This window comes from Taudactylus pleione, unplaced genomic scaffold (genome assembly GCF_031769625.1).
Source record: "Taudactylus pleione unplaced genomic scaffold, aTauple2 ptg000144l, whole genome shotgun sequence".
NCBI classification, from domain to species: domain Eukaryota; kingdom Metazoa; phylum Chordata; class Amphibia; order Anura; family Myobatrachidae; genus Taudactylus; species Taudactylus pleione.
The window spans coordinates 1,033,248-1,105,336 of NW_028284546.1; the positions used below are offsets into that span (position 1 = coordinate 1,033,248).

At 44.5% G+C, this 72,089-nt stretch overlaps 2 protein-coding genes across 3 annotated transcripts; both read right to left on the reverse strand.

Moving 5' to 3' along the window:
• Positions 1-5,373: 5,373 nt before the first annotated feature.
• On the reverse strand, positions 5,374-31,492 carry LOC148522688 (uncharacterized). 2 transcript variants are annotated; one of them, XR_015878521.1, is made up of 4 exons: positions 31,435-31,492; positions 19,215-19,406; positions 14,606-14,682; positions 5,374-5,450 (listed from the first exon to the last, which is right to left on the reverse strand). XR_015878521.1 is itself a non-coding variant. In XM_088473889.1 (4 exons), the coding sequence occupies exons 3-4, from the start codon at positions 14,637-14,639 to the stop codon at positions 6,570-6,572; spliced, it is 2,553 nt and encodes an 850-aa protein (XP_088330015.1). In that variant the 5' UTR covers positions 14,640-14,727; positions 19,215-19,406; positions 31,435-31,492; the 3' UTR covers positions 6,369-6,569. The 2 variants fall into 2 exon arrangements, 1 of the variants encoding a protein (XP_088330015.1); XM_088473889.1 differs by lacking the exon at positions 5,374-5,450 and adding an exon at positions 6,369-9,088 and having other exon boundaries at positions 14,606-14,727.
• Positions 31,493-61,986: 30,494 nt separating this feature from the next.
• On the reverse strand, positions 61,987-67,106 carry LOC148522689 (uncharacterized). Its single transcript, XM_088473890.1, has one exon. It carries the CDS (start codon positions 66,932-66,934, stop codon positions 65,033-65,035), a length of 1,902 nt encoding a protein of 633 aa, XP_088330016.1. The 5' UTR covers positions 66,935-67,106; the 3' UTR covers positions 61,987-65,032.
• Between the last annotated feature and the right edge of the window lie 4,983 nt (positions 67,107-72,089).

Genomic DNA, 72,089 nt, shown 5'->3' on the forward strand with positions numbered 1-72,089 from the left:
CACTATAGGAGGATAAAATAGTCACTAATACACTTACCTGTCACTATAGGAGGATACAATAGTCACTAATACACTTACCTGTCACTATAGGAGGATAAAATAGTCAGTAATACACTTACCTGTCACTATAGGAGGATAAAATAGTCACTAATACACTTACCTGTCACTATAGGAGGATAAAATAGTCACTAATACACTTACCTGTCACTATAGGAGGATAAAATAGTCAGTAATACACTTACCTGTCACTATAGGAGGATAAAATAGTCACTAAAACACTTACCTGTCACTATAGGAGGATAAAATAGTCACTAATACACTTACCTGTCACTATAGGAGGATAAAATAGTCACTAATACACTTACCTGTCACTATAGGAGGATACAATAGTCACTAATACACTTACCTGTCACTATAGGAGGATAAAATAGTCAGTAATACACTTACCTGTCACTATAGGAGGATAAAATAGTCAGTAATACACTTACCTGTCACTATAGGAGGATAAAATAGTCACTAATACACTTACCTGCCACTATAAGTAATAGCTAAAATAATTTAGCATCCACGTTAAACAAGCCCTCCACTGGCTCCTTTTCCCTTTCCGGACCCAATTCCAGGTTCCCCACTCGCTTACAAAGCCCTCACCCACTCCTCTCCCATTTACATCTCTGACCTCATCTCCCCCCACTCTCCTGTCCGCTCTCTTCGTTCAACAAATGCAGCCTCTGATTACTTCCTCCCACTCCCAACATTTTGCCCGCGCTGCTCCCCACCTCTGGAACTCTCTCCCTCTCCCCATCAGACTCTATACAATCATTGAAATGGGCTGTAAAGACCCACTATTTACTCGTTTAAGAAACATCATAGATGGTGTAAAAATGAGTGTTACACATTATCATCCTAGGAAGTTAGAACTAGCAATTAGCAGCAGGTGTACAACCGAATATGCAGATTGGATCTTGGTTCCACTAAGGCAGATGCATAGCAGGCTGCAGATTCCTAATATGGATTCCTGAAGCTTGGCAGTAGCTGGTAAGCCGGTGTGATAAGAGAAAACTTGCAGTAGCAGCATAAGTGGCAGTGATCAGAGCAGATTCTGGTGTACAGGAATGAAGGGAGAAAACTAGTTATTAAAAGTCTATTATCTGTCCTGACGGCCACTTTAGTTAGGTACAAATAAATGCACACAGTCCCATTCTGTGGTACCAGAAGCTGTAACTGCTCCATATAGATGATTTCAGCTCTAATCACACACCATGAAGCTCCAATCTTGTTTTACAGGTGCTGGACACAAGATTTCTGATGCGTTTCATCACTACATTGAAAAGCTTTCTCAAAGTGTTCACAACCACAATAGAATCCTTCTTAAAAACATTGAGTCTGAGTCAGTGATAGAATTGGCCGCTATAAGGTGATCTCTTTATTATTTGGGATGGGGACATTAGCACAGCACTAGAATTACTTTCTGCTCTTAACCCAAACTCTTTTAATTTAAAGTTTTCTCACCACCAAAGTATTAACTGGAGATTTAGGATATCAAAATTAACACATCCAATTACTTAAAAGAAGTGGGCACAAATGCCAACCTTTACTTTAGAAGTGCTCACTATCCACCGTGGAAACGAAAAATACAGAAGGACCAACTGATGTGCCTGAGGAGGAATTGCATCACCTGGAGACCTTTGTTAAAGAAGCTGGGTTTAGACTGAAATCTTTTTATTCAAGGGATATCCTAGAAATTTATTCAATAAAGCATTTGATGAGGAGGTCGTAATGGATAGTAATGCATAGAGAAATGTTAGTAGGACTGAAAAAGACTAGAAAACAGGATCCATTGGGCAATAAAAGGGAATTAGCCTTTGTGGCCACATACAATAGTCACTGCCATGAAATGAAACATATTATATACAAGAACTACAGATTTTTTTGAAGCAAGACAATATTTTGAGTGACCTTATTCCACCTAGACCTGATTTTATCTCTAGGAAAATAAATCCCTTAAGAATCTACTGGCTCTCAGCCAAATGAAATAGTCTCATCTCAATGCTATGGGGACATCTGCGATCTCATGGCTTTTTTTAGATGCAGCGGTAACAAATGTACCACGTCAGTATGTGGTTAACAAAACTAAACAAATCTCTAACGAACAAAAAAGATACTATATGAAATGAAGGGTTTTCTCGAATGTAATTCCAGATTTGTAATATGCTTATTAATATGTGCCTATAATTTGAGATATGTGGAAAGAACTGTAAGAACTTTGAAAACCCGCTTTATGGACCATGGCAGGAACATTCTGATCCCACACAACACAGTGTGTCTAGAATGCCATGGTGGAATCCACAATCATTGAGACTTTTTGGTGGTGAGAAGGTCACCTTGACAAGACGTGGTAGAGACCGTTTTAAGCTCCTATGCAAACCAGAAACCTTTTGGATATTTAAAATGTATTTACTATACCCTAATGGTTTAAATGAAACAGTTGAAATCAATTCAATATTGTTAAAGTTTGTGATACTTCTCGTTCCCAGCTACCGTTATAGACTCCCCCTTCAGTTGCCTACTGGCCCTCTTGCTTATGCTATATACTGTATGTCACTAGCTTTTCATATATTGCAATATTCTTTCCTGTGTGATTTATCTTTAGTTTATCAGAGGTTATTATTCCCATTCTTTCATTATTTGTGTCCTACGATGTTATGCAATGTGCTTCCACCTAATGATGGGAATATATGATTGTACTTATTTCGGTGATAATGCTCGTTCCTCTCCAACCGGGATAAGTCATGTGGAATTATTAGTAATGACTGAAGGGAGAATAGAAATGACTTTGAAAAGTAATACATGCAGTTGCAATATAGTTACATTTATTATGTATTTATTTCAGCACATTTACTGATCCGACACTTGAGCTGGAGATTTTTATGTTTATATTTTGGACTCTGCGTCGGATTGTAGCTGTGACTACACAGCGAAACGCGTCAGTGGACTGGCTACCTGCTCACCTACCACCATCTTCAGCCCAGTGGGAGCCACCTCCACCTCTTGTACTTGGCTATCATGTGTGCAGTTTATTCTAGCGCAGTGGTGTCAAAATCGGGCCCTTCAGCTTTTGTGGGACTACATATCCCAGCATGCCCTGCCAGTTTTAGCATGCGCTAATATCAAAACTGTGGCACTGCCTGCTGGGATGTGTGGTTCCACTGCAGCTGGAGGGCCCGAGTTTGACACCACTGTTCTAGCACATCTGAACTGTGTTTATGGGACTTCACCATCATTGAGCGTTGCAACCATTGATAAAAGCGATACACATTCAGATACACGGACTTAGTAATATACCCAATTTGCTGGACATTGTTATTTTTAATATCAGGGAAGCACCTTTATTTGAGGACCTAGGAGGAAATAGGCTAAACAGTCATCATACCACCTGTGAGCTGAACAAACAATAGTGTGGAACAGGGGATTTTATTGATATGTTTTTGTGGGGAAGCCAACGGACGGAATCCCGACCCTCGACTTCCCGACTGTCTAATCCCGGCAAAGGGGCTCAATGACAGGTGCCGAAATCCTGATGGCTGTCATTTTACCTACGCCGGGAGCCCGACACCCGGCTTACCAATCGTAGGTAAGCCGGGCGCGGACAGCCACGGGGGGAGGGTTAAGTTTAGGGTTCCCGGGGGGACTTAGGGTTAGGCACTCCCCGGGAGTTTAGGGTTAGGCTAGGGGAAGGGTTAGGCACCCCCGGGGGGAGGTTAGTTAGGCATCCCCCAGGGGGACTTAGGTTTAGGCGGCAGGGAAGGGGGGGTTAGGTTTAGGCATTGGGGGGGGGATTAGGGTTAGGCACCCCTAAGGGAGGGTTATGGAGTAGAATTAGGGTAGTGAATACTTACCTTGGGACGATCGGGATTTTCACTGCTGCCGAGATGCCGCTGTCGGGATTTGAACCACCGGCCATGCTGCAGGCGGTCAATCATACTGAGTCCGTTTTTGTGTTTGCTATTTTATTGCAATCACTATTTTCTATGTTAAATGCTGTAATATATATATATATTTACAATAGTATATTTATTGAAATAGTAGGTAAATTGTATGGCTGTATTATACACATGCCCACAATTGGCAATTCAATGACACCAGCCATAACCTCTTCGCTGCAGAGGACGAGTAGGGCTCATCCTCTGGATGTGTAGGTAGACAGCGGAGGATGAGCCCCCCTCCTCCTCCAGAAGGAGAAGCTGAATTTCCCCCCCAGTCCTAATAACTGATGGGGATCCCGGCAGCCCCCAGGTAGGATCAGCAAGTGTGATCACAGCGTGCAGCACGCCCACGTCACTTTTGTAATAAACAATAAAAAAACATGAGAGGGGGGGACTTTAAATCAATCTATCTCCCCAACTCCACCACCTGGAAAGATGGAGGCACCCTAATTTAAAAGTGTGCCTCCCATACACATTACTGCCCCATTCTCACCAGGACAAAATCCTGCACTACAGAAGTTATCCCCCAACGTGGCATCCATAAAACAAGGGGAATCCATTATAGAAAGAGAGGACTCCACTTATTTCAAATGAAGGGTCCTCTTAATGTTGTTTGATCACCTATGATTATGACAATGTTACCCTTCTCTACTGCAAACGTTGTTTTCCATATTTTTGGGGTGGGCAAAATGTGCCCTCTCACCTCCATGACGACACTGGCAATTTTGAAAGCGGGAAGCCTGCTCCCACTAGTAGCTATTGACTGATACAGATGGACGTTTTCCGTATATGGGTGGGAGGCCCCTATGTGCTCTATCATGTCCATAATTACATAGGTAAATGTGGAATTGCTCACATATAAATGAGGGAAGTCCCCTCTATCCATAGATGTGAAGGTGGATTATATCATCTCTCTGTTGTCTGGGCAGCACTTGGCCTCTCCCTTATGGGAAAAAAATGATCCTCTGGTGTACAATAGTGTAAACTTCTTTGATGCCTTTAAACAGGTTTTCATTGAGGCCGGACGTGTTATGTCTACGGCCTCTGCCATTTTGCCACTGAAATAGAAGACTCAATTCGTGGGCCAATAATATGTACTTTACAGGACTCTCCATCTGGCAGGGAAGAATTAGCATCCAGGGAGCTGTAGTCATCCTTGGATGATTTAATATCCCTCTGCATCAAAGTGGATGTTGTGGTGGTCTCTGGTGAAGGCCACCAGAAAGTTAGGCTCTATGCCTCAATTTTGGGTCCACACCAATCCTATTTGTACAGTCAGCATTCATACCATCTCACCGAGAATCTTGACACTGGAGTAACAATTTACAATTCAGCATAGAGTAAATTATACATTTACTATAAAGTATATTAAAAAATCTGAAAACAAATGCCCGAAATGTAATCAATTTATTTCCTTGCTTAGGAATGTGTCCTTATATTTATAGATATTGGATGAAGATGGCTGCTCTGTTAAAAAAAAAAAAAAAAGTTTTACAAAGATAATTCAAGAACATTTTCATATATGTATTTGGTTTCTTATATCATATAAAAATGTTACTCACCAACTTTAAAAAATTGCAAAAATTGTGATAATCCAATAAATTTTGGCTTCTCAAAGTGAAAATATAAGGCACAACTGTTTAAATGATACTTATCTAATTTTAACAAAAAAGAGGACATTTCAAAAAAAATTGTTGACAGGCAATGACATAAGATATCTCCAATTGAATACCTGGTTTTTCGAGTCCCCAGATGAATTAACAGAATCACAAAATAAACGTTCGTGTTATGACTACATTTTATTTCTCTCTTCTTTAGTACTGCTTTTCTTATATTTCATTTTATGTTTCTATAATTAGTTATTTAAAGAGATGGACAATATCTATCACTCATTGTATTGTGGAGATGATGGTCTATAAATATATTAAACAGAAATATCCAGGGTTTCCTAAAATTGGATTTTTTTAAAAAAAAATCAAAAAACAATTTATTTGATTTAAATCAGTTTTTGGGGATTTAAATACATTTAAAAAAAAAAAATCCTAAGTAAACGTTTTAAATTCTTAAATGTTTAAAAAAAATTGTAATAAAAAAACCTATTTCAATCAAATAAGTTTTTGATTATTTTATTTTTTTTTAAATCCAATTTTATGCAAACCTGGAAATATCACTCCTCACTTGCTAGTAAAACATTTCCCACATGTAGAGCAAGATTATGAATTATGCCCTTAGTTTATTGCAGATATTACTTACAAATAATAACATTTCCCCAGAATAGGGCTTAATTCCTCCATCAATTCTATGACTTGTGGTCAAAATATGCTTCATTTTCTAAAGTTGCTTTCAGAAGAAAACAGGTCTAACAAGATGTAAATTGTGTCTGAATCCTGTCTCACACTCAGAGCAGGAATACAGTTTCTATTCAGTGTGACTTATCTGATGTTCAACAAGACATGATTTATGTTTGTAAGATTTCCCACATTCAAAGCAGGAAAACAGTCTCTATCCTGTATGGAGCTTCAGATGCTTTATCAGACCTGAGTTACAAGTATAACATTTCCCACACTCAGAGCAGGAATATGGTCTCTATCCTGTATGGAGCCTCCGATGCTTTATCAGACCAGAGTTACAGGTATAACTTTTCCCACACTCAGGGCAGGAATACAGTCTCTCTCCTGTATGGAGTCTCTGATGCTTCTTCAGACCTGATTGGCTGATGTAACATTTCCCACACTCAGAGCAGGAATAAGGCTTTTCTCCTGTATGGAGCATCTGGTGCATTTCCAGACCAGATTTATTGATAAAACATTTATCACACTCAGGGCAGGAATATGGTTTCTCTCCTGTATGGCGCCTCCGATGCTTCTTCAGACCTGAGTTACAGGTATATCTTTTCCCACACTCAGGGCAGGAATACGGCTTCACTCCTGTGTGCATTTTCTGATGCTGTTTTAGACTTGATGTACTGACAAATCCTTTCCCACACTCAGAACATGGAAATGGTTTCTCTCCTGTGTGAATTCTCTGATGTACAACAAGATGTGATTTACGGCTATAACATTTCCCGCATTCAGAACAAGGATACAATTTCTTTCTTACGTGTGGTTTTGTCAAAACCAATGTACAGGTGTAACATGTACCACATTCACAGAAACAGCTTGTTTTAGCTCCTGTATGGCTTTTATGATGCTTTATCAGCCCTGATGTATTTGTAAAACATTTCCCACATTCAGCGCAAGAAAACGGTTTCTCTCCTGAGTGAATTCTCTGATGTTCAATAAGATAAGATTTGCGTCTATAACATTTCCCACATTCAGAGCAAACAAACGGTCTCTCTCCTGTACTGAGCCCCTGATGATTTTCTGCATTACATTCCCATAGCTCAGGCCGCAAATACGGTCTCTCTCCTGTACTGAGCCCCTGATGATTTTCCTCATCTAATTTTCCATTACATTCCCCAATCTCAGGCCTTGAATACGGTCTCTCTCCTGTGTGACATTTCTGATGCCTCAGTAGAGGAGCTTTACTGAAAAAACATTTCTCACATTCAGAGCAAGAAAACGGTTTTTCTCCTGTGTGGAGTCTTTGATGCTTTTTCACAGCAGATTTACTGGTAAAACATTTACGACAATGAGAGCAAGAAAACGGTTTCGATCCTACATGAATTTTCTGATGCTTTATCAGATCTGAAGTACTGATGAAACATTTTCCACATTCAAGGCAAGAATACGGCTTCTCTCCTGTATGAATTCTCTGATGTTCAACAAGATATGCTTTACGTCTAAACCATTTTCCACACTCAGAGCAAGGATACGGTTTCTCTCCTGTGTGGATTCTCTGATGCAGTACAAAGTGGTCTTTCCTTTTAAAACATTTTTGACATTCAGAGCAGGAATAAAACTGATTAATCCTTTTTTTCTTCTGATGTTTAACAACCCTTACTCCATTGGAAGATGACACTGGTACCTTCTTGATATGAGTAGATGTATACTCTGTATAATCTGTGGGTGTATAAATGTCAGCGTCTGTGAGGGTTCCTCCATCACATGAGGCTGGTTCCTCCATAATATGAGATGTATATTGTGTATGATCTGTGAGTGTACAAATATTACTGTCTGTGAGGGTTCCTCCATCACATGAGACTGGTTCCTCCATAATATGAGTAGATGTATACTGTGTATGATCTGTGGGTGTATAAATTTTGGTGTCTGTGAGGTTTCCTCCATCACATGAGACTGGTTCCTCCTTAATATAAGTAGATGTACATTGTGTAGTAACTGGGAGTGTATACATGTTGGTGTCTGTGAGGTTTCCTCCATCACATAAGGCTGGTTCCTCCTTAATATAAGTAGATGTACATTGTGTAGTAACTGGGAGTGTATACATGTTGGTGTCTGTGAGGTTTCCTCCATCACATGAGGCTGGTTCCTCCTTAATATAAGTAGATGTACATTGTGTAGTAACTGGGTGTGTATACATGTTGGTGTCTGTGAGGTTTCCTCCATAACACGAGTCTGGTTCCTCCTTAAAATGTGTAGATGGATATTGTGTATGATCTATGGGTGTGTAAATGTTGGTGTCTGTGAGGGTTACCCCATCACATGAGACTGGTTCCTCCTTAATATGAGTAATTATATGATCTGTGGGTGTATACATTTTAGTGTCTGTGAGGGTTCCTCCATCACATGAGACTGGTTCCTCCTTAATATGAGTAGATGTATACTGTGTATGATCTGTGGGTGTATAAATGTCACTGTCTGTGAGGTTTCCTCCATCACGTGAGAATGGTTCCTCCTTAATATGAGTTGACATATACTGTGTATGATCTGTGGGCTTATAAATATCACTGTCTGTGAGGTCTCCTCCATCACATGAGACTGGTTCCTCCTTAATATGAGTAAATGTATACTGTGTATGATCTGTGGGTGTATAAATGTCACTGTCTGTGAGGGTTCCTCCATCACATGAGGCTGGTTCCTCCTTAATATGAGTAGATGTATACTGTGTATGATCTGTGGGTGTATAAATGTCACTGTCTGTGAGGGTTCCTCCATCACATGAGACTGGTTCCTCCTGTATATGAGTAGGTGGATTTGTAGATTGTTCTGTTGGATAAAATGTATGGTGTTAGATTTAAAAGATGTAATATTGTTAATTACATCAAATCATAAAACATATCAATGCTGCTGCCTATACATACAGTATGTATCATAGTGTGGAATTCAGTATAACCCTGACATTTACACAGAAAGGGAACAATACTACAAGGGTATTACAGGCTCTCTATACTGAGTGGGGACTCTAATTGGTGGTGTTACTGCCTATAGAAAAGCACATAAATACAAATGTGTCCAAGTTCCATTATATTAAAGGAGGAGGCAGTACAGACATGTAAAAGAAAAATGTAATAAAAAAAAACCATTATATAAAAACACTATGCATATCTATAATATTGCATGGCTGTGCTGTCTATGTCATGCAAATTAAGAGTTATGGGAAAACTTACTCTTTTTTAACTATATTTCTTCTAAGTCCATAGGGTCCACAGGGATTACCATGGGATGTAGTTGGTAGGAGTCAGCCATGCACCTCACAGTTAAAACTTTAGCTCCCAGGATGCACTGGCCCTCCTCCAAATATACCCCACTCCCAGGAATAGGCAGCCAGTTTTGTAAGCAAGCCCAAGGCAGGAGTAGGAGAGAGGAGAAGGAAGAATAAACACTCTCACAAAAGATGAGGGAATCAGTGACTGAGAGAAAAATACCCATTGAAGCCAGGTGCATCAGGGTGGACACCCTGTGGAACCTATGGACTTCAAAGAAATAGAGATAACAAGGGTAAGTTTTACCATAACTCTTAATTTCTTCTTCAGGGTCCATAGCGGGTCCACAGGGATTACCATGGGGACGTAATAAAGCAGTTTCCCCTAAGGGTGGGGACGCTCCTGAGCAGAAGGGAAGCATCCTGAGAGGCAAAATTATCAAAGGCAAAAAATCTAAGGAAGGTGTGGACGGAAGCCCATGTGGCCGCCCTGCACGTGTCTAGGAGAAGCACTACGGCAACCGTACATGAAGGTCAGACAAACCGGAACCACACACTCTTCATTCAAATAAAAAACCCAGGATACCACTTTTGGAAGGTAACTATCCGGGTACTGAGGACAGCTCTGTACTAGATAGAAAATACAAAGCAAGCACCCAGAAATACCTAAAACTATAGGGTCATAACCTCTGGGTGAGCACCCTTAAAAATAAGAGTGCTGATGTGGGCTGAGGAAAGCTTCCTCGCTCCAAGAATCGTCCTGACCACAATGCTAGAGAAACCTTTGGCTCTTAAGAGGGATCACATAAGAGCCACGCCGTCAAAGACAGACGAGGTAGGTCCGATTGCAGACAAGGACCCTGTGCTAACAAATCCGGCCGTAGAGGAAGTGGAAAAGGAGTGTTTATATGGAGACTCCATAGACTGGTGAACCAGTGGTGCCTGGGCCAGGCTGGAGCTATCAGTATCACCTTCCTGCGTATACATCCCGATGGCTTATTAAGTCTGCTTCCCTGTTAAGTACTCCGGGGATGGATACAGCAGAGATTGCGGGAGATGACGATCGGCCCGCATTAGGATGTGTGCTACTTCCCGCATGGCTGCCTGACTTCGTGTGCCTCCCTGATGGTTGAGGTAAGCAACTGTGGTCGCATTGTCGGACTGGATTTGACCTGGCCTGCCCTGGAGAAGGTGCCGCGCCAAAGTGAGCGATCTGTACACAGCTCGAAGCTCCAGGATGTTTATAGGCAGGTGACATTCCTGGGATGTCCATCTGTCACCGCGCCCCATCCGCGAAGGCTGGCATCCGTAGTGAAGAGCTCCCACTCTGGGATCCAGAAGGGGCGACCCTTGTTCAGATGAGAGGTCTGCAGCCACCATGAGAGGGAAATCTGCACCACCGGAGGGAGGAGTATCGTCTGGGACCGGATCAGACGATACTAGCCGTTCCACTGTGATAGAATCAGTTGTTGAAGAGGCCTGGAGTGGAACTGGGCATATTCCACCATATCGATGGTGGACACCATGGACCCCAGGACCTGCATTGCTGAGTGAGTGAATACCCTGTGATTGTGGAGCAATTTACGCACCTGCAATTGCAATACCGAAATCTTATCTGCTGGCAGAAAGATCCATTGTACCTGAAAATCCAGGAGTGCACCCAGATGTACCATCCTCTGTGTTGGAGGGAGCACTTTTCCAATTGACGATCCAGCCGTGTGCTTGAGCGCAGGCAATGGTCAAGATGGAGATGGCGTTGCAAAACAGCCTGTGACTGTATCAAGATTAAGAGGTCGTCTAGGTGTGGCACGATTCTGACGCCTCAGGTAGGCCATCATAACTGCCATTATCTTGGTAAAGACCCGAGGGGCCGTTGACAGACCAAATGGCAGTGCCTGAAACTGGTAATGTCGCTGCAGAACAGCAAACCGTAGAAATAGTTGGTGGAATGGAGTAATAGGCACATGCAGATACGCATCCTGAATTTCCAGGGAAACCATAAAATCCCCAGGTTACATTGCCAGAACAATAGTTCGTAGAGTTTCCAATGCGGAACTTGGGTACTCTGATAAACCTGTTGAGGGATGTGAGATTCAGAATAGGCCGGTGAAATAGACTCTCTATCTATAGATAAAAAAAAAGAAGAATAGGCCGGTGAGAACCATTGGGTTACTGAATAAAAAAAAAAAAAAAGAGAGTGGAATAAAAACCAGTTCCTCGAAGATCCGAACGAACAGGTACAGTATTACCACACCTGAGCTTAGCATGGAGTGAATGGCTTCCTCAAAGGCGTGGGCCTTGATAGGGCCTGATGGAAGACCGGTACAAAAAAATAGCTGGGGAGGATCTCTCAAGAAGGTGAGAGCGTATCCATGAGAGACCACTTCTCTGAACCAGGCGTCTGTGGATGTCTGCTGCCATGAGTCGGTGAACCGCAAAAGTCAGCCTCCCACCCTGGGAGGGATTTTCGCCAGATTTAGGAGTTGAACGTCTGGCCACCCAAGGCTGCTTAGATCTAGACTTGTTGGTCTTGTGTTATAAATCTAGGATTTGATTCACCACTGAGAAGCAAAAGTGCTGAGGATAAAGTTGTTACTGTCGGGGACCCCGTAAGAATGAAGTCCAGCAACAACCCTGAGGGCTGATAATGCAAACAAAATTCGGTTTAGGCCGAGTAACAGCCTTGAGGGCTGATGGTGCTTGACTTGGTGCGGCCTTAGCAGAGTAGCAGCCTTGAGGGCTGGTAGCACTTGGCAAGATGTGGCCTTTGAGCCATGTAGCAGCCTTGAGGGCTGGTAGCGCTTGGCAAAGTGCGGCCTTTGAGCCATGTAACAGCCTTGAGGGCTGGTAGTGCTTGGCTAGGTGCAGCATTTGGGCCGTGTAGCAGCTTTGAGGGCTGGTAGCGCTTGGCAAGGGGCTGCCGAGATGACACAAGCGGCTGGAGACACTAGAGTGCAGCAGAGATGGCACATATAGAAGTGTGCTAGATAACGTAGACAGGGGATGCTGGATTGTGACTTGTGCCGCAGGGATGACACAAGCAGCAGGAAACACTTGAGACAGGCCGTGGTACAAGACACTCGACTTGACAGGATGCAAACACCAGAACTGGAAACATGTGAAACACAAGAAAGGAAAAGCCACAGGAGCCAATGCGGTCAGATCAGGAATGACAGACAGCCGGTGGGAGGAGTTCAGCGATCAATCGCCCGGTGTTCGCAATGCGGTGGCTTGTAACAATACAAGGGGGGCGTTGACGAGGTCCTAAGGAACCCCTAGACTCTGGTTTGTCAGGAAAATCCTCAAAAAACTTTTTCTTCAAAGTTGGAGCATGCAGAGATCTTTTGGGAAACCCAGGAGCGCTCTTCTGGTCCATACCACTACCAATGGACCAAGAACTGAAGACCCCCACGTGAAAACCTTGAATTCAAGATTCTCTAATAAATTCTTGATGCCCTCGGATAAGGACAGGCGAAGGTCTGACTGACCGTCTGGAGACGAACCTGGAAGAAGAGAACACCGGTTTGAGCAAGTGAAACGTGTTATTGATCTTGAGGGTATTAGGCAAGTTAAGACGAAGGCCACTGGACTGATCCAGGAGATAATTCTAAAGGGCCCAATGAATCTGGGACCCAACTTTTGTGATCGCTGGCGGATGCTAATGTTCTTGGAAGACAACCAGACCAGATCTCCCATCTTGAAGTTGCATGGTCTCCGACGTTTACCTGCTCAGGTCTTGGTGCGAAAAGAAACCTTGAAGAGACATTGGCGAACATTCTTCCAGACAGACCGAGTAGCAGCCTTGAGGACTTGGCAAGGTGAGGCCTTTGGGTCGTGTAGCAGCCTTGAGGGCTGGTAGCGCTTGACAAGATGCGACTTGTGCCACCGAGATGACATAAGCGGCAGTATCAAAGAAATGTTATGATGAGGTCCAAGGTCTGCTAACAGATTACACAAGTATGCAGGGCAAAGGCAGAGGCAGATCTGGTCAGGTCCAAGGACTGGTATAAAGGTATCCAAGTATGCAGGGCAACGGCAGAGGCAGATCTGGTCCGGTCCAAGGTCTGGTATAAAGGTATCCAAGTATGAAGGGCAATGGCAGAGGCAGATCTGGTCCGGTCCAAGGTCTGGTATCAAGGTATCCAAGTATGCAGGGCAATGGCAGAAGCAGATCTAGTCAGGTCCAAGGTCTGGTATAAAAGGTATCCAAGTATGCAGGGCAATGGCAGAGGCAGATCTGGTCCGGTCAAAGGTCTGGTATAAAGGTATACAAGTATGCAGCGCAATGGCAGAGGCAGATCTGGTCCGGTCCGGTCCAAGGTCTGGTATCAAGGTATCCAAGTATGCAGGGCAATAGCAGAGGCAGATCTGGTCCGGTCCAAGGTCTGGTATAAAGATATCCAAGTATGCAGGGCAATGGCAGAGGCAGATCTGGTCCTAGGTGTCACTGGTCGGTGAGCCCTGGGACACATTCAGGCCACGCGGCCAGGATCAGCAAGTCACGGGCAGAGAAGCCATTTCCCTGAGAAACGTGTAGTCACAGCGTAGCTTTCCCCAGCATGGGTGGGTAATACTGAAGGGTCCTCTGGTTTTGGGGGGGGGGGGGAAGGTGGTGGTGTGTGTGTGTGTGTGTGTGTCCGTCCGACAGTACATGGGTGTGTGTGTGTCTGAACGTACATGGGTGTGTGTGTGTCTGACCTTACATGGGTGTATGTATGTGTGTGTCCGACCATACATTGGAGTGTGTGCGTGACCGTACAAGGGTGGGGGTGTTTGTGTGTGTCCGACTGTACAAGGGGAATCTCCAACTGTACAAGGGGGTGTGGGTGGGCCCGCAAAAGTAGACTGGGTATGTGTGAACGAGACCCGTGTCTGTCCATTCATTGTGTGTCCCTCCTTCGGCCCATATGTGCCCATACACCCTTCATTTGTGAGTCTGCACTCTCTAATATATACATATGATGTGCATTTATACTATATAGTCTCACACTGTCCACATGAAACACTGTATTATATACTGTACACACAGGGATGACATCTCCTATGTACACAGACAGGACCGTGATATAATCTCCTCTTACCCTGTGATGTGAGGGGCCGGTGATTCTCCATCATCACGTCCTTGTACAGACCCGTGTTCCTCTATATACTCCCCCTCCTGCATGGAGACATAGACAGTGACATCCTGACACCTTATAGGAACCTGACACACACAATGATAAAGTCATCACCCAGACACATCCCCTGGTGTTACTGTATAATGTCCCATTCCCAGCAGTCACCTCCCCAGTCATCACCCAGACACATCCCCTGGTGTTACTGTATAATGTCCCATTCCCAGCAGTCACCTCTCCAGTCATCACCCAGACACATCCCCTGGTGTTACTGTATAATGTCCCATTCCCAGCAGTCACCTCTCCGGTCATCACCCAGACACATCCCCTGGTGTTACTGTATAATGTCCCATTCCCAGCAGTCACCTCTCCGGTCATCACCCAGACACATCCCCTGGTGTTACTGTATAATGTCCCATTCCCAGCAGTCACCTCTCCGGTCATCACCCAGACACATCCCCTGGTGTTACTGTATAATGTCCCATTCCCAGCAGTCACCTCTCCGGTCATCACCGAGACACATCCCCTGGTGTTACTGTATAATGTCCCATTCCCAGCAGTCACCTCTCCAGTCATCACCCAGACACATCCCCTGGTGTTACTGTATAATATCCCATTCCCAGCAGTCACCTCATCAGTCATCACCCAGACACATCCCTGGTGTTACTGTATAATCTCCCATTCCCAGCAGTCACCTCTCCAGTCATCACCCAGACACATCCCCTGGTGTTACTGTATAATGTCCCATTCCCAGCAGTCACCTCTCCGGCCATCACCCAGACACATCCCCTGGTGTTACTGTATAACGTCCCCTTCCCAGCAGTCACTTCTCCAGTCATCACCCAGACACATCCCTGGTGTTACTGTATAATATCCTATTCCCAGCAGTCACCTCTCCAGTCATCACCCAAACACATCCCTGGTGTTACTGTATAATGTCCCATTCCCAGCAGTCACCTCTCCAGTCATCACCCAGACACATCCCTGGTGTTACTGTATAATGTCCCATTCCCAGCAGTCACCACTCCAGTCATCACCCAGATACATCCCCTGGTGTTACTGTATAATGTCCCCTTCCCAGCAGTCACCTCTCCAGTCATCACCCAGACACATCCCTGGTGTTACTGTATAATGTCCCATTCCCAGCAGTCACCACTCCAGTCATCACCCAGATACATCCCCTGATGTTACTGTATAATGTCCCATTCCCAGCAGTCACCACTCCAGTCATCACCCAGATACATCCCCTGATGTTACTGTATAATGTCCCATTCCCAGCAGTCACCACTCCAGTCATCACCCAGATACATCCCCTGGTGTTACTGTATAATGTCCTATTCCCAGCAGTCGCCTCTCCAGTCATCACCCAAACACATCCCTGGTGTTACTGTATAATGTCCCATTCCCAGCAGTCACCACTCCAGTCATCACCCAGATACATCCCCTGATGTTACTGTATAATGTCCCATTCCCAGCAGTCACCACTCCAGTCATCACCCAGATACATCCCCTGGTGTTACTGTATAACGTCCCATTCCCAGCAGTCACCTCTCCAGTCATCACCCAGACACATCCCCTGGTGTTACTGTATAATGTCCTATTCCCAGCAGTCGCCTCTCCAGTCATCACCCAAACACATCCCTGGTGTTACTGTATAATGTCCCATTCCCAGCAGTCACCTCTCCAGTCATCACCCAGACACATCCCTGGTGTTACTGTATAATGTCCCATTCCCAGCAGTCACCTCTCCAGTCATCACCCAGACACATCCCCTGATGTTACTGTATAATATCCCATTCCCAGCAGTCACCTCTCCAGTCATCACCCAGACACCCCCCCTGGTGTTACTGTATAATATCCCATTTCCAGCAGTCACCTCTCCAGTCATCACCCAGACACATCCCTGGTGTTACTGTATAATGTCCCATTCCCAGCAGTCACCTCTCCAGTCATCACCCAGACACATCCCCTGATGTTACTGTATAATATCCCATTCCCAGCAGTCACCTCTCCAGTCATCACCAAGACACACCCCCTGGTGTTACTGTATAATATCCCATTCCCAGCAGTCACCTCTCCAGTCATCACCCAGACACACCCCCTGGTGTTACTGTATAATATCCCCTTCCCAGCAGTCACCTCTGCTGTCATCACCCAGACACATCCCCCGGTGTTACTGTATAATGTCCCATTCCCAGCAGTCACCTCTGCTGTCATCACCCAGACACATCCCCCGGTGTTACTGTATAATGTCCAATTCCCAGCAGTCACCTCTCCAGTCATCACCCAGACACATCCCCCGATGTTACTGTATAATATCCCATTCCCAGCAGTCACCTCTCCAGTTATCACCCAGACACACCCCCTGGTGTTACTGTATAATATCCCATTCCCAGCAGTCACCTCTCCAGTCATCACCCAGACACATCCCCCGGTGTTACTGTATAATGTCCCCTTCCCAGCAGTCACCTCTCCAGTCACCACCCAGACACAGCCCCCGGTGTTACTGTATAATGTCCCCTTCCCAGCAGTCACCTCTCCAGTAATCACCCAGACACACCCCCTGGTGTTACAGTATAATGTCTCATTCCCAGCAGTCACCTCTCCAGTCATCACCCAGACACATCCCTGGTGTTACTGTATAATGTCCCATTCCCAGCAGTCATCTCTCCAGTCATCACCCAGACACACCCCCTGGTGTTACTGTATAATGTCCTATTCCCAGAAGTCACCTCCCCAGTCATCACCCAGACCCATCCCCTGGTGTTACTGTATAATGTCCCATTCCCAGCAGTCACCACTCCAGTCATCACCCAGATACATCCCCTGATGTTACTGTATAATGTCCCATTCCCAGCAGTCACCACTCCAGTCATCACCCAGATACATCCCCTGGTGTTACTGTATAATGTCCCCTTCCCAGCAGTCACCTCTCCAGTCATCACCCAGACACATCCCCTGGTGTTACTGTATAATGTCCCATTCCCAGCAGTCACCTCTCCAGTCATCACCCAAACACATCCCTGGTGTTACTGTATAATGTCCCATTCCCAGCAGTCGCCTCTCCAGTCATCACCCAGACACATCCCCTGGTGTTACTGTATAATGTCCCATTCCCAGCAGTCACCTCTCCTGTAATCACCCAGACACATCCCCCAGTGTTACTGTATAATGTCCCCTTCCCAGCAGTCACCTCTCCTGTAATCACCCAGACACATCCCCCGGTGTTACTGTATAATGTCCCCTTCCCAGCAGTCACCTCTGCTGTCATCACCCAGACACATCCCCCGGTGTTACTGTATAGTGTCGCATTCCCAGCAGTCACCTCTCCAGTCATCACCCAGACACATCCCCCGGTGTTACTGTATAATGTCCCCTTCCCAGCAGTCACTCTCCAGTCACCACCCAGACACATCCCCCGGTGTTACTGTATAATGTCCCCTTCCCAGCAGTCACCTCTCCAGTCACCACCCAGACACAGCCCCCGGTGTTACTGTATAATGTCCCCTTCCCAGAAGTCACCTCTCCAGTAATCACCCAGACACACCCCCTGGTGTTACAGTATAATGTCCCATTCCCAGCAGTCACCTCTCCAGTCATCACCCAGACACATCCCTGGTGTTACTGTATAATGTCTCATTCCCAGCAGTCACCTCTCCTGTCATCACCCAGACACATCCCTCGGTGTTACTGTATAATGTCCCATTCCCAGCAGTCACCTCTCCAGTCATCACCCAGACACACCCCCTGGTGTTACTGTATAATGTCCTATTCCCAGAAGTCACCTCCCCAGTCATCACCCAGACCCATCCCCTGGTGTTACTGTATAATGTCCCATTCCCAGCAGTCACCTCTCCAGTCATCACCCAGACACATCCCCCGGTGTTACTGTATAAAGTCCCATTCCCAGCAGTCACCTCTCCTGTCATCACCCAGACACATCCCTCGGTGTTACTGTATAATGTCCCATTCCCAGCAGTCACCTCTCCAGTCATCACCCAGACACATCCCTGGTGTTACTGTATAATGTCCCATTCCCAGCAGTATTCTCTCCAGTCATCACCCAGACACACCCCCTGGTGTTACTGTATAATGTCCTATTCCCAGAAGTCACCTCCCCAGTCATCACCCAGACCCATCCCCTGGTGTTACTGTATAATGTCCCATTCCCAGCAGTCACCTCTCCAGTCATCACCCAGACACATCCCCCGATGTTACTGTATAATGTCCCCTTCCCAGCAGTCACCTCTCCTGTCATCACCCAGACACATACCCTGGTGTTACTGTATAATGTCCCCTTCCCAGCAGTCACCTCTCCAGTCATCACCCAGACACATACCCTGGTGTTACTGTATAATGTCCCCTTCCCAGCAGTCATCTCTCCAGTCATCACCCCGATACATCCCCCGGTGTTACTGTATAATGTCCCATTCCCAGCAGTCACCTCTCCAGTCATTACCCAGACACATCCCCTGGTGTTACTGTATAATGTCCCATTCCCAGCAGTCACCTCTCCAGTCATCACCCAGACACATCCCCTGGTGTTACTGTATAATGTCCCCTTCCCAGCAGTCACCTCTCCAGTCAGAAGTTGAATAATCTTGTTGATGAGTTCCAGGGTCTTCTGGTCATTGTCTCTATCATGTATCAGTGAGTGAGGTGGAGGCACCGTGATGGGGCTCTGGGTCCTGCTCAGTCCTCCTGACACTTGGGGACGGCTGCTGGGTGTCTCACATTTACTGGATATCGTCTTCACTGCTGAGAAATCCTGTGTATTGGGGGAGACACTATTACCCCTATGTAAAAACTGTACTAGGCTTCCTGTGCTAACAACTGATACCTCTAAAGTAATTCACTGTGAAATTCCCAAAATCCCTCACCTCTTAACCAATGGTGGATTTTACATAATATCACTGTACAGTCCCCTCTCTCGCCTATATAATAATAATACGCATATCAGTGTGTGCTGGGAGCTGTGTTATTCCCCCTCATATATCACTGTACAGTCCCCTCTCCCCCTATATAATAATAATACCACATATCAGTGTGTGCTGGGAGCTGTGTTATTCCCCCTCATATATCACTGTACAGTCCCCTCTCCCCTATATAATAATAATACCACATATCAGTGTGTGCTGGGAGCTGTGTTATTTCCCCTCATATATCACTGTACAGTCACCTCTCAACCTATATAACAATAATGCTACATATCAGTGTATGCTGGGAGCTGTGTTATTCCCCTCATATATCACTGTACAGTCCCCTCTCCCCTATATGATAATAATGCTACCTATCAGTTTGTGCTGGGAGATGTGTTATTCCCCCTCATATATCACTGTACAGTCCCCTCTCCTCTATATAATAATAATACCACATATCAGTGTGTGCTGGGAGCTGTGTTATTCCCCCTCATATATCACTTTACAGTCACCTCTCCCCCATATAACAATAATGCCACATATCAGTGTGTGCTGGGAGCTGTGTTATTCCCCCTCATATATCACTGTACAGTCCCCTCTCCCCCAAATAACAATAATGCCACATATCAGTGTGTGCTGGGAGCTGTGTTATTCCCCCTCATATATTACTGTACGGTCCACTCTCCCTATGTAATAATAATACCACATATCAGTATGTGCTGAGAGCTGTGTTATTCCCCCTTATATATAACTGTACAGTCCCCTCCCCCTATTTAATAATAATAATACCACATATCAGTGTGTGCTGGGTGCTGTGTTATTCCCCCTCATATATCACTGTACGGTCACCTCTCCCCCTATATAACAATAATACCACATATCGGTGTGTGCTGGGAGCTGTGTTATTCCCCTTCATATATCACTGTACGGTCCCCTCTCCCCTATATAATAATAATGCCACATATCAGTGTGTGCTGGGAGCTGTGTTATTCCCCTTCATATATCACTGTACAGTCACCACTCACCCTATATAATAATAATAATAAAATCACATATCAGTGTGTGCTGGGAGCTGTGTTATTCCCCCTCATATATCACTGTACAGTCCCCTCTCCCCTATATAATAATAATACCACATATCAGTGTGTGCTGGGAGCTGTGTTATTCCCCCTCTTATATCACAGTACAGTCCCCTCTCCCCTATATAATAATAATAGCACATATCAGTGTGTGCTGGGAACTGTGTTATTCCCCCTCATATATCACTGTACAGTCCCCTCTCCCCCTATATAATAATAATACCACATATCAGTGTGTGCTGGGAGCTGTGTTAATCCCCCTCATATATTACTGTACCGTCCACTCCCCCCTATATAATAATAATACCACATATCAGTGTGTGCTGGGAGCTGTTATTCCCCCTCATATATCACTGTACGGTCCCCTCTCCCCCTATATAATAATAGCACATATCAGTGTGTGCAGGGAGCTGTGTTATTCCCCCTCATATATCACTGTATGGTCCCCTCTCCCCTATATAATAATACCACATATACGTGTGTGCAGGGAGCTGTGTTATCCCCCCTCATATATCACTGTACAGTTCCCTCTCCCTATATAATAATAATACCACATATCAGTGTGTGCTGGGAGCTGTGTTATTCCCCCTCATATATCACTGTACAGTCCCCTCTCCCCTATATAATAATAATACCACATATCAGTGTGTGCTGGGAGCTGTGTTATTCCCCCTCATATATCACTGTACAGTCCCCTCTCCCCTATATAATAATAATACCACATATCAGTGTGTGCTGGGAGCTGTGTTATTCCCCTTCATATATCACTGTACGGTCCCCTCTCCCCTATATAATAATAATACCACATATCAGTGTGTGCTGGGAGCTGTGTTATTCCCCTTCATATATCACTGTATGGTCCCCTCCCCCTATATAATAATACCACATATCAGTGTGTGCTGGGAGCTGTGTTATTCAGCCTCATATCACTCTACAGTCCCCTCTCCCCTATATAATAATAATAGCACATATCAGTGTGTGCTGGGAACTGTGTTATTCCCCTCATATATCACTGTACCGTCCACTCCCCCCTATATAATAATACCACATATCAGGGTGTGCTGGGAGCTGTGTTATTCCCCCTCATATATCACTGTACGGTCCCCTCTCCCCCTATATAATAATAGCACATATCAGTGTGTGCTGGGAGCTGTGTTATTCCACCTCATATATCACTGTACGGTCCCCTCTCCCCTATATAATAATACCACATATACGTGTGTGCAGGGAGCTGTGTTATCCCCCCTCATATATCACTGTACAGTCCCCTCTCCCTATATAATAATAATACCACATATCAGTGTGTGCTGAGAGCTGTGTTATTCCCCCTCATATATCACTGTACAGTCCCCTCTCCCCTATATAATAATAATACCACATATCAGTGTGTGCTGGGAGCTGTGTTATTCCCCCTCATATATCACTGTACGGTCCCATCTCCCCTATATAATAATAATACCACATATCAGTGTGCTGGGAGCTGCGTTATTCCCCTCATATATCACTGTACGGTCCCCTCTCCCCTATATAATAATAATACCACATATCAGTGTGTGCTGGGAGCTGTGTTATTCCCCCTCATATATCACTGTATGGTCCTCTCCCCCTATATAATAATACCACATATCAGTGTGTGCTGGGAGCTGTGTTATTCCCCCTCATATATCACTGTACGGTCCCCTCTCCCCTATATAATAATAATATCACATATCAGTGTGTGCTGGGAGCTGTGTTATTCCCCTTCATTTATCACTGTACAGTCCCCTCTCCCCCCCTATATAATAATAATAGCAAATATCAGTGTGTGCTGGGAGCTGTGTTATTCCCCCTCATATATCACTGTACAGTCCCCTCTCCCCTATATAACAATAATACCACATATCAGTGTGTGCTGGGAGCTGTGTTATTCCCCCTCATATATCACAGTACAGTCCCCTCTCCCCTATATAATAATATCACATATCAGTGTGTGCTGGGAGCTGTGTTATTCCCCCTCATATATCACTGTACAGTCCCCTCTACCCCTATATAATAATAATAGCACATATCAGTGTGTGCTGGGAGCTGTGTTATTCCCCCTCATATATCACTGTACGGTCCCCTCTCCCCTCTATAATAATAATAGCACATATCAGTGTGTGCTGGGAGCTGTGTTATTCCCCTTCAGATATCACTGTACGGTCCCCTCTCCCCTATATAATAATAATACCACATATCAGTGTGTGCTGGGAGCTGTGTTATTCCCCCACATATATCACTGTATGGTCCCCTCCCCCTATATAATAATACCACATATCAGTGTGTGCTGGGAGCTGTGTTATTCAGCCTCATATCACTGTACAGTCCCCTCTCCCCTATATAATAATAATAGCACATATCAGTGTGTGCTGGGAACTGTGTTATTCCCCCTCATATATCACTGTACAGTCCCCTCTCCCCCTATATAATAATAATACCACATATCAGTGTGTGCTGGGAGCTGTGTTATTCCCCCTCATATATTACTGTACCGTCCACTCCCCCCTATATAATAATAATACCACATATCAGTGTGTGCTGGGAGCTGTGTTATTCCCCCTCATATATCACTGTTCGGTCCCCTCTCCCCCTATATAATAATAGCACATATCAGTGTGTGCTGGGAGCTGTGTTATTCCCCCTCATATATCATTGTACGGTCCCCTCTCCCCTATATAATAATACTACATATACGTGTGTGCAGGGAGCTGTGTTATCCCCCCTCATATATCACTGTACAGTCCCCTCTCCCTATATAATAATAATATCACATATCAGTGTGTGCTGGGAGCTGAGTTATTCCCCCTCATATATCACTGTACAGTCCCCTCTCCCCTATATAATAACAATACCACATATCAGTGTGTGCTGGGAGCTGTGTTATTCCCCTGATATATCACTGTACGGTCCCCTCTCCCCTATATAATAATAATACCACATATCAGTGTGTGCTGGGAGCTGTGTTATTCCCCCTCATATATCACTGTATGGTCCCCTCCCCCTATATAATAATACCACATATCAGTGTGTGCTGGGAGCTGTGTTATTCCCCTCATATATCACTGTACGGTCCCCTCTCCCCTATATAATAATAATACCACATATCAGTGTGTGCTGGGAGCTGTGTTATTCCCCCTCATATATCACTGCACAGTCCTCTCTCCCCTATATAATAATAATAGCACATATCAGTGTGTGCTGGGAGCTGTGTTATTCCCCTCATATATCACTGTACGGTCCCCTCTCCCCTATATAATAATAATACCACATATCAGTGTGTGCTGGGAGCTGTGTTATTCCCCCTCATATATCACTGTACGGTCCCCTCTCCCCTATATAATAATAATATCACATATCAGTGTGTGCTGGGAGCTGTGTTATTCCCCTTCATATATCACTGTACAGTCCTCTCTCCCCTATATAATAATAATAGCACATATCAGTGTGTGCTGGGAGCTGTGTTATTCCCCTCATATATCACTGTACGGTCCCCTCTCCCCCCCTATATAATAATAATACCACATATCAGTGTGTGCTGGGAGCTGTGTTATTCCCCCTCATATATCACTGTACAGTCCCCTCTCCCCCTATATAATAATAATAGCACATAGTGTGTGCTGGGAGCTGTGTTATTCCCCCTCATATATCACTGTACGGTCCCCTCTCCCCTATATAATAATAATACCACATATCAGTGTGTGCTGGGAGCTGTGTTATTCCCCCTCATATATCACAGTACAGTCCCCTCTCCCCTATATAATAAAATCACATATCAGTGTGTGCTGGGAGCTGTGTTATTCCCCCTCATATATCACTGTACAGTCCCCTCTCCCCCTTTATAATAATAATACCACATATCAGTGTGTGCTGGGAGCTGAGTTATCCCCCCTCATATATCACTGTACGGTCCCCTCTCCCCTATATAATAATAATATCACATATCAGTGTGCGCTGGGAGCTGTGTTATTCCCCTTCAGATATCACTGTACGGTCCCCTCTCCCCTATATAATAATAATACCACATATCAGTGTGTGCTGGGAGCTGTGTTATTCCCCCTCATATATCACTGTATGGTCCCCTCCCCCTATATAATAATACCACATATCAGTGTGTGCTGGGAGCTGTGTTATTCAGCCTCATATCACTGTACAGTCCCCTCTCCCCTATATAATAATAATAGCACATATCAGTGTGTGCTGGGAACTGTGTTATTCCCCCTCATATATCACTGTACAGTCCCCTCTCCCCCTATATAATAATACCACATATCAGTGTGTGCTGGGAGCTGTGTTATTCAGCCTCATATCACTGTACAGTCCCCTCTCCCCTATATAATAATAATAGCACATATCAGTGTGTGCTGGGAACTGTGTTATTCCCCCTCATATATCACTGTACAGTCCCCTCTCCCCCTATATAATAATAATAATACCACATATCAGTGTGTGCTGGGAGCTGTGTTATTCCCCCTCATATATTACTGTACCGTCCACTCCCCCCTTTATATTAATAATAATACCACATATCAGTGTGTGCTGGGAGCTGTGTTATTCCCCCTGATATATCACTGTACGGTCCCCTCTCCCCTATATAATAACAATACCACATATCAGTGTTTGCTGGGAGCTGTGTTATTCCCCCTCATATATCACTGTACAGTCCCCTCTCCCCTATATAATAATAATACCACATATCAGTGTGTGCTGGGAGCTGTGTTATTCCCCTCATATATCACTGTACGGTGCCCTCTCCCCTATATAATAATAATACCACATATCAGTGTGTGCTGGGAGCTGTGTTATTCCCCTCATATATCACTGTACTGTCCCCTCTCCCCTATATAATAATAATACCACATATTAGTGTGTGCTGGGAGCTGCGTTATTCCCCCTCATATATCACTGTACAGTTCTCTCTCCCCTATATAATAATAATACCACATATCAGTGTGTGCTGGGAGCTGTGTTATTCCCCTCATATATCACTGTACGGTCCCCTCTCCCCTATATAATAATAATACCACATATCAGTGTGTGCTGGGAGCTGTGTTATTCCCCCTCATATATCACTGTACAGTCCTCTCTCCCCTATATAATAATAATAGCACATATCAGTGTGTGCTGGGAGCTGTGTTATTCCCCTCATATATCACTGTACAGTCCTCTCTCCCCTATATAATAATAATAGCACATATCAGTGTGTGCTGGGAGCTGTGTTATTCCCCCTCATATATCACTGTACAGTCCCCTCTCCCCTCTATAATAATAATAGCACATATCAGTGTGTGCTGGGAGCTGTGTTATTCCCCCTCATATATCACTGTACAGTCCCCTCTCCCCTATATAATAATAATACCACATATCAGTGTGTGCTGGGAGCTGTGTTATTACCTCATATATCACTGTACAGTCCCCTCTCCCCCCCTATATAATAATAATAGCACATATCAGTGTGTGCTGGGAGCTGTGTTATTCCCCCTCATATATCACTGTACAGTCCTCTCTCCCCTATATAATAATAATAGCACATATCAGTGTGTGCTGGGAGCTGTGTTATTCCCCCTCATATATCACTGTACAGTCCCCTCTCCCCTCTATAATAATAATAGCACATATCAGTGTGTGCTGGGAGCTGTGTTATTCCCCCTCATATATCACTGTACAGTCCCCTCTCCCCTATATAATAATAATACCACATATCAGTGTGTGCTGGGAGCTGTGTTATTACCTCTCATATATCACTGTACAGTCCCCTCTCCCCCCCATATAATAATAATAGCACATATCAGTGTGTGCTGGGAGCTGTGTTATTCCCCTTCATATATCACTGTACAGTCCCCTCCCCTATATAATAATAATACCACATATCAGTGTGTGCTGGGAGCTGTGTTATTCCCCCTCGTATATCACTGTACAGTCCCCTCTCCCCTATATAATAATACCACATATCAGTGTGTGCTGGGAGCTGTGTTATTCCCCCTCATATATCACTGTACAGTCCCCTCTCCCCTATATAATAATAATACCACATATCAGTGTGTGCTGGGAGCTGTGTTATTACCTCTCATATATCACTGTACAGTTCCCTCTCCCCCCCTATATAATAATAATAGCACATATTAGTGTGTGCTGGGAGCTGTGTTATTCCCCCTCATATATCACTGTACAGTCCCCTCCCCTATATAATAATAATACCACATATCAGTGTGTGCTGGGAGCTGTGTTATTCCCCCTCGTATATCACTGTACAGTCCCCTCTCCCCTATATAATAATACCACATATCAGTGTGTGCTGGGAGCTATGTTATTCCCCTCATATATCACTGTACAGTCCCCTCTCCCCTATATAATAATAATAATACCACATATCAGTATGTGCTGGGAGCTGTGTTATTCCCCTCATATATCACTGTACAGTCCCCTCTCCCCCTATATAATAATAATAGCACATATCAGTGTGTGCTGGGAGCTGTGTTATTCCCCCTCATATATCACTGTACAGTCCCCTCCCCTATATAATAATAATACCACATATCAGTGTGTGCTGGGAGCTGTGTTATTCCCCCTCGTATATCACTGTACAGTCCCCTCTCCCCTATATAATAATACCACATATCAGTGTGTGCTGGGAGCTGTGTTATTCCCCCTCATATATCACTGTACAGTCCCCTCTCCCCAATATAATAATAATACCACATATCAGTGTGTGCTGGGAGCTGTGTTATTACCTCTCATATATCACTGTACAGTCCCCTCTCCCCTATATAATAATACCACATATCAGTGTGTGCTGGGAGCTGTGTTATCCCCCCTCAGATATCACTGTACGGTTCCCTCTCCCCTATATAATAATAATACCACATATCAGTGTGTGATGGGAGCTGTGTTATTCCCCTCATATATCACTGTACGGTCCCCTCTCCCCGATATAATAATAATACCACATATCAGTGTGTGCTGGGAGCTGTGTTATTCCCCCTCATATATATCACTGTATGGTGCCCTCCCCCTATATAATAATACCACATATCAGTGTGTGCTGGGAGCTGTGTTATTCCCCTCATATATCACTGTACGGTCCCCTCTCCCCTATATAATAATACCACATATCAGTGTGTGCTGGGAGCTGTGTTATTCCCCTCATATATCACTGTACGGTGCCCTCTCCCCTATATAATAATACCACATATCAGTGTGTGCTGGGAGCTGTGTTATTCCCCTCATATATCACTGTACTGTCCCCTCTCCCCTATATAATAATAATACCACATATCAGTGTGTGCTGGGAGCTGCGTTATTCCCCCTCATATATCACTGTACAGTTCTCTCTCCCCTATATAATAATAATACCACATATCCGTGTGTGCTGGGAGCTGTGTTATTCCCCTCATATATCACTGTACGGTCCCCTCTCCCCTATATAATAATAATACCACATATCAGTGTGTGCTGGGAGCTGTGTTATTCCCCCTCATATATCACTGTACAGTCCTCTCTCCCCTATATAATAATAATAGCACATATCAGTGTGTGCTGGGAGCTGTGTTATTCCCCTCATATATCACTGTACAGTCCTCTCTCCCCTATATAATAATAATAGCACATATCAGTGTGGCTGGGAGCTGTGTTATTCCCCCTCATATATCACTGTACAGTCCCCTCTCCCCTATATAATAATAATACCACATATCAGTGTGTGCTGGGAGCTGTGTTATTACCTCATATATCACTGTACAGTCCCCTCTCCCCCCCTATATAATAATAATAATAGCACATATCAGTGTGTGCTGGGAGCTGTGTTATTCCCCCTCATATATCACTGTACAGTCCTCTCTCCCCTATATAATAATAATAGCACATATCAGTGTGTGCTGGGAGCTGTGTTATTCCCCCTCATATATCACTGTACAGTCCCCTCTCCCCTCTATAATAATAATAGCACATATCAGTGTGTGCTGGGAGCTGTGTTATTCCCCCTCATATATCACTGTACAGTCCCCTCTCCCCTATATAATAATAATACCACATATCAGTGTGTGCTGGGAGCTGTGTTATTACCTCTCATATATCACTGTACAGTCCCCTCTCCCCCCCTATATAATAATAATAGCACATATCAGTGTGTGCTGGGAGCTGTGTTATTCCCCCTCATATATCACTGTACAGTCCCCTCCCCTATATAATAATAATACCACATATCAGTGTGTGCTGGGAGCTGTGTTATTCCCCCTCGTATATCACTGTACAGTCCCCTCTCCCCTATATAATAATACCACATATCAGTGTGTGCTGGGAGCTGTGTTATTCCCCCTCATATATCACTGTACAGTCCCCTCTCCCCAATATAATAATAATACCACATATCAGTGTGTGCTGGGAGCTGTGTTATTACCTCTCATATATCACTGTACAGTCCCCTCTCCCCCCTATATAATAATAATAGCACATATCAGTGTGTGCTGGGAGCTGTGTTATTCCCCCTCATATATCACTGTACAGTCCCCTCCCCTATATAATAATAATACCACATATCAGTGTGTGCTGGGAGCTGTGTTATTCCCCCTCGTATATCACTGTACAGTCCCCTCTCCCCTATATAATAATACCACATATCAGTGTGTGCTGGGAGCTGTGTTATTCCCCTCATATATCACTGTACAGTCCCCTCTCCCCTATATAATAATAATACCACATATCAGTGTGTGCTGGGAGATGTGTTATTCCCCTCATATATCACTGTACAGTCCCCTCTCCCCTATATAATAATAATACCACATATCAGTATGTGCTGGGAGCTGTGTTATTCCCCTCATATATCACTGTACAGTCCCCTCTCCCTTATATAATAATAATACCACATATCAGTGTGTGCTGGGAGCTGTGTTATTCCCCCTCATATATCACTGTACAGTCCCCTCTCCCCTATATAATAATACTACCACATATCAGTGTGTGCTGGGTGTTGTGTTATTCCCCCTCATATATCACTGTACAGTCCCCTCTCCCCTATATAATAATAATACATCAGTGTGTGCTGGGAGCTGTGTTATTCCCCCTCATATATCACTGTACAGTCCCCTCTCCCCTATATAATAATAATACCACATATCAGTGTGTGCTGGGAGCTGTGTTATTCCCCCTCATATATCACTGTACAGTCCCCTCTCCCCCTATATAATAATAATACATCAGTGTGTGCTGGGAGCTGTGTTATTCCCCCTCATATATCACTGTACAGTCCCCTCTCCCCTATATAATAATAATACCACATATCAGTGTGTGCTGGGAGCTGTGTTATTACCTCTCATATATCACTGTACAGTCCCCTCTCCCCCCCTATATAATAATAATAGCACATATCAGTGTGTGCTGGGAGCTGTGTTATTCCCCCTCATATATCACTGTACAGTCCCCTCCCCTATATAATAATAATACCACATATCAGTGTGTGCTGGGAGCTGTGTTATTCCCCCTCGTATATCACTGTACAGTCCCCTCTCCCCTATATAATAATACCACATATCAGTGTGTGCTGGGAGCTGTGTTATTCCCCCTCATATATCACTGTACAGTCCCCTCTCCCCAATATAATAATAATACCACATATCAGTGTGTGCTGGGAGCTGTGTTATTACCTCTCATATATCACTGTACAGTCCCCTCTCCCCCCCTATATAATAATAATAGCACATATCAGTGTGTGCTGGGAGCTGTGTTATTCCCCCTCATATATCACTGTACAGTCCCCTCCCCTATATAATAATAATACCACATATCAGTGTGTGCTGGGAGCTGTGTTATTCCCCCTCGTATATCACTGTACAGTCCCCTCTCCCCTATATAATAATACCACATATCAGTGTGTGCTGGGAGCTGTATTATTCCCCTCATATATCACTGTACAGTCCCCTCTCCCCTATATAATAATAATACCACATATCAGTGTGTGCTGGGAGATGTGTTATTCCCCTCATATATCACTGTACAGTCCCCTCTCCCCTATATAATAATAATACCACATATCAGTATGTGCTGGGAGCTGTGTTATTCCCCTCATATATCACTGTACAGTCCCCTCTCCCCTATATAATAATAATACCACATATCAGTGTGTGCTGGGAGCTGTGTTATTCCCCCTCATATATCACTGTACAGTCCCCTCTCCCCTATATAATAATAATAGCACATATCAGTGTGTGCTGGGAGCTGTGTTATTCCCCCTCATATATCACTGTACAGTCCCCTCTCCCCTATATAATAATAATACCACATATCAGTGTGTGCTGGGTGTTGTGTTATTCCCCCTCATATATCACTGTACAGTCCCCTCTCCCCTATATAATAATAATACATCAGTGTGTGCTGGGAGCTGTGTTATTCCCCCTCATATATCACTGTACAGTCCCCTCTCCCCTATATAATAATAATACCACATATCAGTGTGTGCTGGGAGCTGTGTTATTCCCCCTCATATATCACTGTACAGTCCCCTCTCCCCCTATATAATAATAATACATCAGTGTGTGCTGGGTGTTGTGTTATTCCCCCTCATATATCACTGTACAGTCCCCTCTCCCCTATATAATAATAATACATCAGTGTGTGCTGGGAGCTGTGTTATTCCCCCTCATATATCACTGTACAGTCCCCTCTCCCCCTATATAATAATAATAGCACATATCAGTGTGTGCTGGGAGCTGTGTTATTCCCCCTCATATATCACTGTACGGTTCCCTCTCCCCTATATAATAATTAAATAACTATTTATATAATACATTACCACGATACAGTACGGAGGAGGAGTCAGTCAGTGAGTGATGACATATAGACGAGCTACAATACTAAGAGTGTAATATAATTGAAAGGGATCTGTCCATAACTAAATAGCGTGTCAGGACTATAAGAAAATGGCCGGATTTATAACTACTACTCTTCCTATAAAGCATTTACACCACAGGAAAATGGCCGCCGGCTTGTTATCGGTGATGTTGCTACAGATGTAACATATCGTCATCTAGTGTTTGCTGTGATTAACCTGCTATCGCCCCGATCATCAGATGACCCTGAGCATGAGTTACTACAGCAACCAGGGTGACGCCCCGGCGGCCATGTTGGATTGGGGCAGTGGGAATAGCAGGGTGAGGTGATATAATTATGTCCCCGGATAATGAATGGGTGTAACAGAGATGTGAGAGGCTGCTGGTTATTATTCCTCTATGTATATGTACTGTGTGTTATATGTTATACTACATACATGTTACATGTGTACATTACCCTGTATGTTATATTATACACTGTATGGTATATATTATATATATCTGTACTATACTGTATATTACACACCATATATGTATATTATATGTACTGTGTTATATTTATACTACATACATGTTACATGTGTACATTATCCTGTATGTTACATTATACACTGTATAGTATATATTATATATCTGTATTATACTGTATATTACACACCATGTATGTATATTAAATGTTCTGTGTGTTATATGTTATACTACATACATGTTACATGTGTACATTACCCTGTATGTTATTTTATACACTGTATGGTATATATTATATATCTGTACTATGCTGTATATTACACACTATATATGTATATTATATGTACTGTGTGTTATATGTTACATATTATGTGTACATTACCCTGTATGTTATATTATACATTGTATGGTATATATTATATATCTGTACTATACTGTATATTACACACCATATATGTATATTATATGTACTGTGTGTTATATGTTATACTACATACGTGTTACATGTGTACATTACCCTGTATGTTATATTATACACTGTTATATGTGTACATTACCCTGTATGTTATATTATACACTGTATGGTATATTTTATATATCTGTACTATACTGTATATTAAACACAATATATGTTTATTATATGTACTGTGTGTTATATGTTATACTACATACATGTTACATGTGTACATTACCCTGTATGTTATATTATACACTGTATGGTATATATTATATATCTGTACTATACTGTATATTACACACCATATATGTATATTATATGTACTGTGTGTTATATGTTATACTACATACATGTTACATGTGTACATTACCCTGTATGTTATATTATACACTGTATGGTATATATTATATATCAGTACTATACTGTATATTACACACCATATATGTATATTATATGTACTGTGTGTTATATGTTATACTACATACATGTTATATGTGTACATTACCCTGTATGTTACATTATACACTGTATAGTATATATTATATATCTGTATTATACTGTATATTACACACCATATATGTATATTATATGTACTGTGTTATATGTTATACTACATACATGTTACATGTGTACATTACCTTGTATGTTATATTATACACTGTATTGTATATATTATATATCTGTACTATTCTGTATATTATGCACCATATATGTATATTATATGTACTGTGTGTTATATGTTATACTACATACATGTTATATATTATGTGTACATTACCCTGTATGTTACATTATATACTGTATATTACACATCCATATATGTATATTATATGTACTGTGTGTTATATGTTATACTACATACATGGTACATGTGTACATTACCTTGTATGTTACATTATACGAGGGTTGTTCAAAAAGTAATGCCTAAATGCTCACAACTCAAATTTTATTATAAATACAGATTTGAAAATTGCAGTAAAATACTTTGAAGTCTTAGTAACAGAATGACTCTATTCAAAATATTCACCATCTGCCCTCAAACATTTTCTGCACCTCTCAACCCAAGCTGTGAATCCACTTTGGAAAAATTCCAGTGGTTGTTGTTTGACCCAGGAACGTATGGCGTTTTAAACAACTTCTATGTCTTCAAAATGTTGACCACGGTAACAGTATTTGAGAGGGCCAAACAGATGAAAGTCAGAAGGGGCCTAATCAGGACTCTATGGTGGATGTGGTATTATTGCCCACCCAATTTTGGCAATGGCTGCAGATGTTACCATCGAAGTGTGAGGTCTGGCATTGTCGTGTTGTAAGATGATATTTGACAGTGGAATTTTTGACCTTTTTTTGCGGATGGCTTCTTTCAGATTTAGATCACTGTTGATTGATTGGTTTTGTTCCAAGTAATCGATGAGAGTAACACCTCGGCAATTCCAGAAGATTGTGGTCATGAATGTGTTTACGGATCGCTGTAATTTAAACTTTTTTGGCCTAGGTGAACTTAGTTGTTTCCATTGCTTTGATTGGGCCTTTGTTTCTGGGTCATAAAGGAATACCCAAGTCTCATCTCCTGTAATGACATTTTCCAAAAACGTCTCAGGGTTGGCTTCAAAGTTGGTCAAAAGGTCATTGCACACTTCCACCCTCTGGGCCTTATGATCCCTGGTTAATTGCTTTGGAACCCATTTAGCACACACTTTACGATATCCCAAATCATTGATTAGCGTTTTTACAGTGCCGTGGCTACATTCAAGTTCATCACTGATATCTCTGATGGTCACACAATGGTCTTTCTGAATCATGGCATCGACTTTGTGTCAGTTCTCTGCTATCACTGCAGTTGATGGTCTGCCACCACGAGGTTTGTCGAACACGGATGATTCTTCCAATTGAAAAAACTTCATCCACCTTCTGACATTGCTATAGTCGATTGTATGCTCACCATACACTTTTTTCAGTCTTCTGTGGATTTCTGTAGCACTGCAGCCTTCTTTTTCCAAAAATTCAATGACGGCCCTTTGTTTCATCTTGGATTCCATGGTATTTCTTGAACTACCTAAACAAAACTACATATATAGTTAGCAGACATATTAAACTACAAACTGACAAAGTTTCAAATAAATGTTGGATACTATTTCAGAGTTATGAGCATTTAGGCATTACTTTTTGAACAACCCTCGTACACTGTGTGGCAGTGTAACCAGAGATGGCGTTGGTGAGCAATAGATCTGTGTGGGGTTAGAGAGATCCTCCCACACAGGGTATTAATACTGAGTTGTGATACACCTGTGGGTGCCTTGTGGAGAGAGCTCAGGTGTGGGCTGATGAGGAGGCAGACCAGTCAGGCTGCTGTTGGAAACAGTCTATGTGGGACTGTGGCAGCCAGAGAGCCCAGTGAAGTTAAGTGAGCCATTGGAGGCCAGGAGGCCTGTGTTTGGACCTTGCAGGAGGCAAGGGGGGACCATAAACCTCTCAGACTGTGTGACATTGAAGCAGCTGTGCTGCAGGCTGAGGAAGCCAGGGCCTATACCTGGAGGATACAGGGAAGGCCACCAAGACTGATGGTGTTTGTATAACTAAGCCAGGCTGGAGCCAGCAATAGACCTGCAGAGAAGCAGGCAGAGACTTTATTGGCAGACTAACTGCACCTTGATAGAGAGGGTTCAAGAAGTGAGCTAGTGCCCTAAGAGAGGACTAGGTTTGTTATTTTCTGTTTCCTGATTACCATGCTGAAGTAAAGCACCATTTTATTTTACTGGAATACCATGTGTGGACTCTAATTCTGCACCACTGACCCCAATCTACCGAGCTAATTAGCCCGAGTTATCACAACTGTATGGTATATATTATATTTCTGTACTATACTGTATATTACACACCATATATGTATGTTATATGTACTGTGTGTTATATTTTATACTACATACATGTTACATGTGTACATTACCCTGTATGTTATATTATACACTGTATGGTATATATTATATATCTGTACTATACTGTATATTACACACCTATATATGTATATTATATGTACTGTGTGTTATATGTTATACTACATACATGTTACATGTGTACATTACCCTGTATGTTATATTATACACTGTATGGTATATATTATATATCTGTACTATACTGTATATTACACACCATATATGTATATTATATGTACTGTTATATGTTATACTACATACAAGTTACATGTTATGTGTACATTACCCTGTATGTTACATTATGCACTGTATAGATATATTATATATCTGTACTATACTGTATATTACACACCATATATGTTATCCTATGATATCCTAGGATATCACTATAGAGTACTTGTGACCGGACGCCTTTCGCCTAGGCCGTCCCTGGTCACGGGTTAGCACTTTTGGATTCCCACTCACCGTCAGTGACCGCCTGTCACTGACTCCGCCCACTGTGCCGTGGGCGTGTAACGATGCTGCCACCACCAAACTCTACCATCGGCGTTTGGAACCGCTTACTAGGTACACTCAGGCTCCGGCCTTGGAACCTGGAACCGCTTCTGCTGCGTATGCGTTTGACTAACTGCAGACACACCTCCTGTTTGGTGTCGGCTGATTCCTCCTGATCCCTCGCAATGGACCAGGTCTGCACGGTAGCTGGCAGAGGGCTTGAACTTGGAGACACGGAGCTCTTACCCAGAACAGCAGGAGAACGGAATAGCGTTTTGCGCAATTCTGTTAGTCGCAGGATTGAGGCACAATTGAAGTCAGGCAAGGTGTTTATTGCTCAAAGTCTTAAAAAAGACCCTCCCTTCAGATTGAAGGGGAATATCAGCATACAAAATGTTACAGGAATCATACAGCAGGTCTCCTCCACACAGAAGTTACAGGGTTGTACCACATACAGGGCTCACAGTCCCTCTTTTTATGTCACTCTAACACACATCACAGGGGGGCAAATCCACCCTGTGCTCCTTCTAGCCAATCAGGCTATCTCAGACAACATAAATTAAACAACATATTACATTTCAAAGGAGTCTCTCAATATCCTCCTTCCTAATCCACCAACACAAACTGATTTATCATACATTATACTGTCTCCTATAATGTTTAATAGAACATGTCACAGGAAATAGTAAATGACATTCATCCTTATCAGTTTGACATTTCCAACCTTAACACATTCAGCTTTTAGAAGTGGCATCCAAAAGGATCTCCTTAAAAACAAATTGTCTTTTCAAAAAGTAAGTTCTGTACATGTAGTGTTTGGCTATATGACACCATCACACAGAGACCTTCCAGCCAGAGGTCACTGGGATGCACTACATAGAAAGCTTAGTTACACAATGGCTCTGACCACTATCATAGGTCAGGATGATAACATATCACTTCCTATGTCAGGAGGTGAGAAGGTCTCATAACCATTTCACTTATAGCTACAGCCTTCTAACACAGCTTATACATTCCTTCTAAGTGCATTTTCTCTACAAAATATACATGTAATCCATATAGTGCATAGCCTATTAAATATACGTTGCTTCATGCACTAAAGCATTGCAGCAATACATATATACTTTGATACAGTTTATTATAAACCATGTGCAGTGTGCTTTTACACTGTCCTTTTAAAAATGACGGCACAGCACGGGGGTTAACCCTTTCAGTGCTGTGGAAGCCATTAACCCCGTGTGGCCTGCCTCCGGCCACACTTCTCCCCCCCCCTCAAGCGGGCTACCAGAGGGCCATGTCCCAACGATTTGGCTCCTGGTCCCGCAGTCTCTTGGGGGGTTCAGGGAAGCTACCTGGGGGGCTTCGGCTCCGGCCTGGACAGTTCATCCATATTGCAGTGGGCCTTTCCTTGTTTGTGCACAATGTCCAAATAGTCACACTGAAGTCCAAGGCTCCACCACAACAGTCTGTCAGTTTCCCTTTTGGGGGGCCGGTCGCACACATAGGGCCGAAGGTGGTCCAATGCCCAAACAATTGCCAACCACTGTGTTCCAAATGTGGCATACCCCACCTCCCACTGTAGCAGTATCCTGCTCAAACAAGCCAAAGGGTGCTCCTGCCCATATGGCTCCTCCTGGCTCCATACCTCTCCCAGTCCGTGCAATGACGCATTAGTTCGTACCACAATGTCCTGGTCCTGAAATTGCGCCATCTGCACTGGAGCTGGTACCAGAGCCTCCTTCAATGACTGGAATGCCAACTCACAAGCTGGTATCCAGTCCACTGACTTGGGAAGTCCCTCCCTGGTCAACTCTGTAAGGGGTGTCACTACAGTACTACAGTCAGGGACAACTCGTCCGTAGGGCCTTACAGTTTCTGAGGTCAGTACCCGTCTTGGGGTTGTGGGCCGGGGACAGTTTCTGATTGCCTCCACCCCCACTGATCTGGGCCTACCACTGTCTCCCCCCACACTATACCCTGGGCACTGCACCTCTGTCATCTCCACCTGGCATCTGTCTGTACTACCTGTCAGACCTGCCCCACCATCCTCCTCCAATGACCTATGACTAGGGGAACCTACCCTGTCACCTAGGTCTTCTCTCACCACCTCGTCCGCTACCTGTTCCACAGTGATGGCGGACAGATCACCAGCCTCTGAGCTCCGTGTGGAATCCACCACGGGTAGGCTGCGTGTCTTCCCCGATCTACTTGGCACAAGCAGGGGACCTTGCTCCCTAACTGGCCTATCCCCTTCTACCTTCCTGGCGATCCTGTACCTTAGCCCTTCCCGCCAGGTCACACTCACTGCCGCTATCCCTGGAAGGCCGCTGCCAGCTTGGCACGATATGCCTTCCAGATATGGGTCAGCAAGCTGAGCTTCCCTGAACTCCTGTCTGGGGCCCTCACTTCCTTCTAAGTAGGGACATTCTACAGGGGGATATGCATTGGGGTCGCTAGGGTCAGTCTGGTTGAGGTCAGTCAAAGGGAAGTCAGTGTGATCATTCATACTCACCACCGGAGTTGGCAAACCACTAGGGACAGGAGCATCACTGGGCACCCTCACAGGATCCAACGAGCCGGAACCAACATCCTCTGCATTGCTAGGGGACGTAGGCATACCAGAGGCAAAAGGCATGCTGGGTAGATGTGCTGATCTAGCCGCTGTAATCTTTTCCTCTGGGCTGGTTGATGCTGTGGTAAGCTGCGCTGGCAGTTGTCTAGCCGCTGTGGTCTTTTCCTCTGGGCTGGGCTGTTCTGGTGCAGTTGATTTAGACTGTGATCCGGAAACTTGACTCCGGGCGATGGAGTCAGCAAACGTGGTAACGATTCCACCACCAAGGTCATTCCCCAGGACCACATCGGTTGGAAGGCCATCCATGATGGCAACATCCCTCAACTCTGGGCCAGCTCCCCAGTCCAGGTAGACTCTCTTGCTCCATTCCGCTTGCCACGGTCACTTTGGCAGTGCGACCTGGCAGTACTGCAGCAGGATCAATTAGGCAGGGGCTTACAACAGTTATTGAGGCCCCAGAGTCTCTTAATCCTTGTCCCTGCAGGGGCCCCACTTGGACCATCTGCAGGTGCTGCCACATATTTTGGGGTGGCCCCTTGGCCATGCAGGTGACTCTCTCCGTAGAGTCCACCTGATTCTCCCCACACTCCATTGGACTGTCTGGAGTAGGAACAGTCTCTTTGGGCTCACCTCCCCGGGTCAGGCAAGCAAGCCGGGCTCCAGCACTCTGATTTGGGGCACGAGTCTGGGGTGCTTGGGGTGTGGGACAGTTCATCCTCAGATGTCCGATTTTCCCACAGTCATAACACTTCTTGTCCAGTCGGGGCCCCGGTGGTCTCTGATTATTTGCAGGGACAGGGCGGGGCGATTGCTGGCCAAGAGCACCCAGGTTGGAGGATGCCCGCTTTGGGGGGTGATGAGCAGAAGAGGGGTGTTCCCCTGGTTGTACAGTCCATTGGGGTCTGCTGCTAGTCGGGCGCTTCTGCCCTTGTGGCCGAATTGCCACATACTTGTCTGCTAACTGGGCCGCCATCTTCAAGCTGGGTGGCTCCCGGTCTAGCACCCACTCCTTCACCTCTGGGGTGCACCTGTGGTAGAACTGCTCGTGGCATAGCAGATCAATCAGTGCGTCCCAGGTAGTGGCACCAGATCCCTTCACCCACTTCACCACGTACTGCCTCAGCTGGGTGGCGAACTGCTCATGGGTGCTCGTAGGGTTCTTGGGCAAGTCCCGGAACTTTTTCCTGTAGGACTCAGGAGTGACAAAGTATCGCTGTAGGAGGGCCCTTACGACTTCGTCATAGTCACCGCAGTCCTCGGTGGCCACTCCTCGATAGGCCTCCAGGGCCTCTCCGTGCAGTGTGGGCACCAGGTGTCTGACCCACTCCTGCTTGGGTAAATCGTGTAGTTTACAAGTCCTTTCAAATACTTGCAAATGTCCATCAATGTCCCCATTGCTGTCTGCAAACTTGGCAAACTGTATACGTCCTGAACCTGGTACAGCAGTCTGCAACGGTGCTTGGGGTACCACGGGCCGTGGTGCCCGCTCGTCATGCCACATCCGAATGATGAGCATATGTTCTTGTTCCGTTGCCTATTCTCCGCTAGGGTATCCATTCGTTGGGATCCCTGCCATGCTGGGGAATGCTGAGAAACATAACTGCTGTGAGAGGGGGCGGGATTTGTTGCTCTCACCACGTTCTGAGGGGCGTCCAGTGCTGTGGAAGCCATTAACCCCGTGTGGCCTGCCTCCGGCCACAGTACTGTTATCCTATGCTGTGGTGATGGGTCCTTATCACTATAGAGTACTGTTATCCTATGCTGTAGTGATGGGTCCTTATCGCTATAGAGTACTGTTATCCTATGCTGTGGTGATGGGTCCTTATCACTATAGAGATCTGTTATCCTATGCTGTGGTGATGGGTCCTTATCACTATAGAGCCAGCCATTGCTGTGGTGATGGGTCCTTATCGCTATAGAGATCCGTTATCCTATGCTGTGGTGATGGGTACTTATCACTATAGAGTACTGTTATCCTATGCTGTGGTGATGGGTCTTTATCGCTATAGAGTACTGTTATCCTATGCTGTAGTGATGGGTCCTTATCGCTATAGAGTACTGTTATCCTATGCTGTAGTGATGGGTCCTTATCGCTATAGAGTACTGTTATCCTATGCTGTGGTGATGGGTACTTATCACTATAGAGTAGTGTTATCCTATGCTGTGGTGATGGGTCCTTATCGCTATAGAGTACTGTTATCCTATGCTGTAGTGATGGGTCCTTATCGCTATAGAGTACTGTTATCCTATGCTGTGGTGATGGGTCCTTATTATAGATATCTGTTATCCTATGCTGTGGTGATGGGTCCTTATCACTATAGAGTACTGTTATCCTATGCTGTGGTGATGGGTCCTTATCGCTATAGAGTACTGTTATCCTATGCTGTAGTGATGGGTCCTTATCGCTATAGAGTACTGTTATCCTATGCTGTGGTGATGGGTACTTATTACTATAGAGTAGTGTTATCCTATGCTGTGGTGATGGGTCCTTATCGCTATAGAGTACTGTTATCCTATGCTGTAGTGATGGGTCCTTATCGCTATAGAGTACTGTTATCCTATGCTGTGGTGATGGGTCCTTATTATAGATATCTGTTATCCTATGCTGTGGTGATGGGTCCTTATCACTATAGAGTACTGTTATCCTATGCTGTGGTGATGGGTCCTTATCGCTATAGAGATCTGTTATCCTATGCTGTAGTGATGGGTCCTTATCGCTATAGAGTACTGTTATCCTATGCTGTGGTGATGGGTCATTATCGCTATAGAGTAGTGTTATCCTATGCTGTGGTGATGGGTCCTTATCACTATAGAGTAGTGTTATCCTATACTGTGGTGATGGGTCCTTATCGCTATAGAGTACTGTTATCCTATGCTGTGGTGATGGGTCCTTATCATTATAGAGATCTGTTATCCTATGCTGTGGTGATGGGTCCTTATCGCTATAGAGATCTGTTATCCTATGCTGTAGTGATGGGTCCTTATCGCTATAGAGATCTGTTATCCTATGCTGTGGTGATGGGTCCTTATCGCTATAGAGATCTGTTATCCTATGCTGTGGTGATGGGTCCTTATCGCTATAGAGTACTGTTATCCTATGCTGTGGTGATGGGTCCTTATCGCTATAGAGTACTGTTATCCTATGCTGTGGTGATGGGTCCTTATCGCTATAGAGTACTGTTATCCTATGCTGTGGTGATGGGTCCTTATCGCTATAGAGTACTGTTATCCTATGCTGTGGTGATGGGTCCTTATCGCTATAGAGTACTGTTATCCTATACTGTGGTGATGGGTCCTTTTCGCTATAGAGATCTGTTATCCTATGCTGTGGTGATGGGTCCTTATCACTATAGAGATCTGTCATCCTATGCTGTGGTGATGGGTCCTTATCACTATAGAGATCTGTTATCCTATGCTGTAGTGATGGGTCCTTATCGCTATAGAGATCTGTTATCCTATGCTGTGGTGATGGGTCCTTATCGCTATAGAGATCTGTTATCCTATGCTGTGGTGATGGGTCCTTAGAGCCAGCCTTTGCTGTGGTGAAACTGAGAGGTGCAAGTGCCCAGCATTGGAGGAGGCTGAGATCCTTCTGGGACAAAGCAGTGGCTGCTACAGAGGATTAATCACTCTCACATGTCGCTGCTGATGGAGCTTCGGGAGAACAATCCAGACGACTACCACAACTACCTGCGTATGGATGACGCCACCTAACAGGAGTTGCTGCGTCTGTTGACACCCTATATCCGGAAGCAGGATACGAACTTGCGGAGGACCATCCCTGCTGACGAGAAGCTGATCGCTACCCTGAGGTACCTGGCTACAGGAAGGTCTTTTGAAGACCTGAAGTTTGGGACCCTCATCTCCCCACCAGCTTTGGGCCTCATCATCCCGGAGACCTGCAAAGCTATTGTGAAAGTGCTGCAGTACCAGTATTGTAAGGTAAGAGAATTACACCACACTTTTGTTGTTGTTGTTGTTTTATTAACCTTTGTAATCTTTTTTTTTTTTTTTATATTTTTTTTTTTAAGTGTAAAACACTAGAAAAGCTTTTTTTGTGACCAACATGGCTGCTTGCCTCAGTAACGTTGTAAGAAAACTGTACAACTGTACTTTATGATGACAAAGATTAATACAATATTAACAATAAATTACAAGTTTTATCATTCCCGATAAATATTTTGCGGTGTGATATATGGTGTTTCTGGTACAGATTTGAATAGGAGAATAAACACGCGCCGTAAGCGCAAATTAAGGTCCCGGCCACATCAGTCTACACTTACAGCTTGTGTTTATTGACCTACTTCAAACTGCAACAGAAACACCATATACCATACAGCACCATAGTTATTGGGAATGATAAAACTTGTGAAGAGCTGGGGAACACTTCACAGATTGTAAAAATCAGAACTCTCCTCCTTTAGTGGACAGGTAGGTAGGTGGGGGAACAGGTTGTGATGAGGTGGACGGGTAGGTGGGGGAGCAGGTTGTGATGAGGTGGACGGGTAGGTGGGTGGGGGAGCAGGTTGTGATGAGGTGGACAGGTAGGTGGGTGGGGGAGCAGGTTGTGATGAGGTGGACGGGTAGGTGGGTGGGGGAGCAAGTTTGGATGAGGTGGACGGGTAAGTGGGTGGGGGAGCAGGTTGTGATGAGGTGGATGGTTAAGTGGGTGGGGGAGCAGGTTGTGATGAGGTGGACGGGTAGGTGGGGGAGCAGGTTGTGATGAGGTGGATGGGTAGGTGGGTGGGGGAGCAGGTTGTGATGAGGTGGACGGGTAGGTGGGTGGGGAAGCAGGTTGTGATGAGGTGGACGGGTGGGTGGGGAAGCAGGTTGTGATGAGGTGGACGGGTAGGTGGGTGGGGAAGCAGGTTGTGATGAGGTGGACGGGTAGGTGGGTGGGGGAGCAGGTTGTGATGAGGTGGGCCGGTAGGTGGGTGGGGGTGTAGGGTGTAATGGGGGGGGAAGCAGTGGTGCTGATTGCACATCGCGCCAGGTACGTGTCAGATACAAGGAGGTGGCTTCTCCTCTGAAATATCATCTCACTCACAAGGCGCTCACATTGGACCTGCTGGTCAGTGTCCAGTTGTCTTATTGCACTGCTCACGTAAGTCCCAAAATGATTAAGGGTCGTTTCCAAGGCTTCCTGAGCCTGCTTTATAAATTCATCCTCTTGCTCCTAGTTGTGCCTGATCTTTTGGCGGTTTCTTAGGGGGGGAGGTGGGTTACGAGGAGGCAGCGCCGATTAATCACCCTCACTTTCTGTGATAAAAGTAAGGTCCGGGGTGCTCTGAATGTCCTGGTCTGGGGTTGGAGTCTGTTGATAAAAAAAAAAAATATATAGAAAGATCTTGTAATAACCATTTTTGTTCATTTTTTCCAGTTCCCTACAAGCGTGGAAGAGTGGAAAGCCATCGCTAAGGAATTTGAAAGGTTTTGGATTTCCCCTAACGAGCATCGATGGGAAACATCCGGAGAGCTCCACCTGCCAACACCGGATCTTACTACTACGTCTATAAGGGGTACTTCAGTATCGTGCTTATGGCGGTGGTTAATGCCAATTATGAATTCGTCTTTATTGATGTTGGCAACAATGGCCATGCTTCCGATGGTGGGTCCTTCAAAAATATGCCATTCTTCGAGAGGCTCACCTCCAAGACCCTGAACTTGCCACCTGTTAAGGAAACCAACGAGGCCTTCGCACTGCACGAGCACTTCATGAAGCCATATGCACAAATGGGCTTAACCAAAGAGAAGCGGATCTACAATTACAGGCTTTTCAGGGCATGCCATATTGTGGAGAATGCCTTTGGAATCCTCAGCAACCACTTCTGAATCTTCCACACCACCATAAACCTCCGGGTGGACAAAACTGAGTGGGCCGTCTCTGCATGCTGTGTCCTGCAAAACTTTCTCTGCCACAAAGCCACCCAGCAAAGGACATCAGGCACAGGTGTACTAGAAGACCCAGAACAGCCACAGGAGGTAGTACAAGTGTCATCTGTGGCAGCCCCTGGAGTTCTGTTCACGGGGACTGCACGGGCAAAACTGGTCAGGGATGAGTACCTGGCCTATTTTAATGGAGAAGGTGCTGTGCCATGGCAGGAGGACTTTATCGGATAAAGTAGAGTGGACTATTGGGGACTTTTTCCCAATTACACATTTCTCAAAAAATCTAGTCTCACATTTCACAATTACATTTAATTACTTTGCCTCTACTTACCGATAGTGCTTCAGATGTCTCCCCCCACATCTACGGGTTCCTCTCCAGGGTGTAGTAGGTATTACTGCCGGCCACATGGTTCAAATCCCGACAGCGGCAGCCCGGCAAGAGTGAAGATCCCGATCGTCCCTGAGGTAAGTATCGCTAACCTAATTCTACCCCCTAACTCTCCCTTATGGGTGCCTAAACCTAACCTCCCCCTCTCCGCTGCCTAAACCTAAGTTCCCTGGGGGGGTGCCTAACACTAACCTGCCCCCAGGGGTGCCTAACCCTAACCCCCCCTTCCTTGGTCAGGAGGGTAAAATAAATACACATTCTGTGCCTACATTGGTGGTCAGGGGGTAAAATAAATACACAATCTGTGCCTACATTGGTGGTCAGGGGGTAAAATAAATACGCAATCTGTGCCTACATTGGTGGTCAGGGGGGTAAAATAAATACACAATCTGTGCCTACATAGGTGGTCAGGGGGTAAAATAAATACACAATCTGTGCCTACATTGGTGGTCAGGGGGTAAAATAAATACACAATCTGTGCCTACATTGGTGGTCAGGGGGTAAAATAAATACACAATCTGTGCCTACATTGGTGGTCAGGAGGGTAAAATAAATACACAATCTGTGCCTACATTGGTGGTCAGGAGGGTAAAATAAATACACAATCTGTGCCTACATTGGTGGTCAGGAGGGTAAAATAAATACACAATCTGTGCCTACATTGGTGGTAAGGGGGTAAAATAAATACACATTCTGTGCCTACATAGGTGGTCAGGGGGGTAAAATAAATACGCAGTCTGCCTACATAGGTGGTCAGGGGGTAAAATAAATATACAATCTGTGCCTACTTTGGTGGTCAGGGGGGTAAAATAAATACACAATCTGTGCCTACATAGGTGGTCAGGGGGGTAAAATGAATACGCAATCTGCCTACATAGGTGGTCAGGGGGTAAAATAAATACGCAATCTGTGCCTACTTTGGTGGTCAGGGGAGGTAAAATAAATATACAATCTGTGCTTACATTGGTGGTCAGGGGGGTAAAATAAATATACAATCTGTGCCTACATTGGTGGTCAGGGGGGTAAAATAAATACACAATCTGTGCCTACATTGGTGGTCAGGGGGGTAAAATAAATACACAATCTGTGCTTACATTGGTGGTCAGGGGGGTAAAATAAATACACAATCTGTGCTTACATTGGTGGTCAGGGGGGTAAAATAAATACACAATCTGTGCTTACATTGGTTGTCAGGGGGTAAAATAAATACACAATCTGTGCTTACATTGGTTGTCAGGGGGTAAAATAAATACACAATCTGTGCTTACATTGGTGGTCAGGGGGGTAAAATAAATACACAATCTGTGCTTACATTGGTGGTCAGGGGGGTAAAATAAATACACAATCTGTGCCTACATTGGTGGTCAGGGGGTAAAATAAATACACATTCTGTGCCTACATAGGTGGTCAGGGGGGTAAAATAAATACACAATCTGTGCCTACATTGGTGGTCAGGGGGGTAAAATAAATACACAATCTGTGCTTACATTGGTGGTCAGGGGGTAAAATAAATACACATTCTGTGCCTACATAGGTGGTCAGGGGGGTAAAATAAATACGCAATCTGCCTACATAGGTGGTCAGGGGGTAAAATAAATATACAATCTGTGCCTACTTTGGTGGTCAGGGGGGTAAAATAAATACACAATCTGTGCCTACATAGGTGGTCAGGGGGGTAAAATAAATACGCAATCTGCCTACATAGGTGGTCAGGGTGTAAAATAAATACGCAATCTGTGCCTACTTTGGTGGTCAGGGGAGGTAAAATAAATACACAATCTGTGCCTACTTTGGTGGTCAGGGGGGTAAAATAAATATACAATCTGTGCCTACATTGGTGGTCAGGGGGGTAAAATAAATATACAATCTGTGCCTACATTGGTGGTCAGGGGGGTAAAATAAATACACAATCTGTGCCTACATTGGTGGTCAGGGGGGTAAAATAAATACACAATCTGTGCCTACATTGGTGGTCAGGGGGGTAAAATAACTACACAATCTGTGCCTACATTGGTGGTCAGGGGGGTAAAATAAATACACAATCTGTGCCTACATTGGTGGTCAGGGGGGTAAAATAAATATACAATCTGTGCCTACATTGGTGGTCAGGGGGGTAAAATAAATATACAATCTGTGCCTACATTGGTGGTCAGGGGGGTAAAATAAATACACAATCTGTGCCTACATTGGTGGTCAGGGGGGTAAAATAACTACACAATCTGTGCCTACATTGGTGGTCAGGGGGGTAAAATAAATACACAATCTGTGCCTACATTGGTGGTCAGGGGGGTAAAATAAATACACAATCTGTGCCTACATTGGTGGTCAGGGGGGTAAAATAAATACACAATCTGTGCCTACATTGGTGGTCAGGGGGTAAAATAAATACACAATCTGTGCCTACATTGGTGGTCAGGGGGTAAAATAAATACACAATCTGTGCCTACTTTGGTGGTCAGGGGGTAAAATAAATACACATTCTGTGCCTACATAGGTGGTCAGGGGGGTAAAATAAATACACAATCTGTGCCTACATTGGTGGTCAGGGGGGTAAAATAAATACACATTCTGTGCCTACACTGGTGGTCAGGGGTAAAATAAATACACAATCTGTGCCTACATTGGTGGTCAGGGGGGTAAACATTGGGGGACAGCAGTACACACATCCCAATAACACTTTAATAGGAGCTGAAATCCTGTCTGCTGCCAATGCTGCCCCTCCGGTCTCCTCACGATGCTAAATGTTGGCATCGTGGTAGAGATGTTGGACCAACGTTGACTTGGAATGGCTACTCCTTAATTTATAGAGGGGGTGATTTAGCAGAGGACGCATTTGCTATCGCAGCTAACATATATGGTAGTGCAGCAGGAGGTGTCATGGCTTCTGTATGCAGGGCCGGATTATGGTCTGTGGGTGTCACAAAGTCTCGGCTAGATAAGATGCAACCCGTATTTAGGGATTGGTTTGACCTATTTCCGAGGCGCGGAGTCTAATGTGCCGGCGGTATTCGCCAGGGACCCTGGCAAGAAGGTATGGACTTGGCTGCATCCGACACACAGGTCGCGGCCCTCAGTATAGGTTCCCATATACAGGTGCTGGTGGACTCTGGATGAAGTGGAGAAGACTTGTAGTGTAGTAGACAGGCCAGGTCAGAACCAACAGGTAAGACGGTACCAGGGAGCAGAAGTATGCGGGTCACAGGGAAGCCATGGTCAGAACCAGATATCAAATGCAGTACCAGGGGTCAATCGGAATCCGAGTCACGAACAGGAAATGCACAGGAACGCTGGAGTAAGGTAATGGAGCCTATACTCTGGCACAGGAACGCTGGAGTAAGGTAATGGAGCCTATATTCTGGCACAGGAACGCTGGAGTAAGGTAATGGAGCCTATACTCTGGCGCAGGAATGCTGGAGTAAGGTAATGGAGCCTATACTCTGGCGCAGGAACGCTGGAGTAAGGTAATGGAGCCTATACTCTGGCGCAGGAACGCTGGAGTAAGGTAATGGAGCCTATACTCTGGCACAGGAACGCTGGAGTAAGGTAATGGAGCCTATACTCTGGCACAGGAACGCTGGAGTAAGGTAATGGAGCCTATACTCTGGCACAGGATCACTGGAGTAAGGTAGTGGAGCCTATACACTGGCACAGGAACGCTGGAGTAAGGAAATGGAGCCTATACTCTGGCACTGGAATGCTGGAGTAAGGTAATGGAGCCTATACTTTGGCACAGGAACGCTGGAGTAAGGTAAAGGAGCCTATACTCTGGCACAGGAATGCTGGAGTAAGGCAATGGAGCCTATACTCTGGCACAGGAATGGTGGAGTAAGGTAATGGAGCCTATACTCTGGCACAGGAACGCTGGAGTAAGGTAATGGAGCATATACTCTGCCACAGGATCGCTGGAGTAAGGTAATGGAGCCTATACTCTGGCACAGGAACGCTGGAGTAAGGTAATGGAGCCTATACTCTGGCACAGGAACACTGGAGTAAGGTAATGGAGCCTATACTCTGGCACTGGAACGCTGGAGTAAGGCAATGGAGCCTATACTCTGGCACTGGAATGCTGGAGTAAGGCAATGGAGCCTATACTCTGGCACAGGAACGCTGGAGTAAGGTAATGGAGCCTATACTCTGGCACTGGAGTGCTCCCAGGAATTTCTTTATATAGGACAGGGTTCAAAACAGCCCAAATCAGCATCCCCCTAATCCCACGCCTGCCCCTTTAAATCTTTAGCAGAGCGGTGCGTGCGTCCCTATGGGAGCCACAGCCGCCTGTATACAGAGCCGCTGGAAGAGATAGCAGCTGACAGTGGGCGCCGGGGATCTCCTGCCCGCTGTCCTTTGCCAGCCCGGACCCCAGTGTCACTGGACCCGGTAAGAAAAACCCGGGTTCAGCTGTGCTGTGACATTACCCCCCCCCTTCTAGAGGTGGGCACCGAACACCCCAAAAATGGTTTGCCAGGGAACTTTTGATTAAACTTTCGAAGGAGTTGAGGTGCATGAATATCTGAGGCCTTCACCCAACAACGTTCTTCTAGACCATATCCTTTCCAATCCACTAGAAATTGAACTGAACCCCTGGGACATTCTGGAGGTTTAGGCACTAGTGGGGAGGTTAGGTTTAGGCACTGGGGAGGGGGTGCTAGGTTTAGAGTGTGGGGAGGGGGAATTTAGGTTTAGGCACTAGGGGGGAGGGTTAGGCACTGGGAAGGGTGGGTTAGGGTAGGGGTTACAAAAATACTCACCATATACTTCGATGGTTGTCGGGATTCTGACTGTTGGGATGCCGCTATCGGTATTCTCACTGACCAGCAGCTGGGATATCATACCCAACCCTATATATATATTTTGTCACCCTGAGAAAGGGCACACCTGCGCACGCAAATCTGTAAAGGGGTGTGGCCAATGAAAAGGGGGGGTGTATTTAAGACGTGTCCCCTTTGCATCCCTATCGGGGGCGTGCCCCACACTTACAGACATGCCGGGCTGCTCCCAAGTGCAGCTGTCAGTGTGAATGGATGTACCCGGCGTACATTCACTGGCAGCGACTGCCACACCTCAGTTTTACCCACCTTTGGGACACTGCGGGACGGCACCCGCAGGCTGTTTCAGCAGGGCACCGCGCCGGAGTGCAGGGTGCTTTTTGCCCTTTAGAAATAGGGCAGGGTGCAGCGCCTTGCTAAAACAGCCTAGTAGGAATGCTATATATATATATATATATACATATATATATATATATACATACATACACACATACGCATATATATATATATACATACACACACATACGCATATATATATGTTTAGGTTATGGGGAGTGCCGAACCTATTTGTCTGTATATATATATATATATACATACACACACACATACATATACATACATACACATGCATATATATATACATACACACACGCATATATATATATACACACACACACACACACACATACAGTATATGTATGTATGCATGAATATAGTTTAACATATATGTATTCTGTAGACACACATACACAGACATCGGGCTACCTGCCTGATACCAGCATACAGCAGCATTCCATGCAAGAAAGAATGAACCAGGCTTGTAATTTCTTGAAAAGAATGCCGCCATATGCCGGTTTTGGATACATATAAGGCACGGTCATGCCCGTATACCAGGGGTGGGGAAACTTTTTTCTGCCATGGGCTATTTGGATTTTTAGAAAATCACTCAGAGGCCATACAAAATGATCAACTTAAAAATTAGCTGCTATATTTGGGTAAAATGTTTATTAACTCACCGTTAATGCGATGACTGGAGCAGCGTCTCTGTGGTGAGGCGTGTGATGTTACCCGGTATGGGCCACCATCACACTTACAATACTTCTCTGTGGTGAGGCGTGTGATATTACCCGGTATGAGCCACCATCACACTTACAGTACTTCTCTGTGGTGAGGCGTGTGATGTTACCCGGTATGGGCCACCATCACACTTACAGTACTTCTCTGTGGTGAGGCGTGTGATGTTACCAGGTATGGGCCACCATCACACTTACAGTACTTCTCTGTGGTGAGGCGTGTGATATTACCCGGTATGAGCCACCATCACACTTACAGTACTTCTCTGTGGTGAGGCGTGTGATGTTACCCGGTATGGGCCACCATCACACTTACAGTACTTCTCTGTGGTGAGGCGTGTGATGTTACCCGGTATGGGCCACCATCACACTTACAGTACTTCTCTGTGGTGAGGCGTGTGATGTTACCCGGTATGGGCCACCATCACACTTACAGTACTTCTCTGTGGTGAGGCGTGTGATGTTAGCTGGAATGGCACGCCATCACACAGTACTTCTTTGTGGCGAGGCGTGTGATGGTAGCCGGTATGGGCCGCCATCACACTTACAGTACTTCTCTGTGGTGAGGCGTGTGATGGTAGCCGGTATGGGCCACCATCACACTTACAGTACGTCTCTGTGGTGAGGCGTGTGATGTTACCCGGTATGGGCCACCATCACACTTACAGTACTTCTCTGTAGTGAGGCGTGTGATGTTACCCGGTATGGGCCACCATCACACTTACAGTACTTCTCTGTGGTGAGGCATGTGATGTTACCCGGTATAGGCCACCATCACACTTACAGTACTTCTCTGTGGTGAGGCGTGTGATGTTACCCGGTATGGGCCACCATCACACTTACAGTACTTCTCTGTGGTGAGGCGTGTGATGTTACCCGGTATGGGCCACCATCGCACTTACAGTACTTCTCTGTGGTGAGGCGTGTGATGTTACCCGGTATGGGCCACCATCCCACTTACAGTACTTCTCTGTGGTGAGGCGTGTGATGTTACCCGGTATGGGCCACCATCACACTTACAGTACTTCTCTGTGGTGAGGCGTGTGATGTTAGCTGGTATGGCTCGCCATCACACTTACAGTACTTCTCTGTGGTGAGGCGTGTGATGTTAGCTGGTATGGGCCACCATCACACTTACAGTACTTCTCTGTGGTGAGGCGTCTGATGTTAGCCGGTATGGCCCGCCATCACACTTACAGTACTTCTCTGTGGTGAGGCGTGTGATGTTACCCGGTATGGGCCACCATCACACTTACAGTACTTCTCTGTGGTGAGGCGTGTGATGTTAACCGGTATGGGCCACCATCACACTTACAGTACTTCTCTGTGGTGAGGCGTGTGATGTTAGCTGGAATGGCACGCCATCACAGAGTACTTCTTTGTGGCGAGGCGTGTGATGGTAGCCGGTATGGGCCGCCATCACACTTACAGTACTTCTCTGTGGTGAGGCGTGTGATGGTAGCCGGTATGGGCCACCATCACACTTACAGTACGTCTCTGTGGTGAGGCGTGTGATGTTACCCGGTATGGGCCACCATCACACTTACAGTACTTCTCTGTAGTGAGGCGTGTGATGTTACCCGGTATGGGCCACCATCACACTTACAGTACTTCTCTGTGGTGAGGCATGTGATGTTACCCGGTATGGGCCACCATCACACTTACAGTACTTCTCTGTGGTGAGGCGTGTGATGTTACCCGGTATGGGCCACCATCACACAGTACTTCTCTGTGGTGAGGCGTGTGATGTTACCCGGTATGGGCCACCATCGCACTTACAGTACTTCTCTGTGGTGAGGCGTGTGATGTTACCCGATATGGGCCACCATCACACTTACAGTACTTCTCTGTGGTGAGGCGTGTGATGTTAGCCGGTATGGGCCACCATCACACTTACAGTACTTCTCTGTGGTGAGGCGTGTGATGTTAGCTGGTATGGCCCGCCATCACACTTACAGTACTTCTCTGTGGTGAGGCGTGATGTTACCCGGTATGGGCCGCCATCACACTTACAGTACTTCTCTGTGGTGAGGCATGTGATGTTACCCGGTATGGGCCACCATCACACTTACAGTACTACTGTGGTGAGGCGTGTGATGTTTGCTGGTATGGGCCACCATCACACTTACAGTACTTCTCTGTGGCGAGGCGTGTGATGTTACCCGGTATGGGCCACCATCACACTTACAGTACTTCTCTGTGGTGAGGTGTGATGTTAGCTGGTATGGGCCACCATCGCACTTACAGTACTTCTCTGTGGTGAGGCGTGTGATGTTACCCGATATGGGCCACCATCACACTTACAGTACTTCTCTGTGGTGAGGCGTGTGATGTTAGCCGGTATGGGCCACCATCACACTTACAGTACTTCTCTTTGGTGAGGCGTGTGATGTTAGCTGGTATGGCCCGCCATCACACTTACAGTACTTCTCTGTGGTGAGGCGTGTGATGTTACCCGGTATGGGCCACCATCACACTTACAGTACTTCTGTGGTGAGGCGTGTGATGTTTGCTGGTATGGGCCACCATCACACTTACAGTACTTCTCTGTGGCGAGGCGTGTGATGTTACCCGGTATGGGCCACCATCACACTTACAGTACTTCTCTGTGGTGAGGTGTGTGATGTTACCCGGTATGGGCCACCATCGCACTTACAGTACTTCTCTGTGGTGAGGCGTGTGATGTTACCCGGTATGGGCCACCATCACACTTACAGTACTTCTCTGTGGTGAGGCGTGTGATGTTAGCCGGTATGGGCCACCATCACACTTACAGTACTTCTCTGTGGTGAGGCGTGTGATGTTAGCTGGTATGGTCCGCCATCACACTTACAGTACTTCTCTGTGGTGAGGCGTGTGATGTTACCCGGTATGGGCCGCCATCACACTTACAGTACTTCTCTGTGGTGAGGCGTGTGATGTTACCCGGTATGGGCCACCATCACACTTACAGTACTTCTCTGTGGTGAGGCGTGTGATGTTACCCGGTATGGGCCACCATCACACTTACAGTACTTCTCTGTGGTGAGGCGTGTGATGTTACCCGGTATGGGCCACCATCGCACTTACAGTACTTCTCTGTGGTGAGGTGTGTGATGTTACCCGGTATGGGCCACCATCGCACTTACAGTACTTCTCTGTGGTGAGGCGTGTGATGTTACCCGGTATGGGCCACCATCGCACTTACAGTACTTCTCTGTGGTGAGGCGTGTGATGTTACCCGGTATGGGCCACCATCGCACTTACAGTACTTCTCTGTGGTGAGGCGTGTGATGTTACCCGGTATGGGCCACCATCGCACTTACAGTACTTCTCTGTGGTGAGGCGTGTGATGTTACCCGATATGGGCCACCATCGCACTTACAGTACTTCTCTGTGGTGAGGCGTGAGATGTTACCCGGTATGGGCCACCATCACACTTACAGTACTTCTCTGTGGTGAGGCGTGTAATGTTACCCGGTATGGGCCACCATCACACTTACAGTACTTCTCTGTGGTGAGGCGTGTGATGTTACCCAGTATGGGCCACCATCACACTTACAGTACTTCTCTGTGGTGAGGCGTGTGATGTTAGCTGGTATGGGCCACCATCACACATACAGTACTTCTCTGTGGTGAGGCGTGTGATGTTACCCGGTATGGGCCACCATCACACTTACAGTACTTCTCTGTGGTGAGGCGTGTGATGTTACCCGGTATGGGCCACCATCACACTTACAGTACTTCTCTGTGGTGAGGCGTGTGATGTTACCCGGTATGAGCCACCATCGCACTTACAGTACTTCTCTGTGGTGAGGCGTGTGATGTTACCCAGTATGGGCCACCATCAAACTTACAGTATTTCTCTGTGGTGAGGCGTGTGATGTTACCCGGTATGGGCCACCATCACACTTACAGTACTTCTCTGTGGTGAGGCGTGTGATATTACCCAGTATGGGCCACCATCACACTTACAGTACTTCTCTGTGGGTTCCAGAGGCCAAGAGAGGAGGGGGAGGCTGTCTATGTTGTCAGGCAGAGTCTGGGGGTGCAGTCCCTATGGATGTGTGACAGGCAGATTGATCAGGCAGCCCTGCGGTCCTCGCAGTCCTAACCAGCCTGTCTGCCCGCACTGATAGTGCTACACGCCCCTGCACTAACCAGCCCACTGACAGCCCTGACACCCCCCCCTGCTGCGCTGCCTGCCCGCACTGATAGGGAGAGAGCCCTACTCACTGGTGTCGCTGAGGGCAACAGAGCCACAGCCGGCCGGGCCAGACGATAGCGCCTTGTGGGCTGTATACGGCCCGCGGGACGGACGTTCCCCATCCCTGTGTTGTATTAATGCTGAATAAAAAAATATATATATTTTCCCATAGAGGATTTCTGAGGGGGGGATGGTGTTTAAGGGGCTACACCTCAATAGCGATTGAAGGTAGCAAGCTAAAGTTTGGCATGTGTGGGTAGAACTGTCACTGGGTGCTGCATGCCAAATTTCAGGGCAAAAACATATAAAATGAGGATTTGGGAGGAATCTAAAGCTCCAACTGTCCGTTTTCCTGACATTCTCAGTTAGGACCACTTTTCTGCTGTTCTCTATGGGGGATATTTGGGAAGGCATAACTCAGGGTAGGGGGCGAATTTACACTTGGGGTGTGTTTTATTAAGTAGCTATTGTTCCAAGGTAGGTGCTTTTGGGGTTCAAATAATTGAGAAAGTTACAGTTTTTAAACTATTACCTCACAAGTGCCCCTTTATATAGATAGGAAGTGTAGCCTCAGTAGATGCCTCCAGTGTACTACTGTGGCTTCACCTGGGTTCATGGGAAAGATACATGGGTTCACCAAGATGGCTGTCCTATGCAGGCGTTAGCAGCAATGGGACCCAGCAATGATAGCAGGCTCTATCGGCTGCAGGGACCAAGCGATGGTGTGGGAATTAGCCAGAAAGGGACTTTGCTCGGTGCGGGCATCAGCGGTGGTGCGAATGTCAGTGAGACTCAGCGGTGGCTGGGGGAACCGGTGGTGGTGCAGGCATTGGGCCTGGATCCATTCTGAAGAGTTCGGATCCAATTTAAAAAATGTTGCCTCAGCTGCATTTTTGAATTTCAAATATGGCCACCGCGAGCCAATCACGGCTTGTTAATTTCATTACCCCGCCCTCTAGGCTGGTTTATGTAAGCCAGCGCAAGGAGGTGGCATGGCAGTCCGACGGCCAGGAAGGAGCAGTGAAGAGCTCCTGAACAAAGAAGACGGCGGAAGTCCTAGTAGGCGTCAGCTGCACAAAAGAGCTAACTGGCTGCCACCTCCTAGGTAAAGATACCGGCAGCCCTGGCGGGTTGGTGCCCGCCAGACGAAGACTCTGAAGCCGTGTGGTGGCCACAGAAAAGAGCTTAAAGGCACCCGTCCCCCAGACAAAGACTCCGAAACCCTGGCGGCTTGGCGCCCGCCAGGCGAAGATTCTGAAACCCTGGGGAGGAGGCCATACAAAAGAGCCTAAAGCAGGGGTCTGCAACCTTTTACACAACCTTTTAATGTGGGCCACATAAAAAAATTCAATGAAGACCGAGGGCCACTAAGCTATACGCCACACAGTAGCATAATCTTGATTCACCCAATTCACATTACACCATAGTTGTGTCACTTATTCATGTATGACACACAGCAGTACCCCTTTTACACAATGCCCACATTGTGCCCCTTATACACAATGCCCACAGTAGTAGTGCCCCTTATGCAATGCTCCCAGTAGTGGTAGTGCCCCATATGCTGTGCCCCCAGTAGTGGTAGTGCAGTGCCCACAGTGGTAATGCCTCTTATGTAGTGCCCCCAGTAGTGGTAGTACCCCTTATTCAGTGCCCCCAGTAGTGCTGCCCCTTTTGTAGAGCTCACAGTGGTAATGCCCCTTGTGCAGTGTCCCCAGTAGTGGTAGTGCCCCTTATGTAGTTCCCCCAGCAGTGGTGCCCCTTATGCAATGCCCCCATTAGTGGTCCCCCAGTATTAATGCCCCCAGTACTAGTGCCCTTAATAGAAATGTCCCCTAGTAGTAGTGGCCCAAATAGTAATGCCCCTTAGTATTAGTGCCCCTAATAGTAATGCCCCCTAGTAGTAGTGCCCCTAATAGTAATACCTCTAGTAATACTGGCCCTAATAGTAATGCCCCCTAATAGTAGTGCCCCTAATAGAAATACTCCCTAGTAATGCCCCTAGTTGTAGTGCCCCTAATAGTAATATCCCTAGTAAGAGTGTACCCTAATGGTTATACCCCTAGTAATAGTGCCCCTAATAGTAATGCCCCCTAGTAGTAGTGCCCCTAATAGTAATGCCCCCTAGTAATAGTGGCCCTAATAGTAATGCCCCCTAGTAGTAGTGGCCCTAATAGTAATGCCCCCTAGTAGTAGTGCCCAATAGTAATGCCCCCTAGTAATAGTGGCCCTAATAGTAAAGCCCCCTAGTAGTAGTGCCCCTAATAGTAATGCCCCCTAGTAATAGTGGCCCTAATAGTAATGCCCCCTAGTAGTAGTGCCCCTAATAGAAATACCCCCTAGTAGTAGTGCCCCTAATAGAAATACCCCCTAGTAGTAATGCCCCTAGTTGTAGTGACCCCAATAGTAATATCCCTAGTAAGTGTCCCCTAATGGTAATACCTAGTAATAGTGCCCCCAATAGTAATATCCCTAGTAAGTGTCCCCTAATAGTAATACCCCTAGTAATAGTGCCCTTAATAGTAATGCCCCCTAGTAGTAGTGCCCCTAATAGTAATGCCCCCTAGTGGTAGTGCCCCTAATAGTAATGCCCCCTAGTAGTAGTGCCCCTAATAGTAATGCCCCCTAGTAATAGTGGCCCTAATAGTAATGCCCCCTAGTAGTAGTGCCCCTAATAGAAATACCCCCTAGTAGTAATGCCCCTAGTTGTAGTGCCCCCAATAGTAATATCCCTAGTAAGTGTCCCCTAATAGTAATACCCCTAGTAATAGTGCCCTTAATAGTAATGCCCCCTAGTAGTAGTGCCCCTAATAGTAATGCCCCCTAGTGGTAGTGCCCCTAATAGTAATGCCCCCTAGTAGTAGTGCCCCTAATAGTAATGCCCCCTAGTAATAGTGGCCCTAATAGTAATGCCCCCTAGTAGTAGTGCCCCTAATAGAAATACCCCATAGTAGTAATGCCCCTAGTTGTAGTGCCCCCAATAGTAATATCCCTAGTAAGTGTCCCCTAATGGTAATACCCCTAGTAATAGTGCCCTTAATAGTAATGCCCCCTAGTAGTAGTGCCCCTAATAGTAATGCCCCCTAGCTGTAGTGAATCCACTTACAATAAAAATATACTATTTGCCTTAAACCCCGCTCCCGCCTCTGCTGCCTCCGGTCCGCCCGGCTGCTCTTCTGTCTGAACTGTGGGAGACGTCATGACACCTCTCCCATAGTGCACTGCACACACTGCAGGAGCCGGAGCTCAGGAGTGAGCGCCAGCCTCTAGCTGGCGGGGCAGGTAAGCAGCCGGGTGTCCACTGATAGCAAAATCTCAGCGGGCACCCGGCAAATGGAGCCTGTTGGCTGGCCGCAGGGAACAGCTCCCCCCGGTCGGCGGGTCACGCATTGAAGAACCCTTGCTTAAAGGCTGCCATCCCCCAGACAAAGACGCCAAAGCCCTGGCGGGATGGCACCCACCAGGTGAAGCCATCCAAGCGAAGACGCCGGTAGTCTTGGTGCGGCGGCGGCCCCGAAAAAGAGCTTAAAGGCCGACACCCCCCAAGTGAAGATGCAACCAAATAAAAACTTTTCATTGATTTGATTTTCTCAGGTTCATGCACAGCGCCAGTGAGCTCCTGTCGCCCGCTGATGCCCCAGTGCTCTGCCTCACACCTCCGCTGCCACTACCCTGCCCACCTGCCCCCGCAGGCGTCTCTCCCTCTGCACCCCAAAAACACCTCCTGTGTGCAGTACCCTCCACCACCAGTGCTAGTGTACCATTTTGTTGCCCTTCTCCCTTGAGGGTGGCCCAGTTTGCTGCTCCCGTCCCTGATGGTTAATAAATGATAAAAAAAAAAAGCTATGAAATTCCATAGACAAAAAACCTTACGGTGTCACATGTCCCATTACGGCTTCTTAGACATGACCTGAATTTTCACAAAACCTACTTAATTTCTGCCACTCAAACTTCAAAAAGCAATGAAATTCTGATCATTAAGGCTGACGCCTTAATGGATGTGTTCCTTGCGCAATACAGACATGGTATGCCATAACACCATGTGGTTAACTGCAGATTCAGCACTCTCACAGAGTGAGATTGCTGTCACCCACAAAATGGCGGAGCTGCTAATTCACAGAATTGTATGCTCATTGGAATACACACATACAGTCTATGAAACTGAGGTCTGAGCAGTTATGTGGCACACACATCCCTCTCAGTGCCCTAACCCTAACCTTTAGAGCCATTTCAGGCTGTAAGATTAATGTTGCCAAATCCGAGCTCTTACCTATTGGTGGTTCTCTGCCTTTTTTACAAAATCACCCCAAATTACCCTCATTACGATAGGCCCCAATCCAACTTCGATATTTGGGAGTTTATGTCACTGATGATCTTTCTCAGCTTTATAAGCCGAATTATCTCCCAATACTTCACAAAGGTTATACCATTCTGGATAATCGGCGATACCTTCCTCTTTCTCTTTTAGGTCACATGGTGGTTATAAGGAGTATTATATTTCCGAATTGTTTCACTTTATGCAAATGTTACCTATCTCTTTAATTAAAACCGATATGACAAAATTAGAATCCGCCATCTCCCGATTTTTGTAGCAGAATAAAAACACCTAGAATTGCTATATGCAGAAGAAACTCACACCATGCCTCAAGATGGAGGGAGGGGATCTCCAGATATACTTCTTATTCTTTCGCTTTGTAAGTGATTGGCTGTTAGGAAAAACTCGTACACTTACAAACTTTTAGCTTTGGCTGTGTTTGCTCCGTTTTCACCATGTGCTCTTCTACACTCAAAACCAGAGGATATCCCCAGTTCTACAAACTTTGCTACAGATATTATAACTCCTCACCTTATGTATCCTTATGGAGAAACCCATCATTTCCTCCTTCAATAACTAAACCTAATTTTTACGTCTGGAAAGATAAAGGCCTCTCTTCAGTCTCAAAAGTATTTGACCCAGGAAGTATATGACGTTCCTTCATAGAACTATTTGAAGAGTTTTAAGAACTAAGATTTTTGTGTTCCTAGACAGCACGTTTACAGAGATGGGTATGGGATGCCGGCATCGGGATTTTGACCACCTGTCGGTCGGTATCCTAACCCCCCCTCTCTCTACCCCTAACCCTCCCCGGTACCTAAACCTAACCCTGCCCCTAATGCTTAACCCTAACCCTCCTACTTACCCCGCGTTTCGGGATGCCAGCTCCAGGATTCTGACAGGTGTCGGGATTCCGTCGCTGGTATTCTAAGCATCTGAGGTATTCTAAACATTTTGAACAGTCAGAATGGTTCTAAGAAAATTATGTAATGCTTCTATTCAGATGATATTCCTGGATTCTACTTATGGTTTATACGATTGTGTTACTAGACCAAAGTTGCCTATGTTGTGTAAATGCTTTTTTTTAGAATTTTCTTGATACTATTATAATTGTTTGCTTGACCAGTCTTCATAATGCTACGGTATCCCTCAACTTGTCTTTGGGCCTACTAATTGAGATGTACCTAATTTACATGGTTTGCAATTGTCGGTCTTACTTTAACCTTTTGATGTATAATTTTTTTTTTTACTTATTTTTTTTCACCTCAGATGCTTATTGCATTATGCTATTTGATACAACTTTATTGTCTGTATATTTCTAAGAAAATCAATAAAATCTGTTTTTTAAAAAAGCGGTCTTCCACTCATCTTCCTGACAAATCTGGATAAGGCTGTTGGCCCCCTTCAGGTTCAGCTGTGGCCCCTTTCAGGCAGTCAAATAGTTTGAAGTCAGTTGGATGGGGTACACATTATGGCATTGAGATCCCTGCAGTGGATGCCAGGACACATTGCTCTATCCTTCTTGGCAAGGAAGAAGAACCCTGCAATGGTGAGTGATTTGTACTCCTGAATAAATCCATTTGCTAAGTTCTCCTGGATGTATTCTAATAATGCCTGATAATGCCTCAAAGAGGACTATTCCAGCGTAGATGAGTGCAGACATAGCCATGGTAGCCCTGAAGTTATAGGGTGGATGGCTTGTGGCAGAACCAGGATAGAAATGAGTTGGGAGAATGTTCCAAACAGATGATTTGGCCACACCTAATGTTTTTGCTATCTCTCTGATGGGTTTGTTTTGATTTTTCAGCCTAATGATGGCTTGCTTCACTGATAGTGACAGTTCTTTGGATCTCATATTGAGAGTCGACAGCAACTGATTCCAAATGTAAATGTCACACCTAGAATCAACTCCAGACCTTTTACCTGCTTAATTGATAATTAAATAATTAGGGAATAGCCCACACATGTCCATGAAATAGCTTTTGAGTTGATAGTCCCATTACTTTTGGCCCCTTAAAAAGTGGGAGGCACATATAGAAACTGTTGTAATTCCTACACCGTTCACCTGATTTGGATGTAATTACCCTCAAATTAAATGTGAAAGTCTGCAGGTAAAGCACATCTTGTTTGTTCCATTTCAAAGCCATTGTGGTGGTGAATAGAGGCCAAAATATGAAAATTCTGTCAATGTCCCAATATTTATGCACCTGACATGTGTCAGTATGAGGAGGATGACTGATACCCTCTCTAAATAAGACTCTCTGCCTCTGCAAAGCTTCAAATGGGCTCTCCAAAACAATTTCTTTACTAAAGCCTATCATATCTAATCCTAGGCCCCCCCTTTCCCCTTTGTCATAGGCTTTGTTTGAAAAATGACAGTTAGGAGCTGATTGGTTGGTCGTTTATCACTCTCCACTTTGTCACTTTCCAGAACTTAATACATCTGCCCCAAACTCTCTTTAAGTTCCATGTGATCCCAGGCTCTGCCCCCTAAGTATTCCCTCACTAACGTTCCTCACTTCTCCTAACCCTCTCTACTCTGCTCAGTTTATGGACAACTACAAATCTTGTTAATACAAATGAAGTATACAGGGGGACATAATCTTCACTTGATCCCCTTACTACTGCTCCAGCGGTACTATCATACTGTTTTTGTTTTTCTTTATTCTTTTGCAAATCGTTGTGATGTGATTTTCCCTTCATTTTATATTTATATACCCCAGTTAGTTAATAAAAATCCAATAAAATATCTAAAAAAAAATAAAAGAGCCTGAGAAAAGAGGAAAGAAGAGCTGTGAAAGGTTTATTAAACCTGCAGACAAGGGGAGTGGGGTGGTCATTGTGGAGAAGGTCTACCACAGGCTATGCATTTCCTTAGGGATGAAACCACCTATGAAGAACTGTCCAAAGACCTAAGGCACTACTACCTAAAAGGGTATTTTGAACACAAAAACAGAGTATGAATTCATCCAAAAAATTGATAAACCAGTAATTAGTCTTTTATTGATTGTCTAAGATACATAAAAACCAGAAGAACCCACCACCCTGGGAAAACCCATATTTTCTGGAATAAATTCCCTTGGAGTGAACATGTGAGACAAATACACAAATTTGTGCATGGCCCAATGGGAATATATTTTTATTTAGAACAGCAAACCTTTTTTTTAGAAAAGACTTTAACCTGGGGAAGATTTATTGATGATGTAATTTTCATATGGACAGGAAGCACAGAAGACACAACACAGTTGACAAGTAAAAACACAACATTTACCAATTCAGCAGCCATACAGAACATCTACAAAAACAAATCATAAAAAGATACTGGTCAATCCTCCTAAAGCAGTGGTTCTCAAACTCTGTCCTCAGAACCTCAAAAAGTTCATGTTTTCCATGTTATGTGTGGATCTTTAAAATGTGACAGTTGTTAATACAGTTGTGCACCTGGTAGGCGATCTGAAAAGTATGACCAGTTTGGGGTCCTGAGGACCAGGTAAGAGAACCACTGTCCTAAAGGATGAAAATTAAACAGTATCTTACAGGAGAAATCAGAAATTGTTTCCTATAAAGCTAATAACTAGTACCTAGCGCTATATAATACCAAAAACAGATAAACCCACCTCTACATGGTTAAAATACAAAAGAAAAGCATTTTTTTTAGTGTAAGAAATGCCAAGAATGCAAAACCAGAAAGCAACAAAGCCAAAACCAAATTTCAATCCTCCTCCGGTAACAAAAAAGTAAAAAATTTTGTGTGACCCAACAAGGGAACCTCTCCTACGAGGAATAAAGATTGATCTATAACTAAGTACAGAATATTTATCATATGCTGTTATAAATCACACAATAAAGTAGAGCTATTTAAAAGCCACTGAAGAGATCACAATAGCATGAGGAAGCCCATAATTGGCTGAAGCATATTGGCAAAGACACCCCCCATACACTCCCACCAGAATGTCTGCACTAGGTTTAGGGAACCCTTGTTTACTTTGTAAGGCGCTGCGGAACACTTGTGGCGCCATATAAATAAAGGATAATAATAATAATTTGTAACCCCTTAACTGGCAAAATTTTTTGTTCCAAAAAACTAACAAAATTGTGTTTTTTAGCAATGAATTAGGTTAAGAACATCTATTTAATAATTATTCAACATGATTTTATAATAAAAAAAACATATATATAAAAATGTTTTTAAAACACTAACATAATTTTTACTATATCGGTCATCAATTGTATATACATCCCAACTCTGCCAGGCCTCCACACTGGCACCGTTTCTCCTAGAGTTCAATTCACTCCTCATTCCATAAAGTCCTTCCCCCATACACCTCTAACCTCATCTCCCATCACACTCTCTCACTTCACTGTGGCTGCTGCCTCTCCTCCCACCTGATAACCTCTTCCCACTCCCACCTCTAGAATTTGGTTCATGCTACTCCCCACCTCACACCCTCTCCAAATAAGACTCTCCGCTTCTTCAAAGCTTCAAATGTGTTCTCCAAAACTATTTCTTTACTAAAGCCTATCATATGATCTCCTAGGCTTCCCCTTTCTGTGCTAGCATACAGAGTTTGCTGTGTCAACCTTGTCTGCCCCCATAAACATTTAAGGTGCATACACACGGTTAGATATGTCAGATGAACGACTAAACGATTTGCAAACGATTGAACGATTTTGGACTGCACTAAAATGAATGGAAATCATCCAAAACTGACTGCAAACACATCAGATGTCAGATATCGTTATCTGACAAATGGGAACACGCATCGTTCATCGTTACACACGTCAGATTTTCTTTCAGATATTAACGATTAATCGTTTTTGAAAATCGTTATCGTTCAGATCTGAAGAAAAATCTGACCGTGTGTATGCACCATTACATATTGGACCCTCTTCAATGAAGTGGTCATTTATCCCTCACAATTGTTTGTTATCTAGCTTGTTTATATTATGTTATGCACTTAATATGCACTCTGTCTTTTATGGTGACCTATAAATAAAGGCAAACCCCCCCTTGGGAATGTGAGAAATATGGGGAACCTTCTGAACACCAAAATTACATTTGGGCACATAATAAAATATAGTCTACATACTGTACACAACAAAATATATATATATATATAAGGAAATTAAGAACAACAAATATAAATAATTGTCCATTCATAATTCAAGTTTATATAAATCAAAGAAAACTTGGACAATGAATTTGAGCTTTTAAAAACTGTTGAATTCTGATTTAACACACACATTATATATAAGGAAAGTTGGAGAAAATATACAATTCTACATAGAGCATATTATGCATTTAATGTAAAGTAAATAAAAAAAACTGAAAACAAGCGCCCTAAAAACAATCTTTAAAAGAGAATCATAAAAGTTTTCCAATCCAATATATTTAGGCTTCTTCAAAATATGGTTCAACTGGTTAAATGGTACTCATCTAATCTTAACAAAAATATGTAATTATCACTTCAGAAATTTTAAAGCTCTCTAACATTTTTTATTTATTTTTTTATTTAGAATTATTACCCCTTTAAAGCAGATTGAGATAAAAGGGAGATGAATTTATGGCCCAATAGATGTCAAAGATAAATTTCTAACTTTTATAGGTTTTCTAATTTTAATGTCGGCTTGAACTCTATTTGCCAGATTAATTTATTTAGATAATTCATCAAACTAAAGTCTCTGGGTTTTATGGCTTAAGTTTTATTTATCTTCTTTTGTAATGATGATTTTCCTATTTTTCTCTTTTTGTTTATATTATTTCTTTTTTTATAGAACAAAAAAAAAACATTATGGTCTTTTTCAGTATTATTTATATTGTTATGCAAGCCTTTAACAAAAATGTTATAAAGAAACATCGCACCAGACAAGATTATGGTTTTTTACAGGTAATAACTCTGATGTATAACGAGCTCTGATGATTTCTGTTTTCTGAGTTTTCGAATGGATTAGGCTGCTTTCCGAACAAGTCATGTCTATATAGATGTGTAACATTCCCTCATTCAGAAGAGGAATATGCTTTCTATCCTGTGTGACACTTCTGATGGTTTATAAAGGCTGATTTTCTAGCAAAGCATTTCCCACATTCAGAGCAAAAATAAGGGATCTCTCCAGTGTGAAGTTTCTGATGCTTTTTCAGACCCCATTTACTGAATAAACATTTTCCACACTCAGAGCAAGAATATGGTTTCTCTCCTGTATGGAGCCTTCGATGCTTATTCAGACTTGAGTTACAGGTATAACATTTTCCACACTCAGGGCAGGAATACGGCTTCACTCCTGCATGGATTTTTTGATGCTTTATAAGATCTGATGTACTGATAAATCTTTTTCCACACTCAGAGCAGGAAAACGGTTTCTCTCCTGTGTGGATTCTCTGATGTACAACAAGATATGATTTACGTCTAAAACATTTCCCGCACTCAGAGCAAGGATAAGGTTTCTCTCCTGTGTGAGGTCTCTGATGCTTTTTCAGACCTGATTTACTGGTAAAACCTTTCCCACTTTCAGAAGAATTTGATTTCTCTCCTGTATGGATCTTCTGATGTTTTATAAGATCTGATGTACTGATAAATCGTTTCCCACATACACAGCAGGAATATGGTTTCTCTCCTGTGTGAATTCTCTGATGTTCAGCAAAGTATGATTTACTTCTAAAAAACTTCCCACATTCAGAGCAACAATACGGCTTCTCTCCTGTGTGACTTATCTGATGTCTTCTCAGATTTGGTTTCCTAGTAAAATATTTCCCACACTCAGAGCAAAAATATGGTTTCTCTCCTGTGTGACATCTCTGATGCTTCTGCAAGGCTGGTTTAGTGGCAAAGCATTTCTCACATTCAGAGCAAGAAAATGGTTTCTCCCCTGAGTGGATTTTCTGATGGTAAGCAAAATATGATTTACGCCTAAAACATTTCCCACATACAGAGCAACAATACGGTCTCTCTCCTGTATGAAGACTCTGATGCATTACCAGACCTGATCTAGTAGTAAAACATTTTCCACAATCAGAGCAAGAGTATGGTTTCTCCCCTGTGTGGGTTCTTTGATGCTTTATCAGACATGAAGTACTGATAAAACATTTCCCACAAACAGAGCATGAATAAGGCTTCTCTCCTGTGTGGATTTTCTGATGCTTTATAAGATCTGATGTACTGATAAATCTTTTCCCACACACACAGCAAGGATATGGCTTCTCTCCTGTGTGAATTCTCTGATGGACTATTAGATATGCATTACTTCTAAAACATTTCCCACACTCAGAGCAAGGATACGGTCTCTCTTCTGTATCGATTATCTGATGCAGAACTAAGTTGTCTTTCATTTTATAACATTTTGCACATTCAGAGCAGGAGCAAGATTGGTCTTCAATGAGATGAGTCTGTTTTTCCTTCTGGTGTCTAATATTGCTGCACTGCTCATTTACATATATTTCACCAATGGAAGATCTTGGTTCCTCCATAATATGAGATGTATACTGTGTATGATCTGTAGGTGTATACATGTCAGTGTCTGTGAGGTTTCCTTCATCACATGAATCGGATTCCTCCTTAATATAAGTAGATTTATAGTGTGTATAATCTGTGAGTGTATAAATGTCACTGTCAGTGAGGTTTTCCCCATCACATGAGACTGGTTCCTCCTTAATTTGAAAAGTTATATATTGTGTATCATCTGTAGGTGTATAAATGTTGGTGTCTGTGATGTTTTCTCCATCACATGAGACCGATTCCTCCTTAATATGAGTAGATGTATACTGTGTATGGTCTGTAGGTGTATAAATATCACTGTCTGTGAGGGTTCCTCCATCACAAGAGACCGGTTCCTTCCTAAATCGAGTAGATGTATACTGTGTATGGTCTGTAGGTGTATAAATATCACTGTCTGTGAGATTTCCTCCATCACACGAGACTGGTTCCTCCATAACATGAGTAGATGTATACTGTGTATGATCTGTAGGTGTATAAATATCACTGTCTGTGAGGGTTCCTCCATCACATGAGACCGGTTCCTTCCTAAATCGAGTAGACGAATCCTTAGATTGTTCTGTAGGGAAAAAATGAAGAGGTTACTGTTATAAAATGTAATTGCAATTTTCACTCCACGGCTGCCATAATGAATGGGTTAAATCCTCAGCAGGTGCATAAAGACAGATGAAAACAACCCCTGGTAGACATATAGTTTGATTCATCCTCCCTTTGGTGTCATGCATTGCTCTCTCAGCTGAGTTAGGTAGTGCTTATGTATGGATTGTAGGGTTTATTACTTCCTGCCTGGCCTCTCCGAGAGTGAAAGCAGAGGATAAGGGGTGGATCACTGGAGAAGTGCTACAGTGCATCCGGAAAGTATTCACAGCGCTTCACTTTTTCCACAATTTGTTATGTTACAGCCTTATTCCAAAATAGAATGCATTCATTTTTGTCCTCAAAATTCTACACACAAATACCCCATAATGACGTGTGAAAAGTTTTTTTTTTAGATTTTTGCTAAATGTTATAAAAATCACATATACATAAGTATTCACAGCCTTTGCCATGAAAATTGAGTTCAGGTGCATCCTGTTTCCACTGATCATCCTTGAGATGTTCCTACAGATTATTGGAGTCTACATGTGGTAAATTCAGTTGATTGGACATGATTTTGAAAAGCATACACCTGTCTATATAAGGTCCCACACTTCACAGTGCATGTCAGAGCACAAACCATGAAGTCCAAGGAATTGTTTGTAGACCACCAAGACAGGATTGTCTCATCACCTATACTTATCGCCAGTCTTATCTCGGTGTTCCTGACACATCCCCTATACTTATCACCAGTCTTATCTCCGTGTTCCTGACACATCACCTATACTTATCTCCGTGTTCCTCATACATCACCTATACTTATCACCAGTCTTATCTCCGTGTTCCTGATACATCACCTATACTTATCACCGGTCTTATCTCCGTGTTCCTGACACATCACCTATACTTATCACCGGTCTTATCTCTCTGTTCCTGACACATCACCTATACTTATCACCAGTCTTATCTCTGTGTTCCTGACACATCCCCTATACTTATCAACGGTCTTATCTCCGTGTTCCTGACACATCACCTATACTTATCACCAGTCTTATCTCGGTGTTCCTGACACATCCCCTATACTTATCACCAGTCTTATCTCCGTGTTCCTGACACATCACCTATACTTATCTCCGTGTTCCTCATACATCCCCTATACTTATCACCAGTCTTATCTCCGTGTTCCTGACACATCACCTATACTTATCTCCGTGTTCCTCATACATCCCCTATACTTATCACCGGTCTTATCTCCGTGTTCCTGACACATCACCTATACTTATCTCCGTGTTCCTCATACATCACCTATACTTATCACCAGTCTTATCTCTGTGTTCCTCATACATCACCTATACTTATCACCAGTCTTATCTCCGTGTTCCTGATACATCACCTATACTTATCACCGGTCTTATCTCCGTGTTCCTGACACATCACCTATACTTATCACCAGTCTTATCTCCGTGTTCCTGACACATCACCTATACTTATCTCCGTGTTCCTCATACATCCCCTATACTTATCACCAGTCTTATCTCCGTGTTCCTGACACATCACCTATACTTATCTCCGTGTTCCTCATACATCCCCTATACTTATCACCGGTCTTATCTCCGTGTTCCTGACACATCACCTATACTTATCTCCGTGTTCCTCATACATCCCCTATACTTATCACCGGTCTTATCTCCGTGTTCCTCATACATCCCCTATACTTATCACCAGTCTTATCTCCGTGTCCCTGACACATCACCTATACTTATCACCAGTCTTATCTCCGTGTTCCTCATACATCAACTATACTTATCACCGGTCTTATCTCCGTGTTCCTGATACATCACCTATACTTATCACCGGTCTTATCTCCGTGTTCCTGATACATCCCCTATACTTATCACCAGTCTTATCTCTGTGTTCCTGACACATTCCCTATACTTATCACCAGTCTTATCTCCGTGTTCCTGACACATCACTTATACTTATCACCAGTCTTATCTCTGTGTTCCTCATACATCACCTATACTTATCACCGGTCTTATCTCTGTGTTCCTGACACATCACCTATACTTATCACCGGTCTTATCTCCGTGTTCCTGACACATCACCTATACTTATCACCAGTCTTATCTCCGTGTTCCTGACACATCACCTATACTTATCACCAGTCTTGTCTCCGTGTTCCTGACACATCACCTATACTTATCACCAGTCTTATCTCCGTGTCCCTGACACATCACCTATACTTATCACCAGTCTTATCTCCGTGTATCACCGCTCTTATCTCCGTGTTCCTCATACATCACCTATACTTATCACCAGTCTTATCTCTGTGTTCCTGACACATCACCTATACTTATCACCGGTCTTATCTCCGTGTTCCTCATACATCACCTATACTTATCACCGGTCTTATCTCCGTGTTCCTCATACATCACCTATACTTATCACCGGTCTTATCTCCGTGTTCCTGACACATCACCTATACTTATCACCGGTCTTATCTCCGTGTTCCTGATACATCACCTATACTTATCACCAGTCTTATCTCAGTGTCCCTGACACATCACCTATACTTATCACCGTGTTCCTGACACATCCCCTATACTTATCACCGGTCTTATCTCCTTGTTCCTTACACATCACCTATACTTATCACCGGTCTTATCTCTGTGTTCCTGACACATCCCCTATACTTATCACCGGTCTTATCTCCGTGTTCCTGACACATCACCTATACTTATCACCGGTCTTATCTCCGTGTCCCTGACACATCACCTATACTTATCTCCGTGTTCCTCATACATCCCCTATACTTATCACCAGTCTTATCTCCGTGTTCCTGATACATCACCTATACTTATCACCAGTCTTATCTCTGTGTTCCTGATACATCACCTATACTTATCACCAGTCTTATCTCCGTGTTCCTCATACATCACCTATACTTATCACCGGTCTTATCTCCGTGTATCACCGGTCTGATCTCCGTGTTCCTGACACATCACCTATACTTATCACCGGTCTTATCTCCGTGTTCCTGACACATCCCCTATACTTATCACCAGTCTTATCTCCGTGTTCCTCATACATCACCTATACTTATCACCGGTCTTATCTCTGTGTTCCTGACACATCACCTATACTTATCACCAGTCTTATCTCTGTGTTTTTGACACATCACCTATACTTATCACCAGTCTTATCTCTGTGTATCACCGGTCTTATCTCCGTGTTCCTGATACATCACCTATACTTATCACCAGTCTTATCTCTGTGTTCCTGATACATCACCTATACTTATCACCAGTCTTGTCTCCGTGTTCCTGACACATCACCTATACTTATCACCAGTCTTATCTCCGTGTATCACCGGTCTTATCTCCGTGTTCCTGACACATCACCTATACTTATCACCGGTCTTATCTCCGTGTTCCTGATACATCACCTATACTTATCACCGGTCTTATCTCTGTGTTCCTGACACATCACCTATACTTATCACCAGTCTTATCTCCGTGTTCCTGATACATCACCTATACTTATCACCAGTCTTAGCTCCGTGTTCCTGACACATCACCTATACTTATCACCGGTCTTATCTCCGTGTTCCTGACACATCACCTATACTTATCACCAGTCTTATCTCCGTGTTCCTTATACATCACCTATACTTATCACCGGTCTTATCTCTGTGTTTCTGACACATCACCTATACTTATCACCAGTCTTATCTCCGTGTTCCTCATATATCACCTATACTTATCACCAGTCTTATCTCCGTGTATCACCGGTCTTATCTCCGTGTTCCTGACACATCACCTATACTTATCACCAGTCTTATCTCCGTGTTCCTGACACATCCCCTATACTTATCACCAGTCTTATCTCCGTGTTCCTCATACATCACCTATACTTATCACCGGTCTTATCTCTGTGTTCCTCATACATCACCTATACTTATCACCGGTCTTATCTCCGTGTTCCTCATACATCACCTATACTTATCACCGGTCTTATCTCCGTGTTCCTGATACATCACCTATACTTATCACCAGTCTTAGCTCCGTGTTCCTTATACATCACCTATACTTATCACCAGTCTTATCTCTGTGTATCACCGGTCTTATCTCCGTGTTCCTGATACATCACCTATACTTATCACCAGTCTTGTCTCCGTGTTCCTGACACATCCCCTATACTTATCACCAGTCTTATCTCTGTGTTCCTGACACATCACCTATACTTATCACCAGTCTTATCTCCGTGTTCCTCATATATCACCTATACTTATCACCAGTCTTATCTCCGTGTATCACCGGTCTTATCTCCGTGTTCCTCATACATCACCTATACTTATCACCAGTCTTATCTCTGTGTTCCTGACACATCACCTATACTTATCACCAGTCTTATCTCCGTGTTCCTTATACATCACCTATACTTATCACCAGTCTTATCTCCGTGTATCACCGGTCTTATCTCCGTGTTCCTGACACATCACCTATACTTATCACCAGTCTTATCTCCGTGTTCCTGACACATCCCCTATACTTATCACCAGTCTTATCTCCGTGTTCCTCATACATCACCTATACTTATCACCGGTCTTATCTCTGTGTTCCTCATACATCACCTATACTTATCACCGGTCTTATCTCCGTGTTCCTCATACATCACCTATACTTATCACCGGTCTTATCTCCGTGTTCCTGATACATCACCTATACTTATCACCGGTCTTATCTCCGTGTTCCTGACACATCACCTTACTTATCACCAGTCTTATCTCCGTGTTCCTCATACATCACCTATACTTATCACCAGTCTTATCTCCGTGTTCCTGACACATCACCTATACTTATCACCGGTCTTATCTCCGTGTTCCTGATACATCACCTATACTTATCACCAGTCTTATCTCTGTGTTCCTGATACATCACCTATACTTATCACCAGTCTTATCTCCGTGTTCCTGACACATCCCCTATACTTATCACCAGTCTTATCTCTGTGTTC

Bases quoted from the DNA above. Each gene is read 5' to 3' on its own strand.
- LOC148522688 (XM_088473889.1), bottom strand. From the start codon at position 14,639: ATGATGGAGAATCACCGGCCCCTCACATCACAGG. The intron at 9,089-14,605 runs GTAAGAGGAGAT...TTTATCCAACAG, and splicing joins CCGGCCCCTCACATCACAGG to AACAATCTACAAATCCACCT.
- LOC148522689 (XM_088473890.1), bottom strand. From the start codon at position 66,934: ATGGAGGAACCAGTCTCGTGTGATGGAGGAAATCTCACAGACAGTGAT.